Source organism: Triticum aestivum, chromosome 1D (assembly GCF_018294505.1).
Source record: "Triticum aestivum cultivar Chinese Spring chromosome 1D, IWGSC CS RefSeq v2.1, whole genome shotgun sequence".
Classification (NCBI taxonomy): Eukaryota; Viridiplantae; Streptophyta; class Magnoliopsida; order Poales; family Poaceae; genus Triticum; species Triticum aestivum.
In genome coordinates this window covers 86,995,382-87,067,470 of record NC_057796.1, presented here as the reverse complement: position 1 = coordinate 87,067,470, position 72,089 = coordinate 86,995,382, and the positions used below count along the sequence as shown (strand labels likewise).

The following is a 72,089-nucleotide window of genomic DNA, read 5'->3' as shown; positions in this document are numbered from 1 at the left end:
ACTGTGGCGTGTACTCGTTTCTCACTTTAAATATAAGCCCTTTATGTGATGTCGCTCAGACGTCCGACTGTGGCATGCACTGTCTTTATTTTCTGTTACAAGCCCTTTATGTGGTGTCGCCCCGACGCCCGACTGTGGCATTATTATTCCGCATTTTCCTCTCGAGGAGTCTTTCAGACACTCGTTTGGCACCAGTATTATTATTCCGCAATTTTCCTCTCGAGGAGTCTTTCAGACACTCGTTTGGCACCAGTATTATTATTCCGCAATTTTCCTCTCGAGGAGTCTTTCAGACACTCGTTTGGCACCGGCATTATTATTCTGCATTTTCCTCTCGAGGAGTCTTTCAGACACTCGTTTGGCACCAGTATTACTATTCTGCAGTTTCCGCTCGAGGCGTCATTCAGACCCTCGCTTGGCACCCAGTATTTATTATCTCTATGTCTGATCGCACTGGTTAACTTGTTCATATGCTTCATGTTTACATTTGTTATACCTTATGTCCGAACTGTCTTGCGAGTACTTTCATAGTACTCACCTGGCTTGTTGATTTGGCCAGATGTTGACGAAGGCGATCTCTTGGATGAAGAGTTTGATAGCGCGTTCGACGCCTAGAGGAGTCCCAGTCAGTCCTGCGCGATCCCGGATATTGGTCACTTGTGTTGTATACGCTTCCGCCACCCGCAATAAGTCTTCTCGAGCCTCACTCCGACGCTCGATGAGTTGTAGTCTTCTGGAATCATATCACTCGCTTCACGATGATATTTCCACCACCATCATTATCGTGAGTTAGTAGTTGCCACCCTATCCGCCGTTTTGTTTTAGCGGCGTGCATGTAATAAATTGTTGGGCAGTCTCTGCTCAACCTTGTATTATATATAGTACTCCTGGTATTTTTCTTCTGTGACCAAGATATTGTCTATCAGTGAGAAGGAATTCTTCCTCGCTGGTCCGTAAAAGGGATTGGTCTCTCAATAATTATTTTATTGAAAAACCGGTCGTGACATTGCCCTTCTTGAACTTGGTGGTTTTATTCACCATCAACACTTGATGTTCTTTTCTGATCTCCCCTTCCGCTGATTTTAGCATTGAATATACCTCGGGAATGGTCTTTTCCATCCCCTGCATATTGTAGTTCATCACAAAGCTCTTGTAGCTTGGTGGAAGCGACTGGAGGATTCTGTCAATGACCGCGTCATCCGGGAGATTAACTCCCAGCTGAGACAAGCGGTTATGCAACCCAGACATTCTGAGTATGTGCTCACTAACAGAACTATTCTCCTCCATTTTACAGCTGAAGAACTTGCCGGAGATATCATATCTCTCGACCCGGGCATGAGCTTGAAAAACCAGTTTCGGCTCCTCGAACATCTCATATGCTCCATGTTTCTCAAAACGCTTTTGGAGACCCGGTTCTAAGCTGTAAAGCATGCCGCACTGAACGAGGGAGTAATCATCAGCACGTGATTGCCAAGCGTTCATAACGTCTTGGTTTTGTGGGATTGGTGCATCACCTAGCGGTGCTTCTAAGACATAATCTTTCTTGGCTACTATAAGGATGAGCCTCAGGTTCCGGACCCAGTCCGTATAGTTGCTGCCATCATCTTTCAGCTTGGTTTTCTCTAGGAACGCGTTGAAATTGAGGACAACGTTGGCCATTTGATCTACAAGACATAGTGTAAAGATTTTAGACTAAGTTCATGATAATTGAGTTCATCTAATCAAATTATTTAATGAACTCCCACTCAGATAGACATCCCTCTTGTCATCTAAGTGAAACATGATCCGAGTTTAACTAGGCCGTGTCCGATCATCACGTGAGACGGACTAGTCAAGATCGGTGAACATCTTCATGTTGATCGTATCTTCTATACGACTCATGCTCGACCTTTCGGTCCTCCGTGTTCCGAGGCCATGTCTGTACATGCTAGGCTCGTCAAGTCAACCTAAGTGTATTGCGTGTGTTCCGAGGCCATGTCTGTACATGCTAGGCTCGTCAACACCCGTTGTATTCGAACGTTAGAATCTATCACACCCGATCATCACGTGGTGCTTCGAAACAACGAACCTTCGCAACGGTGCACAGTTAGGGTGAACACTTTCTTGAAATTATTATAAGGGATCATCTTACTTACTACCGTCGTTCTAAGCAAATAAGATGCAAAAACATGATAAACATCACATGCAATCAAATAGTGACATGATATGGCCAATATCATTATGCTCCTTTGATCTCCATCTTCGGGGCACCATGATCATCTTTGTCACCGGCATGACACCATGATCTCCATCATCATGATCTCCATCATTGTGTCTTCATGAAGTCGTCACGCCAATGATTACTTCTACTTCTATGGCTAACACGTTTAGCAACAAAGTAAAGTAATTTACGTGGCGTTATTCAATGACACGCAGGTCATGCAAAATAATAAAGACAACTCCTATGGCTCCTGCCGGTTGTCATACTCATCGACATGCAAGTCGTGATTCCTATTACAAAAATATGATCAATCTCATACATCACATATATCATTCATCACATCTTCTGGCCATATCACATCACATAGCACTTGCTGCAAAAACAAGTTAGACGTCCTCTAATTGTTGTTGCAAGTTTTTACGTGGTTTGTAGGTTTCTAGCAAGAACGTTTTCTTACCTACGTATGACCACAACGTGATTTGCCAATTTCTATTTACCCTTCATAAGGACCCTTTTCATCGAATCCGTTACGACTAAAGTAGGAGAGACAGACACCCGCTAGCCACCTTATGCAACTAGTGCATGTCAGTCGGTGGAACCTGTCTCACGTAAGCGTACGTGTAAGGTCGGTCCGGGCCGCTTCATCCTACAATGCCGCCGAAACAAGAAAAGACTAGTAGCGGCAAGAAGAATTGGCAAACTCAACACCCACAACTTCTTTGTGTTCTACTCGTGCATAGTAACTACGCATAAACCTGGCTCTGATACCACTGTTGGGAATCGTAGCATAATTTAAAATTTTCCTACGCTTACCAAGATGCATCTATGGAGTCTACTAGCAACGAAGGGAAAGGAGTGCATCTACATACCCTTGTAGATCGCGAGCGGAAGCGTTCCAATGAACGTGGATGACGGAGTCGTACTCGCCGTGATCCAAATCACCGATGATCGAGTGCCGAACGGACGGCACCTCCGCGTTCAACACACGTACGGTGCAGCGACGTCTCCTCCTTCTTGATCCAGCAAGGGGGAAGGAGAGGTTGATGGAGATCCAACAGCACGACGGCGTGGTGGTGGATGTAGCGGCTCTCCGGCAGGGCTTCGCCGAGCTTCTGCGAGAGAGAGAGAGGTGTTGCAGAGGAGGATGGAGGCGCCCCAGGCTGTTGTGTGCTGCCCTCCCTCCCCCCCTTTATATAGGCCCCCTGGGGGGGCGCCGGCCTTGGAGATCAGATCCAAAGGGGGGGCGGCCAAGTGGGGGGGAAGGGGTGCCTTGCCCCCCAAGGCAAGGGGGAACTCCCCCTAGGGTTCCCAACCCTAGGCGCATGGGGGGAGGCCCAAGGGGGGCGCCCCAGCCTACTAAGGGCTGGTTCCCTTCCACTTTCAGCCCACGGGGCCCTCCGGGATAGGTGGCCCCACCCGGTGGACCCCCGGGACCCTTCCGGTGGTCCCGGTACAATACCGGTAACCCCCGAAACTTTCCCGGTGGCCGAAACTGGACTTCCTATATATAATTCTTCACCTCCGAACCATTCCGGAACCTCTCGTGACGTCCGGGATCTCATCCGGGACTCCGAAAAACTTTCGGGTTTCCGCATACATATATCTCTACAACCCTAGCGTCACCGGACCTTAAGTGTGTAGACCCTACGGGTTCGGGAGACATGCAGACATGACCGAGACGCCTCTCCGGTCAATAACCAACAGCGGGATCTGGATACCCATGTTGGCTCCCACATGTTCCACGATGATCTCATCGGATGAACCACGGTGTCGAGGATTCAATCAATCCCGTATGCAATTCCCTTTGTCAATCGGTATGTTACTTGCCCGAGATTCGATCGTCGGTATCCCAATACCTTGTTCAATCTCGTTACCGGCAAGTCTCTTTACTCGTACCGCAATGCATGATCCCGTGACTAACGCCTTAGTCACATTGAGCTCATTATGATGATGCATTACCGAGTGGGCCCAGAGATACCTCTCCGTCACACGGAGTGACAAATCCCAGTCTCGATCCGTGCCAACCCAACAGACACTTTCAGAGATACCTGTAATGCACCTTTATAGTCACCCAGTTACGTTGTGACGTTTGGCACACCCAAAGCACTCCTACGGTATCCGGGAGTTGCACGATCTCATGGTCTAAGGAAAAGATACTTGACATTGGAAAAGCTCTAGCAAACGAAACTACACGATCTTTTATGCTATGCTTAGGATTGGGTCTTGTCCATCACATCATTCTCCTAATGATGTGATCCCGTTATCAATGACATCCAATGTCCATAGTCAGGAAACCATGACTATCTGTTGATCAACGAGCTAGTCAACTAGAGGCTTACTAGGGACACGTTGTGGTCTATGTATTCACACATGTATTACGATTTCCGGACAATACAATTATAGCATGAATAATAGACGATTATCATGAACAAAGAAATATAATAATAACCTTTTATTATTGCCTCTAGGGCATATTTCCAACAGGTCCTTCATCTCAAAGTTCTGAGATAGGAAAGACTTAACCTCCTCGATCAACTTGAGATTAGTTCCAAATATCAGTATGTCATCTACATACAAACACAGTATAACTCCTTCGCCCCCACCATAGCGATAGTATACACATTTGTCGGCCTCATTAACAACAAAGCCAACAGATGTCCACGTTTCATTAAACTTGTCATGCCATTGCTTAGGCGCTTGTCTCAGACCATACAAAGATTTCACCAACTTACACACCTTTCCTTCCTGACCATCTATCACAAAGCCATCAGGCTATTGCATATAGATTTCCTCCTTTGGTTCTCCGTTCAAGAAAGCCGTCTTAACATCCATCGGATGAATGAGAAGACCATGCGAGGCCGCCAACGAGAGTAATACTCGAATGGTGGTCAGTCTGTCCACAGGTGAATAAGTGTCGAAGAAATCTTCTTCTTCTTTCTGGGCGTAGCCCTTGGCCACAAGCCTAGCCTTGTACTTTTCTATAGTACCGTCGGGCCTAAGCTTCTTCTTGAATACCCACTTGCATCCCAATGGTTTGCAACCATAAGGACGTTCAGTAAGCTCCCAAGTCCCGTTAGCCATGATGGAATCCATCTCGCTACGGACCGCATCCTTCCAGTAGTCAGCTTCTGGAGATGCATACGCTTCTGAAATAGAAGTGGGATTATCCTCCACGAGGTATATGAAGAAATCATCACCAAAGGTCTTTACAGTCCTTTGTCTCTTGCCCCTACCAAGGGTTTCCTCATTATCCTCCTCAGGATTTTCATCATGTGTTTGTTTATAATATTCCATCGGAATGGCAGGTTCAGGAGTCTCCTCAGATTCCTGTCTAGAAGTGCTTTGTACATCTCTCATGGGGAAAATGTGTTGGGGATCGTTGCAGAAATTAAAAAAATTCTACGCATCACCAAGAACAATATATGGAGTCTTCTAGCAACGAGAGGGAAAAGAGTGCATCTACATACCCTTCTAGATCGCGAGCGGAAGTGTTCAAGAGAACGGGGTTGATGGAGTCGTACTCGTCGTGATCCAAATCACCGATGATCCTAGCGCCGAACGGACGGCACCTCCGCGTTCAACACACGTACGGAGCAGCGACGTCTCCTCCTTCTTGATCCAGCAAGGGGGGAGAGGTTGATGGAGATCCAGCAGCACGACGACGTGGTGGTGGAAGTAGCGGGATTCCGACAGGGCTTCGCCAAGCGCTGCGGGAGGAGGGAGATGTGTCACGGGAGGGAGAGGGAGGCGCCAGGGCTTGGGTGCTGCTTCCCTCCCTCCCCCCTCTATATATAGGGTCCCCTGGGGGGCGCCGGCCCTAGGAGATGCAATCTCCAAGGGGGGGCGGCGGCCAAGGGGGTGGCTTGGCCCCCAAGCCAAGTGGGGCGCCCCCCACCCCTAGGGTTTCCATCCCTAGGCGCAGGGGGAGGCCCAAGGGGGGCGCACCAGCCCACCAGAGGCTGGTTCCCCTCCCACTTCAGCCCATGGGGCCCTCCGGGATAGGTGGCCCCACCCGGTGGACCCCCGGGACCCTTCCGGTGGTCCCGGTACAATACCGGTGACCCCCGAAACTTTCCCGGTGGCCGAAACTGGACTTCCTATATATAACTCTTCACCTCCGGACCATTCCGAAACTCCTCGTGACGTCCGGGATCTCATCCGGGACTCCGAACAACTTTCGGGTTACCGCATACTAGTGTCTCTACAACCCTAGCGTCATCGAACCTTAAGTGTGTAGACCCTACGGGTTCGGGAGACATGCAGACATGACCGAGACGACTCTCCGGTCAATAACCAACAGCGGGATCTGGATACCCATGTTGGCTCCCACATGTTCCACGATGATCTCATCGGATGAACCACGATGTCGAGGATTCAATCAATCTCGTATACAATTCCCTTTGTCAATCGATACATTACTTGCCCGAGATTCGATCGTCGGTATCCCAATACCTTGTTCAATCTCGTTACCGGCAAGTCACTTTACTCGTACCATAATGCATGATCCCGTGACCAAACACTTGGACACATTGAGCTCATTATGATGATGCATTACCGAGTGGGCCCAGCGATACCTCTCCGTCATACGGAGTGACAAATCCCAGTCTCGATTCGTGCCAACCCAACAGACACTTTCGGAGATACCCGTAGTGCACCTTTATAGCCACCCAGTTACGTTGTGACGTTTGGCACACCCAAAGCACTCCTACGGTATCCGGGAGTTGCACAATCTCATGGTCGAAGGAAATGATACTTGACATTTGGGAAAGCTCTAGCAAACGAACTACACGATCTTGTGCTATGCTTAGGATTGGGTCTTGTCCATCACATCATTCTCCTAATGATGTGATCCCGTTATCAATGACATCCAATGTCCATAGTCAGGAAACCATGACTATCTGTTGATCAACGAGCTAGTCAACTAGAGGCTTACTAGGGATATGTTGTGGTCTATGTATTCACACATGTATTACGATTTCCGGATAACACAATTATAGCATGAACAATAGACAATTATCATGAACAAGGAAATATTATAATAACCATTTTATTATTGCCTCTAGGGCATATTTCCAATAGTCTCCCACTTGCACTAGAGTCAATAATCTAGTTACATTGTGATGAATCGAACACCCATAGAGTTCTGGTGTTGATCATATTTTGCTCTAGGGAGAGGTTTAGTCAACGGATCTGCTACATTCAGGTCTGTATGTACTTTATAAATATCTATGTCTCCATTTTGAACACTTTCACGAATGGAGTTGAAGCGACACTTGATATGCCTGGTCTTCCTGTGAAACCTAGGCTCCTTGGCAAGGGAAATAGCTCCAGTGTTGTCACAGAAGAGAGTCATCGGGCCCGACGCATTGGGAATAACTCCTAGGTCGGTAATGAACTCCTTCACCCAGATTGCTTCTTGTGCTGCCTCTGAGACCGCCATGTATTCCGCTTCACATGTAGATCCCGCCACAACGCTTTGCTTGCAATTGCACCAGCTTACTGCCCCACCATTCAAAATATACACATATCCGGTTTGTGACTTGGAGTCATCCAGATCTGTGTCAAAGCTAGCGTCGACGTAACCCTTTACGACGAGCTCTTCGTCACCTCCATAAACGAGAAACATATCCTCAGTCCTCTTCAGGTACTTCAGGATATTCTTGACCGCTGTCCAGTGTTCCATCCGGGATTACTTTGGTACCTTCGTACCAAACTTACGGCAAGGTTTACATCAGGTCTAGTACACAACATGGCATACATAATAGACCCTATGTCCGAGGCATAGGGGATGACACTCATCTTTTCTCTATCTTCTGCCGTGGTCGGGCATTGAGCCGTGCTCAATTGCACACCTTGCAATACAGGCAAGAACCCCTTCTTGGACTGATCCATATTGAACTTCTTCAATATCTTGTCAAGGTACGTACTTTGTGAAAGACCAATGAGGCGTCTTGATCTATCTCTATAGATCTTGATGCCTAATATATAAGCAGCTTCTCCAAGGTCCTTCATTGAAAAACACTTGTTCAAGTAGGCCTTTATGGTTCCCAAGAATTCTATATCATTTCCCATCAACAGTATGTCATCCACATATAATATGAGAAATGCTACAGAGCTCCCACTCACTTTCTTGTAAACACAGGCTTCTCCATAAGTCTGTGTAAACCCAAACGCTTTGATCATCTCATCAAATCGAATGTTCCAACTCCGAGATGCTTGCACCAGCCCATAGATGGAGCGCTGGAGCTTGCATACCTTGTTAGCATTCTTAGGATCGACAAAACCTTCCGGCTGCATCATATACAATTATTCCTTAAGAAAGCCGTTAAGGAATGCCGTTTTGACGTCCATTTTCCATATCTCATAATCATAGAATGCGGCAATTGCTAACATGATTCAGACAGACTTCAGCTTCGCTACGGGTGAGAAAGTCTCATCGTAGTCAACCCCTTGAACTTGTCGATAACCCTTAGCGACAAGTTGAGCCTTATAGATGGTCACATTACCATCCGCGTTTGTCTTCTTCTTAAAGATCCATTTATTTTCTATGGCTCACCGATCATCGGGCAAGTCAGTCAAAGTCCATACTTCATTTTCATACATGGACCCTATCTCGGATTGCATGGCTTCAAGCCATTTGTTGGAATCCGGGCCCGCCATCGCTTCTTCATAGTTCAAAGGTTCACCGTTGTCTAACAACATGATTTCCATGACAGGGTTGCCGTACCACTCTGGTGCGGAACGTGTCCTTGTGGACCTACGAAGTTCAGCAGTAACTTGATCTGAAGCTTCATGATCATCATCATTAACTTCCTCCCCAGTCGGTGCAGGCACCACAGGAACATCTTCCCGCGCTGCGCTACTTTCCGGTTCAAAAGGGGTGACTATCACCTCATCAAGTTCAACTTTCCTCCCACTCACTTCTTTCGAGAGAAACTCTTTCTCCAGAAAGGACCCGTTCTTGGCAACAAAGATCTTGCCTTCGGATCTAAGGTAGAAGGTATACCCAATGGTTTCCTTAGGGTATCCTATGAAGACGCATTTTTCCGACTTGGGTTAGAGCTTTTCAGCTTGAAGTTTCTTTACATAAGCATCGCATCCCCAAACTTTTAGAAACGACAGCTTAGGTTTCTTCCCAAACCATAATTCATACGGTGTCGTCTCAACGGATTTCGATGGAGCCCTATTTAAAGTGAATGCGGCAGTCTCTAAAGCATAGCCCCAAAATGAGAGCGGTAGATCGGTAAGAGACATCATAGATCGCACCATATCCAATAGAGTGCGATTACGACGTTCGGACACACCATTTCGCCGAGGTGTTCCAGGCGGCGTGAGTTGTGAAACTATTCCACATTTCCTTAAGTGTGTGCCAAATTCGTGACTCAAATATTCCCCCCCCCCCACGATCTGATCGTAAGAATTTTATTTTCCTGTCACGTTGATTCTCAACCTCACTCTGAAATTCCTTGAACTTTTCAAAGGTCTCAGACTTGTGTTTCATTAGGTAGACATACCCATATCTACTCAAGTCATCAGTGAGAGTGAGAACATAACGATAGCCTCCGCGAGCCTCAACACTCATTGGACCGCACACATCAGTATGTATGATTTCTAATAAGTTGGTTGCTCGCTCCATTGTTCCGGAGAACGGAGTCTTGGTCATTTTGCCCATGAGGCATGGTTCGCATGTGTCAAATGATTCATAATCGAGAGACTCTAAAAGTCCATCAGCATGGACCTTCTTCATGCGCTTGACACCAATGTGACCAAGGCGGCAGTGCCACAAGTATGTGGGACTATCGTTATCAACTTTACATCTTTTGGTATTCACACTATGAATATGTGTAACATCACGTTCGAGATTCATTAAGAATAAACCATTGACCAGTGGGGCATGACCATAAAACATATCTCTCATATAAATAGAACAACCATTATTCTCGGATTTAAATGAGTAGCCATCTCGCATTAAACGAGATCCAGATACAATGTTCATGTTCAAAGCTGGCACTAAATAACAATTATTGAGGTTTAAAACTAATCCCGTAGGTAAATGTAGAGGTAGCTTGCCGACGGCGATCACATCGACCTTGGAACCATTCCCGACGCGCATCGTCACCTCGTCCTTTGCCAGTCTCCGTTTATTCCGCAGCTCCTGCTTTGAGTTACAAATATGAGCAACTGCACTGGTATCAAATACCCAGGAGCTACTACGAGTGCTAGTAAGGTACACATCAATAACATGTATATCACATATACCTTTGGTGTTGCCGGCCTTCTTGTCCGCTAAGTACTTGGGGCAGTTCCGCTTCCAGTGACCACTTCCCTTGCAATAAAAGCACTCAGTCTCAGGCTTGGGTCCATTCTTTGGTTTTTCCCGGCAACTGGATTACCGGGCGCGGCAACTCCCTTGCCGTCCTTCTTGAAGTTCTTCTTACCCTTGCCTTTCTTGAACTTAGTGGTTTTATTCACCATCAACACTTGATGTTCCTTTTTGATCTCCACCTCCGCTGATTTCAGCATTGAATATACCTCAGGAATGGTCTTTTCCATCCCCTGCATATTGAAGTTCATCACAAAGCTCTTGTAGCTCGGTGGAAGCGACTGAAGGATTCTGTCAATGACCGCGTCATCCGGGAGATTAACTCCCAGTTGAGACAAGCGGTTGTGTAACCCAGACATTTTGAGTATGTGCTCACTGACAGAACTATTTTCCTCCATCTTACAACTGAAGAACTTGTCGGGGACTTCATATCTCTCGACCCGGGCATGAGCTTGGAAAACCATTTTCAGCTCTTCGAACATCTCATATGCTCCGTGTTGCTCAAAACGCTTTTGGAGCTCCGGTTCTAAGCTGTAAAGCATGCCGCACTGAACGAGGGAGTAATCATCAGCACGCTGCTGCCAAGCGTTCATAACGTCTTGGTTCTCTGGGATGGGTGCTTCACCTAGCGGTGCTTCTAGGACATAATCTTTCTTGGCAGCTATGAGGATGATCCTCAGGTTCCGGACCCAGTCCGTATAGTTGCTGCCATCATCTTTCAGCTTGGTTTTCTCTAGGAAGGCGTTGAAGTTGAGGGCAACATTAGCGTGGGCCATTTGATCTACAAGACATATTGTAAAGATTTTAGACTAAGTTCATGATAATTAAGTTCATCTAATAAAATTATTCAATGAACTCCCACTCAGATAGACATCCCTCTAGTCATCTAAGTGAAACATGATCCGAGTCAACTAGGCCGTGTCTGATCATCACATGAGACGGACTAGTCAACATCGGTGAACATCTTCATGTTGATCGTATCTTCTATACGACTCATGCTCGACCTTTCGGTCTTCCGTGTTCCGAGGCCATGTCTGTACATGCTAGGCTCGTCAAGTCAACCTAAGTGTATTGCGTGTGTAAATCTGGCTTACACCCGTTGTATTCCAACGTTAGAATCTATCACACCCGATCATCATGTGGTGCTTCGAAAGAACGAACCTTCGCAACGGTGCACAGTTAGGGGGAACACTTTCTTGAAATTATTGCGAGGGATCATCTTATTTAAGCTACCGTCGTTCTAAGCAAATAAGATGTAAAACATGATAAACATCACATGCAATCAAATAGTGACATGATATGGCCAATATCATTTTGCTCCTTTGATCTCCATCTTCGGGGCGCCATGATCATCTTCGTCACCGGCATGACACCATGATCTCCATCATCGTGTCTTCATGAAGTTGTCACGCCAATGATTACTTCTACTTCTATGGCTAACGTGTTTAGCAATAAAGTAAAGTAATTTACATGGCGTTATTCAATGACACACAGGTCATACAAAAAATAAAGACAACTCCTATGGCTCCTGCCGGTTGTCATAATCATCGACATGCAAGTCGTGATTCCTATTACAAGAACATGATCAATCTCATACATCACATATATTTCATTCATCACATCCTTTTGGCCATATCACATCACAAGGCATATGCTGCAAAAACAAGTTAGACGTCCTCTAATGGTTGTTGCAAGTTTTTACGTGGCTGCTATAGGTTTCTTAGCAAGAACGTTTCTTACCTACGCCAAAACCACAACGTGATATGCCAATTTCTATTTACCCTTCATAAGGACCCTTTTCATCGAATCCGTTCCGACTAAAGTGGGAGAGACAGACACCCGCTAGCCACCTTATGCAACTAGTGCATGTCAGTCGGTGGAACCTATCTCACGTAAGCGTACGTGTAAGGTCGGTCCGGGCCGCTTCATCCCACGATGCCGCCGAAACAAGATAATACTAGTAGTGGCAAGAAAATTGACAACATCTACGCCCACAACAAGTTTGTGTTCTACTCGTGCATAGAAACTACGCATAGACCTAGCTCATGATGCCACTGTTGGGGATCGTTGCAGAAATTAAAAAATTTCTACGCATCACCAAGAACAATCTATGGAGTCTTCTAGCAACGAGAGGGAAAAGAGTGCATCTACATACCCTTGTAGATCGCGAGCGGAAGCGTTCAAGAGAACGGGGTTGATGGAGTCGTACTCGTCGTGATCCAAATCACCGATGATCCTAGCGCCGAACGGACGGCACCTCCGCGTTCAACACACGTACGGAGCAGCGACGTCTCCTCCTTCTTGATCCAGCAAGGGGGGGAGAGGTTGATGGAGATCTAGCAGCACGACGGCGTGGTGGTGGAAGTAGCGGGATTCCGACAGGGCTTCGCCAAGCGCTGCGGGAGGAGGGAGATGTGTCACGGGAGGGAGAGCGAGGCGCCAGGGCTTGGGTGCTGCTGCCCACCCTCCCCCTCTATATATAGGGTTCCCTGGGGGGCGCCGGCCCTAGGAGATGCAATCTCCAAGGGGGGGCGGCGGCCAAGGGGGTGGCTTGCCCCCCAAGCCAAGTGGGGCGCCCCCCACCCCTAGGGTTTCCAACCCTAGGCGCAGGGGGAGGCCCAAGGGGGGCGCACCAGCCCACCAAGGGCTGGTTCCCCTCCCACTTCAGCCCATGGGGCCCTCCGGGATAGGTGGCCCCACCCGGTGGACCCCCGGGACCCTTCCGGTGGTCCCGGTACAATACTGGTGACCCCCGAAACTTTCCCGGTGGCCGAAACTGGACTTCCTATATATAATTCTTCACCTCCGGACCATTCCGGAACTCCTCGTGATGTCCGGGATCTCATCCGGGACTCCAAACAACTTTCGGGTTACCGCATACTAGTGTCTCTACAACCCTAGCGTCACCGAACCTTAAGTGTGTAGACCGTACGGGTTCGGGAGACATGCAGACATGACCGAGACGACTCTCCGGTCAATAACCAACAGCGGGATCTGGATACCCATGTTGGCTCCCACATGTTCCACGATGATCTCATCGGATGAACCACGATGTCGAGGATTCAATCAACCCCGTATACAATTACCTTTGTCAATCGGTACATTACTTGCCCGAGATTCGATCGTCGGTATCCCAATACCTTGTTCAATCTCGTTACCGGCAAGTCACTTTACTCGTACCGTAATGCATGATCCCGTGACCAAACACTTGGACACATTGAGCTCATTATGATGATGCATTACCGAGTGGGCCCAGAGATACCTCTCCTTCATACGGAGTGACAAATCCCAGTCTCGATTCGTGCCAACCCAACAGACACTTTCGGAGATACCCGTAGTGCACCTTTATAGCCACCCAGTTACGTTGTGACGTTTGGCACACCCAAAGCACTCCTACGGTATCCGGGAGTTGCACAATCTCATGGTCGAAGGAAATGATACTTGACATTTGGAAAAGCTCTAGCAAACGAAATACACGATCTTGTGCTATGCTTAGGATTGGGTCTTGTCCATCACATCATTCTCCTAATGATGTGATCCCGTTATCAATGACATCCAATGTCCATAGTCAGGAAACCATGACTATCTGTTGATCAACGAGCTAGTCAACTAGAGGCTTACTAGGGACATGTTGTGGTCTATGTATTGACACATGTATTACGATTTCCGGATAACACAATAATAGCATGAACAATAGACAATTATCATGAACAAGGAAATATAATAATAACCATTTTATTATTGCCTCTAGGGCATATTACCAACAAAATGTCCTCAAAGAATGTAGCATCCTTAGACTCCATAATTGTACCGACCTTCATGTCAGGTACCTCAGATTTCACTACTAGAAACCTATAGCCAACACTATTCATAGCGTAGCCCAAATTAACACAGTCCATAGTCTTTGGTCCAAGCTTATGCATTTTGGGGATCGGCACATTAACTTTCGCCAAGCAGCCCCAAGTACGTAAGCACGAGAGTGTTGTCCTTCTCTTGGTCCACTTCTCATAAGGAGTGATCTCGTTATCCTTTGTTGGAACTTTATTCAGGACATGACATGATGTCATTATGGCCTCCCCCCACCATGCCTTGGATAAACCCGCATTATCTAACATGGTGTTAACCAGAACAGTTAGAGTACGGTTTTTCCGCTCGGCAACCCCGTTTGACTGGGATGAGTAGGGAGGCGTCCTCTCGTGAATAATACCGTGTTCCGCACAAAAGGCATCAAACTCTTTCGAGAAGTACTCTCCACCATGATCTGACGGGACTCGTTTAATTTTCTTTTCAAGTTGATTCTCAACTTCTGCCTTATAGATTTTGAAGTAGTGTAGAGCCTCATCTTTAGTATTTAACAGATACACATAGCAATATCTAGTGGAATCATCTATCAAAGTCATGAAATATTTATTTCCACCTTTAGTCAACACACCATTCATCTCACAAAGATCAGAATGTATGAGTTCCAGTGGCGCCAAGTGTCTCTCCTCTGCTGCCTTGTGAGGCTTGCAAAGTTGCTTAGATTGCACACACGAATGGCACTTAGAACCTTTGGCTAAAGTGAAACTCGGGATTAAATTCGATTTTGCTAGCCGCGTCATAACACCGAAACTAATGTGACAAAGACGTGAATGCCAGACTTCAGATTCATTAACACTCAAATGAATATTGTTCACGACTTTATTACATAGATCTGCAAGAGAAAGGCGGAACATGCCTCCGCATTCATAACCCTTTCCAACAAATAGTCCATATTTCGTAACAACTAATTTATTAGACTCGAATACCAACTTAAACCCTTCTCTACATAGAAGGGAGCCACTAACGAGGTTCTTCTTGATGGCGGGGACATGCTGCACGTTCTTCAGCTGCACGATCCTTCCCGAAGTAAACTTCAGATCGACCGTGCCAACACCAAGAACAGAAGCACTCGCGCCATTCCCCATCAGTACGGACCCGTGACCTGTGGCCTGGTAAGAAGAAAACAATGAAATGTCAGCACACACATGAACACCTGCACCTGTGTCGACCCACCAATCGGTGGACGGCCAAACTGAAAATACAACAAATAAATTACCGTACCCAGATGCACCACTCTCATTGTTGCTCACAATCATATTGACAGACTTGGAATCCTGCCCTTGCTTCTTGTACTTGTTTGGGCACTTGTTGGCCCAATGTTCAACCGAACCACAAGTAAAGCAGCCCTCATCCTTCTTGTTCTTCTTGAAGGTCTTCTTACCCTTCTTCTTAAAGTCGGCACTCTGTTGGACACCGTTCTTTCCCTTGGGCTTGTGGGAATTGGAGTTCTTCTGATGCACCATATTGGCCACAGAAGTTCCTTCGACCCCTTTTCCGTGCGAGTCCTTTGCCCTTGAATTCTGCTCAACACTCAGATGGCCAATGACATCCTCCACAGAGAATTCACGCCTCTGATGTTTCAGAGTGGTGGCAAAGTTCCTCCAGGAATTGGGGAGCTTAGCGATTATGCAGCCCGCGACAAACTTGCCCGGTAACTCGCACTTAAGAAGCTCAAGCTCCTTAACAATGCATATTATCTCATGAGCCTGCTCCAATACAGGACGGTTTTCAACCATCTTGTAATCGTGGAACTGCTCTATAATATACATCTCGCTCCCTGCATCGGCAGCCCCGAACTTAGATTCGAGCGCCTCCCACAAGTCCTTGGCAGACCGCATATGCAAATATGCGTCAACCAGCTTATCTCCAATCACGCTCAGAACTGCCCCGAGGAACACGAAAGTGGCCTCCTTGAACGCCTTCTCCTGTTCAGGAGTGATCGTTCCTGTGGGTGTCACACCGGCGACCCAGAACACGTTCATGGCCGTGAGCCATAAGGTGGTTTTAGTCTGCCAACGCTTAAAGTACGTCCCCGTAAACAGGGACGGTTTCAGTGTAGCAGCAAAACCAGAATTCGAAAAACTCCTACACAATTTAGGTTTTTGGATTGATGAGTAAATAGGCAGTTTTTCAATTAAATTAATCCATGAATAAATCATGAGCATGACATGGACATCATTGATAACACACTGATTACGATCTAACACAGCATGTACTACGCACATAGTAGAAACATCTACGCATATCGCTAGTACTGCTACAACAGAAAGAAACACGAGAGGGATAAACGATGTATACCCTCCAATCGGCCACGCGGCGGCGGTGGCGGTGGCAGCAGCCGCGGCATCCTCAGCGGCCTTCTTGTCGGCCTTGGCCTTCTCAGCGGCGGCACGGTCGGCGTCGGTCGACATGGTGATGACGAAGGTGATGCGGACGTAGATGAACAGAAGCGAGCAGTCGCGTAGTTGCTACCCAAAAACCTAATCGCCCCTCTCCCGTACAGGATCCGGAGAGGCGGGGTTTCGGAGGCCTGCTCTCCCGTCAACCGTGTACGCGGTGAACGGGACGGAGTCGCAGGCGGCAGCAGCAGCAGAGGAACGAACGTGGGCGTGGAGGCGGAGATGCGTTCTGTTTTCGCGGCGGCTAGGGTTGGCAGCGCCCCACATATATATGTGCGTCCGCGCGTGGAGAGACATGGGCTGAACCCACGTCCAAGTCGGTAGCCCATGATCCGACGTCTCAGATCGTGGCCCTACCTGTCAAAGACTCTCCGTTCCTGACCGACAAAAAAGAAGCGCATAGGAGTGAGCTCGGCTCGGCTCAATCCCGCAACCCGCGGCGCGTCGTGACGAGGCGTGGCGTGGCGAGGCGAGCGGAGGAGGAGGAGGAGTGCGCGAGGGCCTTCTTTCTTCTCAAGCTCCAATAGCATGAGGGAGAGAATCCCTTATAAACCACTCCAACTCTCCTTCCACTTCCGGGTGGGACTAAACTTCCCACCACCTTGTCATGCCACCTACATGGGCCCATAGAGATTAAATCTGAAATTGTCATATGGGCTCTAGGCCCATCTCATATTTCAACAATCCCCCACCAGATCTCAGGGGCCCACTTTGTCCTTTGTTCCAAACGCTGTTTTGATATACCAGCATCTCAGTGGAGACCGATTAAGGTTGAGCTCCACCTAGACCAAGTAGTTACACTCCTTCACAACTGAACAATGGACTATGCCTTGAATTGTCAGTTTGGCGTCAAGAAGTTTCACCACAAGTCTCACTGATACGAGGCTGCCGAAGGCCGACCCCTCGGGTGGAGCATATTAGTCACACTCCTGGCCTGTTCATGAGCTTGCTAGAGATCACCCCAATCTCATAGACTGTGACCAGCAGTCGGGCTCATATAGGTGTGTTCCTCCAAAGATCGCTCTGTAGGATAGCATCTTGCTTATGCATATAAGCCTTGGAACACATTAAGACAGTAGTCATCCTTCCATACAGTTTCCGAGAGTATTGCATCTCCAACGGAGTGGGTTAGTAAAGTTACTCTCCTCAGTTCACCACTGGCTTGTTTTCCCAGGTCCTACTTCACGGGATCTCCGATCACATAGGTTGGGTTACTACCATGGCAACTCATGTGGGTCTCATACCCATCTCCCTTGATGCGCTATCTATCACAACACGTGATAGCCCTTTAGTAAAGGGATCTGCCAGATTCTTAGCCGTTTGAATATAATCCAACGCTATCACTCCGGAGTTCCTCAATTTTCTGACAGCTTTCAATCTCATTCTTATGTGTTTGTTGGACTTCATGTTGTCCTTTGAACTCTTCACCTTGACAATAACTGTTTGATTGTCACAGTTCATAAGGATGGCCGGAACCGGCTTCTCAACCACTGGCAAGTCCATCAACAGATCTCGAAGCCATTCTGCTTCGCCACCCGATGTGTCTAATGCTGTTAATTCTGCTTCCATTGTCGATCTTGTTAAGATCGTTTGCTTGCAAGACTTCCAGGAAACAGCACCACCTCCAAGAGTAAACATATACCCAGTTGTGGCCTTCATCTCATCAGCATCAGAGATCCAATTCGCATCACTATACCCTTCAAGTACCGACGGGTATCCGGTATAGTGAAGTCCATAGTTCATAGTACCTTTCAGATAGCGCATAACTCTCTCAAGAGCACGCCAATGTACATCACCCGGTTTGGAAACAAATCGGCTCAGTTTGCTAATAGCAAATGCGATGTCAGGCCTCGTTGCGCTCGCTAGATACTGGAGTGAACCAACAATCTGAGAGTATCTCAATTGATCTATAGCTGTGCCTTTAGACTTTCGAATCAGCACACTAGAATCATATGGTGTTTGAGATGGTTTGCAGTCCGAATATCCAAAACGACTCAACACCTTCTCAACATAATGGGATTGCAGAAGTGTAATCCCACCCTCATCATCTCTCAATAGCTTGATGTTCAAGATAACATCAGCCACTCCAAGGTCCTTCATCTCAAAGTTCTGAGATAGGAAAGACTTAACCTCCTCGATCAACTTGAGATTAGTCCCAAATATCAGTATGTCATCAACATACAAACACAGTATAACTCCTTCGCCCCCACCATAGCGATAGTATACACATTTGTCGGCCTCATTAACAACAAAGCCAACAGATGTCAACGTTTCATTAAACTTGTCATGCCATTGCTTAGGCGCTTGTCTCAGGCCATACAAAGATTTCACCAACTTACACACCTTTCCTTCCTGACCATCCATCACAAAGCCATCAGGCTGTTGCATATAGATTTCCTCCTTTAGCTCTCCGTTCAGGAAAGCCGTCTTAACATCCATCTGATGAATGAGAAGACCATGCGAGGCCGCCAACGAGAGTAATACTCGAATGGTGGTCAGTCTGGCCACAGGTGAATAAGTGTCGAAGAAATCTTCTTCTTCTTTCTGGGCGTAGCCCTTGGCCACAAGCCTAGCCTTGTACTTTTCTATCGTACCGTCGGGCCTAAGCTTCTTCTTGAACACCCACTTGCATCCCAATGGTTTGCAACCATAAGGACGTTCAGTAAGCTCCCAAGTCCCGTTAGCCATGATGGAATCCATCTCGCTACGGACCGCATCCTTCCAGTAGTCAGCTTCTGGAGATGCATACGCTTCTGAAATAGAAGTGGGATTATCCTCCACGAGGTATATGAAGAAATCATCACCAAAGGTCTTTACAGTCCTTTGTCTCTTGTCCCCACCAAGGGTTCCTCATTATCCTCCTCAGGATTTTCATCATGGGTTTGTTTATAATATTCCATCGGAATGGCAGGTTCAGGAGTCTCCTCAGATTCCTGTCTAGAAGTGCTTTGTACATCTCTCATGGGGAAAATGTCCTCAAAGAATGTAGCATCTTTAGACTCCATAATTGTACCGACCTTCATGTCAGGTACCTCAGATTTCACTACTAGAAATCTATAGCCAACACTATTCATAGCGTAGCCCAAATTAACACAGTCCACAGTCTTTGGTCCAAGCTTACGCTTTTTGGGGATCGGCACATTAACTTTCGCCAAGCAGCCCCAGGTACGTAAGTACGAGAGTGTTGTCCTTCTCTTGGTCCACTTCTCGTAAGGAGTGATCTCGTTATCCTTTGTCGGAACTTTATTCAGGACATGACATGATGTCATTATAGCCTCCCCCCACCATGCCTTGGATAAACCCGACGTATCTAACATGGCGTTAACCAAATCAGTTAGAGTACGGTTTTTCCGCTCGGCAACCCCGTTTGACTGGGGTGAGTAGGGAGGCGTCCTCTCGTGAATAATGCCGTGTTCCGCACAAAAGGCATCAAACTCTTTCGAGAAGTACTCTCCACCACGATCTGACCGGACTCGTTTAATTTTCTTTTCAAGTTGATTCTCAACTTCTGCCTTATAGATTTTGAAGTAGTGTAGAGCCTCATCTTTAGTATTTAACAGATACACATAGCAATATCTAGTGGAATCATCTATCAAAGTCATGAAATATTTCTTTCCACCTTTAGTCAACACACCATTCATCTCACAAAGATCAGAATGTATGAGTTCCAGTGGCGCCAAGTGTCTCTCCTCTGCTGCCTTGTGAGGCTTGCGAGGTTGCTTAGATTGCACACACGAATGGCACTTAGAACCTTTGGCTAAAGTGAAACTCGGGATTAAATTCGATTTTGCTAGCCGCGTCATAACACCGAAACTAATGTGACAAAGACGTGAATGCCAGACTTCAGATTCATTAACACTCAAATGAATATTGTTCACGACTTTATTACATAGATCTGCAAGAGAAAGGCGGAACATGCCTCCGCATTCATAACCCTTTCCAACAAATAGTCCATATTTCGTAACAACTAATTTATTAGACTCGAATACCAACTTAAACCCTTCTCTACATAGAAGGGAGCCACTAACGAGGTTCTTCTTGATGGCGGGGACATGCTGCACGTTCTTCAGCTGCACGATCCTTCCCGAAGTAAACTTCAGATCGACCGTGCCAACACCAAGAACAGAAGCACTCGCGCCATTCCCCATCAGTACGGACCCGTGACCTGTGGCCTGGTAAGAAGAAAACAATGAAATGTCAGCACACACATGAACACCTGCACCTGTGTCGACCCACCAATCGGTGGACGGCCAAACTGAAAATACAGCAAATAAATTACCGTACCCAGATGCACCACTCTCATTGTTGCTCACAATCATATTGACAGACTTGGAGTCCTGCCCTTGCTTCTTATACTTGTTTGGGCACTTGTTGGCCCAATGTTCAAGCGAACCACAAGTAAAGCAGCCCTCATCCTTCTTGTTCTTCTTGAAGGTCTTCTTACCCTTCTTCTTAAAGTCGGCACTCTGTTGGACACCGTTCTTTCCCTTGGGCTTGTGGGAATTGGAGTTCTTCTGATGCACCATATTGGCCACAGAAGTTCCTTCGACCCCTTTTCCGTGCGAGTCCTTTGCCCTTGAATTCTGCTCAACACTCAGATGGCCAATGACATCCTCCACAGAGAATTCACGCCTCTGATGTTTCAGAGTGGTGGCAAAGTTCCTCCAGGAATTGGGAAGCTTAGCGATTATGCAGCCCGCGACAAACTTGCCCGGTAACTCGCACTTAAGAAGCTCAAGCTCCTTAACAATGCATATTATCTCATGAGCCTGCTCCAATACAGGACGGTTTTCAACCATCTTGTAATCGTGGAACTGCTCTATAATATACATCTCGCTCCCTGCATCGGCAGCCCCGAACTTAGATTCGAGCGCCTCCCACAAGTCCTTGGCAGACCGCACATGCAAATATGCGTCAACCAGCTTATCTCCAATCACGCTCAGAACTTCCCCAAGGAACACAACAGTGGCCTCCTTGAACGCCTTCTCCTGTTCAGGAGCGATCGTTCCGGTGGGAGTCACACCGGCGACCCAGAACACGTTCATGGCCATGAGCCACAAGGTGGTTTTAGTCTGCCAACGCTTAAAGTACGTCCCCGTAAACGGGAACGGTTTCAGTGCAGGAGCAAAACCAGAATTCGAAAAACTCCTACACAATTTAGGTTTTTGGATTGATGAGTAAATAGGCAGTTTTTCGATTAAATTAATCCGTGAATAAATCATGAGCATGACATGGACAGCATTGATAACACACTGATTACGATCTAACAGAGCATGTACTACGCACATAGTAGAAACATCTACGCATATTGCTAGTACTGCTAGAACAGAAAGAAACACGAAAGGGATAAACGATGTATACCCTCCAATCGGCCACGCGGCGGCGGTGGCGGTGGCCGCAGCCGCGGCATCCTCAGCGGCCTTCTTGTCGGCCTCGGCCTTCTCAGCGGCGGCACGGTCGGCGTTGGTCGACATGGTGATTACGAAGGTGATGCGGACGTAGATGAACAGAAGCGAGCAGTCGCGTAGTCGCTACCCAAAAACCTAATCGCCCCTCTCCCATACAGGATCCGGAGAGGCGGTGTTTCGGAGGCCTGCTCTCCCGTCAACCGTGTACGCGGTGAACGGGACGGAGTCGCAGGCGGCAACAGCAACAGAGAAACAACGTGGGCATGGAGGCGGAGATGGAGATGCGTTCTGTTTTCGCGGCAGCTAGGGTTGGCAGCGCCCCACATATATATGTGCGGCCGCGCGTGGAGAGACATGGGCTGAACCCACGTCCAAGTCGGTAGCCCATGATCCGACGTCTCAGATCGTGGCCCTACCTGTCAAAGACTCTCCGTTCCTGACCGGCAAAAAAGAAGCGCATAGGAGTGAGCTCGACTCGGCTCAATCCCACAACCCGCGGCGCGTCGTGACGAGGCGTGGTGTGGCGTGGCGAGCGGAGGAGGAGGAGTGCGCGAGGGCCTCATCTCTTCTCAAGCTCCAATAGCATGAGGAAGAGAATCCCTTATAAACCACTCCAACTCTCCTTCCACTTCCGGGGTGGGACTAAACTTCCCACCACCTTGTCATGCCACCTACATGGGCCCTTAGAGATCAAATCTGAAATTGTTATATGGGCTCTAGGCGCATCTCATATTTCAACAATCCCCCACCAGATCTCAGGGGCCCACTTTGTCCTTTGTTCCAAACGCTGTTTTGATATACCAGCATCTCAGTGGAGACCGATTAAGGTTGAGCTCCACCTAGACCAAGTAGTTACACTCCTTCACAACTGAACAATGGACTATACCTTGAATTGTCAGTTTGGCGTCAAGAAGTTTCACCACAAGTCTCACTGATACGAGGCTGCCGAAGGCCGACCCCTCGGGTGGAGCATATTAGTCACACTCCTGGCCTGTTCATGAGCTTGCTAGAGATCACCCCAATCTCATAGACTGTGACCAGCAGTCGGGCTCATATAGGTGTGTTCCTCCAAAGATCGCTCTGTAGGATAGCATCTTGCTTATGCATATAAGCCTTGGAACACATTAAGACAGTAGTCATCCTTCCATACAGTTTCCGAGAGTATTGCATCTCCAACGGAGTGGGTTAGTAAAGTTACTCTCCTCAGTTCACCACTGGCTTGTTTTCCCAGGTCCTACTTCACGGGATCTCCGATCACATAGGTTGGGTTACTACCATGGCAACTCATGTGGGTCTCATACCCATCTCCCTTGATGCGCTATCTATCACAACACGTGATAGCCCTTTAGTAAAGGGATCTGCCAGATTCTTAGCCGTTTGAATATAATCCAACGCTATCACTCCGGAGTTCCTCAATTTTCTGACAGCTTTCAATCTCATTCTTATGTGTTTGTTGGACTTCATGTTGTCCTTTGAACTCTTCACCTTGACAATAACTGTTTGATTGTCACAGTTCATAAGGATGGCCGGAACCGGCTTCTCAACCACTGGCAAGTCCATCAACAGATCTCGAAGCCATTCTGCTTCGCCACCCGATGTGTCTAATGCTGTTAATTCTGCTTCCATTGTCGATCTTGTTAAGATCGTTTGCTTGCAAGACTTCCAGGAAACAGCACCACCTCCAAGAGTAAACATATACCCAGTTGTGGCCTTCATCTCATCAGCATCAGAGATCCAATTCGCATCACTATACCCTTCAAGTACCGACGGGTATCCGGTATAGTGAAGTCCATAGTTCATAGTACCTTTCAGATAGCGCATAACTCTCTCAAGAGCACGCCAATGTACATCACCCGGTTTGGAAACAAATCGGCTCAGTTTGCTAATAGCAAATGCGATGTCAGGCCTCGTTGCGCTCGCTAGATACTGGAGTGAACCAACAATCTGAGAGTATCTCAATTGATCTATAGCTGTGCCTTTAGACTTTCGAATCAGCACACTAGAATCATATGGTGTTTGAGATGGTTTGCAGTCCGAATATCCAAAACGACTCAACACCTTCTCAACATAATGGGATTGCAGAAGTGTAATCCCACCCTCATCATCTCTCAATAGCTTGATGTTCAAGATAACATCAGCCACTCCAAGGTCCTTCATCTCAAAGTTCTGAGATAGGAAAGACTTAACCTCCTCGATCAACTTGAGATTAGTCCCAAATATCAGTATGTCATCAACATACAAACACAGTATAACTCCTTCGCCCCCACCATAGCGATAGTATACACATTTGTCGGCCTCATTAACAACAAAGCCAACAGATGTCAACGTTTCATTAAACTTGTCATGCCATTGCTTAGGCGCTTGTCTCAGGCCATACAAAGATTTCACCAACTTACACACCTTTCCTTCCTGACCATCCATCACAAAGCCATCAGGCTGTTGCATATAGATTTCCTCCTTTAGCTCTCCGTTCAGGAAAGCCGTCTTAACATCCATCTGATGAATGAGAAGACCATGCGAGGCCGCCAACGAGAGTAATACTCGAATGGTGGTCAGTCTGGCCACAGGTGAATAAGTGTCGAAGAAATCTTCTTCTTCTTTCTGGGCGTAGCCCTTGGCCACAAGCCTAGCCTTGTACTTTTCTATCGTACCATCGGGCCTAAGCTTCTTCTTGAACACCCACTTGCATCCCAATGGTTTGCAACCATAAGGACGTTCAGTAAGCTCCCAAGTCCCGTTAGCCATGATGGAATCCATCTCGCTACGGACCGCATCCTTCCAGTAGTCAGCTTCTGGAGATGCATACGCTTCTGAAATAGAAGTGGGATTATCCTCCACGAGGTATATGAAGAAATCATCACCAAAGGTCTTTACAGTCCTTTGTCTCTTGCCCCTACCAAGGGTTTCCTCATTATCCTCCTCAGGATTTTCATCATGTGTTTGATTATAATATTCCATCGGAATGGCAGGTTCAGGAGTCTCCTCAGATTCCTGTCTAGAAGTGCTTTGTACATCTCTCATGGGGAAAATGTCCTCAAAGAATGTAGCATCTTTAGACTCCATAATTGTACCGACCTTCATGTCAGGTACCTCAGATTTCACTACTAGAAATCTATAGCCAACACTATTCATAGCGTAGCCCAAATTAACACAGTCCACAGTCTTTGGTCCAAGCTTACGCTTTTTGGGGATCGGCACATTAACTTTCGCCAAGCAGCCCCAGGTACGTAAGTACGAGAGTGTTGTCCTTCTCTTGGTCCACTTCTCGTAAGGAGTGATCTCGTTATCCTTTGTCGGAACTTTATTCAGGACATGACATGATGTCATTATAGCCTCCCCCCACCATGCCTTGGATAAACCCGACGTATCTAACATGGCGTTAACCAAATCAGTTAGAGTACGGTTTTTCCGCTCGGCAACCCCGTTTGACTGGGGTGAGTAGGGAGGCGTCCTCTCGTGAATAATGCCGTGTTCCGCACAAAAGGCATCAAACTCTTTCGAGAAGTACTCTCCACCACGATCTGACCGGACTCGTTTAATTTTCTTTTCAAGTTGATTCTCAACTTCTGCCTTATAGATTTTGAAGTAGTGTAGAGCCTCATCTTTAGTATTTAACAGATACACATAGCAATATCTAGTGGAATCATCTATCAAAGTCATGAAATATTTCTTTCCACCTTTAGTCAACACACCATTCATCTCACAAAGATCAGAATGTATGAGTTCCAGTGGCGCCAAGTGTCTCTCCTCTGCTGCCTTGTGAGGCTTGCGAGGTTGCTTAGATTGCACACACGAATGGCACTTAGAACCTTTGGCTAAAGTGAAACTCGGGATTAAATTCGATTTTGCTAGCCGCGTCATAACACCGAAACTAATGTGACAAAGACGTGAATGCCAGACTTCAGATTCATTAACACTCAAATGAATATTGTTCACGACTTTATTACATAGATCTGCAAGAGAAAGGCGGAACATGCCTCCGCATTCATAACCCTTTCCAACAAATAGTCCATATTTCGTAACAACTAATTTATTAGACTCGAATACCAACTTAAACCCTTCTCTACATAGAAGGGAGCCACTAACGAGGTTCTTCTTGATGGCGGGGACATGCTGCACGTTCTTCAGCTGCACGATCCTTCCCGAAGTAAACTTCAGATCGACCGTGCCAACACCAAGAACAGAAGCACTCGCGCCATTCCCCATCAGTACGGACCCGTGACCTGTGGCCTGGTAAGAAGAAAACAATGAAATGTCAGCACACACATGAACACCTGCACCTGTGTCGACCCACCAATCGGTGGACGGCCAAACTGAAAATACAGCAAATAAATTACCGTACCCAGATGCACCACTCTCATTGTTGCTCACAATCATATTGACAGACTTGGAGTCCTGCCCTTGCTTCTTATACTTGTTTGGGCACTTGTTGGCCCAATGTTCAAGCGAACCACAAGTAAAGCAGCCCTCATCCTTCTTGTTCTTCTTGAAGGTCTTCTTACCCTTCTTCTTAAAGTCGGCACTCTGTTGGACACCGTTCTTTCCCTTGGGCTTGTGGGAATTGGAGTTCTTCTGATGCACCATATTGGCCACAGAAGTTCCTTCGACCCCTTTTCCGTGCGAGTCCTTTGCCCTTGAATTCTGCTCAACACTCAGATGGCCAATGACATCCTCCACGGAGAATTCACGCCTCTGATGTTTCAGAGTGGTGGCAAAGTTCTCCAGGAATTGGGGAGCTTAGCGATTATGCAGCCCGCGACAAACTTGCCCGGTAACTCGCACTTAAGAAGCTCAAGCTCCTTAACAATGCATATTATCTCATGAGCCTGCTCCAACACAGGACGGTTTTCAACCATCTTGTAATCATGGAACTGCATTATAATATACATCTCGCTCCCTGCATCGGCCGCCCCGAACTTAGATTCGAGCGCCTCCCATAAGTCTTTGGCAGACCGCATATGCAAATATGCGTCAACCAGCTTATCTCCAATCACGCTCAGAACTGCCCCGAGGAACACGGCAGTGGCCTCCTTGAACACCTTCTCCTGTTCAGGAGCGATCGTTCCTGTGGGAGTCACACCGGTGACCCAGAACACGTTCATGGCCGTGAGCCATAAGGTGGTTTTGGTCTGCCAATGCTTAAAGTATGTCCCCGTAAACGGGGACGGTTTCAGTGCAGCAGCAAAACAGAATTCGAAAAACTCCTACACAATTTAGGTTTTTGGATTGATGAGTAAATATGCAGTTTTTTGATTAAATTAATCCATGAATAAATCATGAGCATGACATGGACAACATTATTAACACACTGATTACGATCTAACAGAGCATGTACTACGCACATAGTAGAAACATCTACACATATTGCTAGTACTGCTACAACAGAAAGAAACACGAGAGGGATAAACAATGTATACCCTCCAATCGGCCACGCGGCGGCGGTGGCGGTGGCAGCAGCCGCGGCATCCTCAGCGGCCTTCTTGTCAGCCTCGGCCTTCTCCGCGGCGGCACGGTCGGCGTCGGTCGACATGGTGATGACGAAGGTGATGCGGACGTAGATGAATAGAAGCGAGCAGTCGCGTAGTCGCTACCCAAAAACCTAATCGCCCCTCTCCCGTACAGGATCCGGAGAGGCGGGGTTTCGGAGGCCTGCTCTCCCGTCAACCGTGTACGCGGTGAACGGGACGGAGTCGCAGGCGGCAGAGGAACAACGTGGGCGTGGAGGCGGAGATGGAGATGCCTTCTGTTTTCGCGGCAGCTAGGGTTGGCAGCGCCCCACATATATATGTGCGGTCGCGCGTGGAGAGACGTGGGCTGAACCCACGTCCAAGTCGGTAGCCCATGATCGTGGCCCTACCTGTCAAAGACTCTCCGTTCCTGACCGGCAAAAAAGAAGCGCATAGGAGTGAGCTCGGCTCGGCTCAATCCCGCGTCGCGTCGCGTCGTGACGAGGCGTGGCGTGGCGAGGCGAGCGGAGGAGGAGGAGTGCGCGAGGGCTTCTTTTCTTCTCAAGCTCCAATAGCTTGAGGGAGAGAATCCCTTATAAACCACTCCAACTCTCCTTCCATTTCCGGGGTGGGACTAAACTTCCCACCACCTTGTCATGCCACCTACATGGGCCCTTAGAGATTAAATCTGAAATTGTCATATGGGCTCTAGGCCCATCTCATATTTCAACAATCCCCCACCAGATCTCAGGGGCCCACTTGACCTTTGTTCCAAATGCTATTTTGATATACCAGCATCTCAATGGAGACCGATTAAGGTTGAGCTCCACCTAGACCAAGTAGTTACACTCCTTCACAACTGAACAATGGACCATGCCTTAAATTGTCAATTTGGCGTCAAGAAGTTTCACCACAAGTCTCACTGGTACGAGGCTGCCGAAGGTCGACCCCTCGGGTGGAGCATATTAGTCACACTCCTGGCCTGTTCATGAGCTTGCTAGAGATCACCCCAATCTCATAGACTGTGACCAGCAGTCGGGCTCATATAGGTGTGTTCCTCCAAAGATCGCTCTGTAGGATAGCATCTTGCTTATACATATAAGCCTTGGAACACATTAAGACAGTAGTCATCCTTCCATACAGTTTCCGAGAGTATTGCATCTCCAACGGAGTGGGTTAGTAAAGTTACTCTCCTCAGTTCACCGCTGGCTTGTTTTCCCAGGTCCTACTTCACGGGATCTCCGATCACATAGGTTGGTTTACTACCATGGCAACTCATGTGGGTCTCATACCCATCTCCCTTGATGCGCTCTTTATCACAACAGGTGATAGCCCTTTAGTGAAGGGATCTGCCAGATTCTTAGCCGTTTGGATATAATCCAACGCTATCACTCCGGAGTTTCTCAATTTTCTGACAGCTTTCAATCTCATTCTTATGTGTTTGTTGGACTTCATGTTGTCCTTTGAACTCTTCACCTTGACAATAACTGTTTGATTGTCGCAGTTCATAAGGATGGCCGGAACCAGCTTCTCAACCACTGGCAAGTCCATCAACAGATCTTGAAGCCATTCTGCTTCGTCACCCGATGTGTCTAATGTTGTTAATTCTGCTTCCATTGTCGATCTTGTTAAGATCGTTTGCTTGCAAGACTTCCAGGAAACAGCACCACCTCCAAGAGTAAACATATACCCAGTTGTGGCCTTCATCTCATCAGCATCAGAGATCGAATTCGCATCACTATACCCTTCAAGTACCGACGGAGATGGAGATGCGTTCTGTTTTCGCGGCGGCTAGGGTTGGCAGCGCCCCACATATATATGTGCGGCCGCGCGTGTAGAGACGTGGGCTGAACCCACGTCCAAGTCGGTAGCCCATGATCCAACATCTCAGATCATGGCCCTACCTATCAAAGACTCTCCATTCCTGACCTGCAAAAAAGAAGCGCATAGGAGTGAGCTCGGCTTGGCTCAATCCCGCAACCCGCGCCGCGCCGCGGTGAGGCAAGTGAAGGAGGAGGAGTGCGCGAGGGCTTCTTTTCTTCTCAAGCTCCAATAGCATGAGAGAGAGAATCCCTTATAAACCACTCCAACTCTCCTTCCACTTCCGGGGTGGGACTAAACTTCCCACCATCTTGTCATGCCACCTACATGGGCCCTTAGAGATTAAATCTGAATATTGTCATATGGGCTCTAGGCCCATCTCATATTTCAACAGAAGGCCTTTCAGTGGAGCTCCCGCTTCTCGTCGGAGACGTCGCTGGTGGAGTCGGCGCCCTTGGGGAGGCCGTCGACGCGCCGCAGCGGCAGCGCGACGAGGTCAACGTTGCACGGCGACGCGGGCGGCGGGAGGCGAGCGAGGTGGCGTGACGTGGAGACGAAAGCCACGCGGTGGCCGCGCGACGCCAGGCGCTCCGCGAGCTCCAGGTACGGGAGCAGGTGGTCGAACGCCAGCCACGGGCAGATCACGAGACAAAGCGGCCCGGTAGTTGAGAACCCGACGTCCATGGCCAAGGGTGATCAGCGTGGTAGTAGTGCTCCGTGCTTCGCTCACACCCGAGACCAGACCATATAGACCATATATGATGGTAGGATCTTGTAAAATACAGTATATCACATGATGGTAACATCTTATAAAAAAATATAGGACGGCAACAACTTGTAAAAATAAAGATATTATTTGTTTTGTGGGTATGTAAAAAATTAAGATATGATGGTTACATCTTGTAAAAATTAACGAAAATACTAACGTCCACATGTGTGGCAATTTTGCAACTCGCCCACATGCTTGGATCACCGTTCAGTCGAGTTTGCACGAATCTTGGCACATTGAGGCGGATTTTGAGTGCCACGTAGAACGGGGCTGGTGTGTGGGCGTTGGAGAGTTCGCCCACATGCTCCGCAGCATGCGGTTTGCCAGCTGCGCTGTGTGGGCGAACTAGTTTCTGCCCACATAGCCACCACCTAGTCCACGCGTGTGTGGGCGAACTGCTTTTCGCCCACATGACACTCGTACGTTGTTGGATGCCAACTGCAGTTGCGCGCACGTGGCAACTAGGTAAACACACATGGCAATTGTGATTCGTTGCTAGACGGCAACTGCAGTTGCGCGTACGTGGCAACCAGGGTAAACACATATGGCAACTGCGATTAACCATACATGGCAACTATGATTGTACCACACGTGACAACTAGGTAAACACACATGGCAACTACTGTTTGACCCTATGTGTCAAGTAGTTAATCACATAAGGCAACTATGGTTTGATTACACGCGGCAACTACCATAAATTAGACATGGCAACTATAGTTAACCAAAACAAATAGAGTTGTCATGCTTTTACAACTATATTTGCCATCCTGGATAACTACATCTACCATCCCGGATGGCAACTAAACCGTCATCCCGCGGGGTACCTCACGTAGTTGCGGCAGGAAGTGTGGGCATTTTTGCTTCGTGCCACACGCGCGAGATGAAGATGATAGTACTTTTTGCGCGTGTGGCACGAAGTAGCTGCACCCACACGTGTGGGCAATTCCAATGTTCGTCCACACACAGCCCGTGGGGGCTGCCTCCTGCTCACGCCACACATGGTGTGTAAGCGGATATCTAGTATGCCACACGTGTGGGCGTTATCGGCGTCCAAAATTAATACTCCATGTAGAGTATACAATGGTAACATGCCACTAACCCCTCTTGTCAGGACCTTTACGTTAACAAACACTTCCATGTACGAAAACCAAGTGTGTAGCTTAGTAGAGCCTCCAGAGGGAGTGAAATCTATTGAATGTAAATTGATTTCCAAAGAAAGATGGAGGTGAAGGGTAATCTACTATCTATAAAGCTAGACTTCTCGCGAAAAGGTTTCGGCAAATTTAAGGAGTTCGCTAAGACGAGACTTTCACGCTCGTAGATATGCTCAAGTCTCTGCAGATTCTGTTGGGAATTCCTAAATATTACAACTATGATATATGACAGATGGATGTCAAAACAACTTTTATAAATGAAAACTTTGAAGAGGATGTATACATGATAGAGCGAGAAGAGGGTGTATACACGATAGCTTGGAATTGTTTATTGTATTACTCGAGTATATATATATAGATAGTAGGATCTTCTTTGAGAACAAGACAAGCTAGAACAAGTCCTAGTCTATCTTATATTGAAATCAAAAACTCAAACCAACCAACAGCTTGTGAGAGGCTCTTTGTTTATCAAAGTACCCTATATTTATTCCGCAAAAAGCACCCTATATTTCATAAAATTATTATTGTTATCTTTATTTCTCTCAAGGGCATGGCGAATTGAAATGCTTAGGCTTTGGGAAGGCCATTCTTTGTTGTTGTCACACTGGAACAGGAATCACGCGAATGCCATGGCGCGCCAGCCATTACCGCTTCGATTTCCCAGATCTCTTCAGGGGCAGTTCGTGAGGTTCTTGCATCCTTGCGCCATGACATACGCATTACTTTCAATGCGAACACCATCAAAGCTTTTGTACATTTCTATCTTTTCCTAGTTGAAGAAGTTTGAGCAAATTGGGTCATCCCTGGCATGCCTCAGCAAAGCGTCAATGAAATAACATCCCGGCTCGATCCTAATAACCATGCCTTGTTTAAGTTCTCTTGTGGTCCGCAAGGATCTCAATCCCGGCTCCTCTGGCCTCTCTAAACCCTCAGGGTAGCCTCCGGGATCATGGACGTCGATTCCAAGCAAGTGCCCAAGACCATGAGGCATGAAGACAGCACCCAACCTTCTGTCCATCATGTCACCGACATCACCGTGGATGATATCTTCTTCCTCTAGAGACTCAAGTATTCTCCGCTCCGCCAGCTTGTCATGTCGATCCATTTCACTCCAGGCCGCATATGCGATATCACATCGTTATGGGCCTTGAGGACATGATTGTACACAACTACCCGGTCTCTTGTGAATTTCCCATTGGCGGGGTATGAACATGTGATGTCAGAACTATAGAAGTTGTATTCTGCTCCCATGTCCATGAGAGCCAAGTCTCCGTCGTTCACCGTCCCGTCATTTTGTCCATAATGAAGAATAGAAGTGTTCTATCCAGTGGCACATATGCATGTGTAGGCGCAATGTCGGCAGCCTTCGTGCATCGATGCATGGCCACGAAAGAGGCTCTCCAACTGATGTTCCTTCATGCCTGGCTTGATCTGCCACATAACCTCAATGTGAGCTTCTGAGCTGACATCATTGTGTCGGGAACGTAGCATGCAATTTAAAAAAATTCCTACGCTCACGCAACATCTATCTAGGAGATGCATAGCCACGAGAGGGTGAGAGTGTGTCCACGTACCCTCGTAGACCGAAAGTGGAAGTGTTAGTTTAAAGCGGTTGATGTAGTCAAATGTCTTTTCGATTCAACCGATCAAGTACCGAACGTACGACACCTCCGAGTTCTGCACACGTTCAGCTCGATGACGTCCCTCGAACTCTTGATCCAGAAAAGTGTCGAGGGAGAGTTCCGTTAGCACGACGGCGTGGTGACTGTGATGGTGAACTGATCCGCGCAGGGCTTCGCCTAAGCACTACGTGAATATGACCAGAGGCGTAAACTATGAAGGGGGCGCCGCACACGGGTAACAATGTTTGTTGTGTGTTCTAGGCACCCCCTCCCCACACATATATATAGGTGGGAGGGTGAGGGGGACAGCCATGGGGCGCCCCAAGTAGGAGGAAAGGAAAGAGGGGAGAGGGGAAAGGAAGGGGGGATCTGTTGACACCAGATTTTGGCATGGTCAAAAACATAATTAAGAAGGCCTCAAATGGAAAAGTGATCAAAGTGAGAAAGTTCCATATCGTCAAAAGGAGAAACTTTGATATTTGGGCCATAGCCATCCGATCTCATCTCTAAGGCCGAAGTTGTGTTCGAAGTACTGAGATTTTGTATTCACAACAGTATTCGGCTGATTACGCCCCCAAGATGGCCTCTGATGGAAAAAGTTACCACTGCAAAGTTCTTCGTCTCGTTGAAACGGACGATTTCAATATAAGAATCATCCCCATCCAAGGTCGTATGCAAAATTTACAGGCAAAATTATGCGCTGCAGCAGTGTTTGGCTGGATCATCCGGGCCGGGGTCCGGATCATCCGGGAAATTGAAGCACCGAAAACAACAGAACGTTTATGATGAAGCCGGATGATGTGGGTCCGGACAGCTTTTTCTACTACAGACTTTAGAAAACGGCCCGAAACACCATCAATATGGCCTCCGATCGAAAAGTGTTCAACATGAAAGTTGTGCGTCTCGTCAAGACAGTTGATTTTGATATAAAAACCGTCCAAATCCAAGGTCGTATGTGGATTCTAGAGCCAAAAGAGTGAGCTGCTGTCAGAAAACTGGGCTAGGCCGGATCATCCGGGCCTAGAGCCAGACATCCGGGCCGGAGGTCGTGAGAAGTCCGAGTTTGGTTAGATTTTGATGATTTGGACGGCAAGGCAAGCCCACTTCTTGTACGGAAAGTCCATCCGCCTCTTATATAGATAAGAGGTGACGGCCGATTGAACAACAACACACAATCGAACAAATCTATCTACATTTTGTACCTTTACTTTTCCTTCTCCCTTGTTCTTCTTCTTCCTCGTTCTTCGTTCATCCTTATTCATTGCAGGGCGGCGAACCTCGAGGCCCTAGGGGCGGCCAGGCCGACCTAGGGCAGCCCATAGGCGCCGCGCGCCCTGACGGGGTCCCTCCCGGACGTGTGGGGTTTTGGGTGTACAAAAGCGCCCGCCGGATTGTCTTGTGTACCGCGCTTCCGGCGGGTCTCCTTCGACGTGAGCTGCGGTGCATCACCCCCGACGTCGAGGGTACACGGTGATGTGTTCATGTGCGAACACACTTTTTGGCGACTCCGCTGGGGACGAAGCTTTGAACGATCTCTGGCCTGTTCTTGCTACGAAGAGATTGTCATCTAGGGTTTGCAATCTACGAAGGTAATATGAATACTCAATTCACATATGTAGATGCAAATAATGCATATGTTGTTGCTAGATCATCTAATGAGCATAATGTATCGGCTAGCCCTAGCTTTATCAATCATGCATCTAATTATGTTCAAGAGCCGATGCAACAAAACCTTCATGCTTCTACCTCATATAATTTTAGCAACATGCAACATATGTATTCCAACTCCCATGCATCAGCAACCCCAGAAATTCATATGCCGATGAACAACATGATGAGTTCGGTTAATCAAGTTGAAACACCTAACACGGGAACTTCGGATAGTATGCAACAAAGTATTTCACCTTTTTATTCGTCGGCAACTAGCTTGCAATATGTTAATCGAAACATGCCGGTGGATAGAGGAATTGGCCATACTGCTACTAGTTGTCCGGCCAATTACCCTCAACCATCATATGCTACACCTCATGCTTCTAATGTTTTGGCACCATATGCAACTATAGGTATTCATAATTCGGCTTTGCACCTTTACGTTAATAGCCGAAGAACTGAAAATTCTATAGGATCACATGTGCCTTCACCTAGTACCATGGCGTACAATGTTTCCCCTGCACAATTACAGAATTTCGGCGACATCTCGTTACCGAAAGAGTCTAAAAGTATCGGGGGCAATTCTATCCAGATTGGGTCATTAAGAAAAACCTTACGTCTTTTTGGAACGAATGCAATGTTGTTCTACATGAATTAATAAAAGAGGGAAAGCCTATTAATTATGTTGCAATACAAGCTAGATTATGTCAAAAAGAGAAAGCATTGAGTGTGGGTAGAATTATCAAAAAGAGTGGTGATTCGGAAAACAAAGTTAATTCGGTTATTGAAAAGACCGAATCAAATATTACGTAAGCCGAATCTATTCTAGAAAAAGAGGATGACAAGGCGCTGGGGAGCTATTCGAAAGGGGAACAAGATATCGTTCAAGTAACGCAACCATCATGCTCTCCCAACGTATTCGAAGAGGTATGTCTAGCAAGTGATTTACCTATCTTCCAATTTGGTCGCAACTTTATTGTTGATGCTTCTATTAGAAAAATTCTCATAAGCAATCTTGAAATACCAATGAAGAAGGGTAATTTATTTTTTAGCAATAAAATCGTTGCAAAGCATATCGGTCAACACATTGTACTAGTTATAAAGACCGATTGTGACTTATTATTGCAGCCAAAGTTTTCCCCATTGCTTTATCAAAAGTTCATATATAATTGGGTAGCTTTGCTTGTTTCTTACATGGCTTACACTTGGTCTCAATTGAGACATATATGTTCTAACTATTTTCATTTCAGAATTTTAAAGTCAAGGTTAAATTCTATTGAGAAAACTGATGCTAGTATAATATCTTATCCAAAGACATCGGAGATAGAATGCAAAACATAATGCATAGCCGAATGGGGGTATTCTAAACCATTCGTTTGCTTACCTGGAAAGCCGTTCTCACACCAAGATTGGCTAGAAAATGAGAAGCATCCCTTCAATTAAAGCATGTGTGATGAAATATTTGATTGGTTGCTGAAAAATAATTACATTAGAGTTCTTGATCACCATGAAAAACTATCTATCCGAGGATGAATGTATTGTAAGTTGCATGATTCGTTCAAGCATCGTTTTGAGGATTGCAATATGTTTCGCCAAATAGTTAAATCGGCCATTGAAAAAGGACGATTGAAATTTGTTGAAACACCAAGGGATGACCAGTCTATTCCGATTGGTCCTGACGGCAAACGGTTTTTGTATCGGCTGCTTCAAGCCGATCCATCTAAACACGAGGAGGTAAGGACCGTCGGTAATGGGATCAAGCTTTCAAGTAAGGAAGTTGTTCAAGAGCACAATGATAATATTGTTGAGAGAGAAAAATTCTATCGAGGTTGCACAAAAGACGCCAAGTACTGGGGGGCAACGAGAAAATCCAAAGATCGGTGCAAGCACAACCAAAGAAAACAAAGGCCGACGTAAGCACAAAGGTAAAAAGCCGAAAGTCACTTTCGCGCAACTATTGGAAAAATATCAGAAGATAAGTGAGGAGAACAGTGCTTATCGGCCAACTAATGCAAAAGCATCAAGATCACCCCCTAGGCGCAAATCCAAGGATCGATATTGGCAAGAAGAGAATTTGAATGCAACTTGTTCATATCCTTATTTTGGGCCGCCAATGCCAATGTCGTGGATGTCTCCCTATGCTCACGTAAATCCATATCCATCATGGGACAAGTATGATACAAGGGAACATTCTCCATATTATTATAAACCATCTCGCTAGTATTATGCAGCTCCAAGAAGACCAATGTTCAATGAGCAGTCATATGTCCAAGACTGTTTCAAAAAAAGAATCGGTCTGGTGGACAAGGAAGAATAAGGAGGTGGTTGGGCAAATCTACCGCGTCAAAAGAGATGGTCGTAAGAGTGCCACTTCAGATATGATCTCAAATGAAAAAGAGCCAATTAAAGTGTTGACATTGGCTTCAAAAGGCAATGAGGCAAGTCAATCAAGTGTCAAATCTGAAGGGAAGAAGTTGAGAGTTCACAAGGTAAAACAAGAATTGCCATTACTTCAAATAAAATCACAGCCGGGGTGCCCACTCGGCTTATCGTATTGGCAAAAGAATGAGTTGCAGAAGCTTAGTGCACAAGCACTTGAAAAGAGAAACATGGCATGGGTTCCGAAAGGAAATATTCAAAATAAGAATTATGTGCGAGCTTCCTTTACAAGGAGTGCGACAAAGGTGAAGAAGGAAAAGAGTGAAAGCTATGAAGGACCAAGCCGAAGGTTTCAACATCTTCGGTCCACACATTATCCATTTTCTTCAACAATGCCGTTGATGCCTATGCCATGGAATTCTTCATCAGGTATGATTGGTTACCCTCAATGGGCTTATTTTAATCCATGGATGCAATATAATTTCTTACATCATGAAAGGGTATTACCAAAGCATTATATGTTCGATTAGCTTCACTTTTGTTGCTAATCTAAATGGCCGATATATACTTATCGTCCAAAGCACGTACAAAATGGACGATGGAGTGTTGACATCGCTCTTAGAACAAACTTTGTGCAAGTTATTTTCGGCACACAAGTTTTGCCGAAAAACAGGGGGCACGTGTTGACACCAGATTTTGGCATGGTCAAAAACGTAATTAAGAAGGCCTCAAATGGAAAAGTGATCAAAGTGAGAAAGTTCCATATCGTCAAAAGGAGAAACTTTGATATTTGGGCCGTAGCCATCCGATCTCATCTCTAAGGCCGAAGTTGTGTTCGAAGTACTGAGATATTGTATTCAGAACAGTATTCGGCTGATTACACCCCAAGATGGCCTCTGATGGAAAAAGTTACAACTGCAAAGTTCTTCGTCTCGCTGAAACGGACGATTTTGATATAAGAATCGTTCCCATCGAAGGTCGTATGCAAAAGTTACTGGCAAAATCGTGCGCTGCAGCAGTGTTTGGCCGGATCATCCGGGTCGGGATCCGGATCATCCGGGAAATTGAAGCACCGAAAACAACATAAGGTTTATGATGAAGCCGGATGATCTGGGTCCAGTCCCGGATGATTCGGGTGGAGGCCGGACAATCCGGGTAGAAGTCCGGACGTCTGGACAACTTTTTCTACTACAGACTTAAGAAAACGGCCCGAAACACCATGATGGCCTCGGATCGAAAAGTGTTCAACATGAAAGTTGTGCGTATCGTCGAGACTGTTGATTTTAATATAAAAACATCCAAATCCGAGGTCGTATGTGGATTCTAGAGCCAAAAGAGTGAGCTGCTGTCAGAAAACTGGGCTAGGCCGGATCATCCGGGCCTAGAGCCGGACATCCGGGCCGGAGGTCGTGAGAAGTCCAAGTTTGGTTAGATTTTGATGATTTGGACGACAAGGCAAGTCCTTTTCTTGTACGGGAAGTCCATCCGCCTCTTATATAGATAAGAGGTGACGGCCGATTGAACAACAACACACAATCGAACAAATCTATCTACATCTTGTACCTTTACTTTTCCTTCTCCCTTGTTCTTCTTCTTCCTCGTTCTTCTTCATTGCAGGGCGACGAACCTCGAGGCCCTAGGGGCGGTCAGGCCGACCTAGGGCAGCCCATAGCCGCCGCGCGCCCTGACGGGGTCCCTCCCGGACGTATGGGGTTTCGGGTGTACAAAAGCGCCCGCCGGATTGTCTTGCGTACCGTGCTTCCGGCGGGTCTCCTTCGACGTGAGCTGCGGTGCATCACCCCCGGCGTCGAGAGTACACGGTGACGTGTTCGTGTGCGAACAGAATCCTATTCCCTCTATTTCCTTTCCTCCTCCCCTTTTCCTTTCTCCACTTAGGCCGGCCCATATGGGGGGGGCACCAGCCCCTTAGGGGCTGGTCCGTCCCGCCCTTGGCCCAATAAGGCCCATATCTATGCCGGGGGGGGGGGGGGTGTGCCCGAAACCCCTTCTGGTGACCCGATACGTACCCGGTAACCTCATAACACTTCCGGTGTCCGAATACTATCATCCTATATATGAATCTTTACCTCTCGACCATTTCGAGACTCCTCGTCATGTCCGTGATCTCATCCGGGACTCCGAACAACATTCAGTCACCAAATCACATAACTCATATAATACAAAATCGTCATCGAAACGTTAAGCGTGCGGACCCTACGGGTTCGAGAACTATGTAGACATGATCGAGACACATCTCTGATCAATAGCCAACAGTGGAACCTAGATGCTCATATTGGTTCCTGAATATTCTACGAAGATCTTTATCGGTCAAACCGCAATGACAACATACGTCATTCCCTTTGTCATCGGTATGTTACTTGCCCGAGATTCGATCATCGGTATCTTCATACCTAGTTCAATCTCATTACCGGAAAGTCTCTTTACTCGTTCCGTAATGCATCATCCCGCAACTAACTCATTAGTCACATTGCTTGCAAGGCTTATCTTGATATGCATTACCGAGAGGGCCCAGAGATACCTCTCCGATACTCGGAGTGACAAATCCTAATATCGATCTATGCCATCCCAACAAACACCTTCGGAGATACCTGTAGAGCATCTTTATAATCACCCAGTTACGTTGTGACGTTTGATAGCACACAAGGTATTCCTCCGGTATCCGGAGTTGCATAATCTCATAGTCAAAGGAATATATATATATATATGACATGAAGAAAGCTATAGCAATAAAACTGAATGATCATTATGCCAAGCTAACGGATGGGTCTTGTCCATCACATCATTCTCCTAATGATGTGATCCCGTTCATCAAATGACAACACATGTCTATGGTTAGGAAACTTAACCATCTTTGATTAACGAGCTAGTCTTGTAGAGGCTTACTAGGGACATGGTGTTTGTCTATGTATCCACACATGTATCAAGTTTCTGGTTAATATAATTCTAGCATGAATAATAAACATTTATCATTATATAAGGAAATATAAAATAATAACTTTATTATTGCCTCTAGGGCACATTTCCTTCAGTCTCCCACTTGCACTAGAGTCCATAATCTAGTTCACATCGCCATGTGATTTAACACCAATAGTTCACATCACCATGTGATTAACACCCATAGTTCTCATTGCCATGTGGCCAACACACAAAGGGTTTACTAGAGTCAGTAATCTAGTACACATCGCCATGTGATTAACACCAAAAGAGTACTAAGGTGTGATCATGTTCTGCTTGTGAGAGAGGTTTAGTCAACGGGTCTACCACATTCAGATCTGTATGTATTTTGCAAATTTCTATGTCTACAATGCTCTGCACGGAGCTACTCTAGCTAAATGCTCCTACTTTCAATATGTATCCACATCGAGACTCGGAGTCATCCAGATTGGTGTCGAAGCTTGCATCGACATAACTCTTTACGACGAACTCTTTTATCACCTCCACAACCGAGAAATGTTTCTTTAGTCCTCTAAGGATAATTTTGACCGATGTCCAGTGATCTACTCCTAGATCACTATTGTAATCCCTTTCCAAACTCATGCTAAGGTATACAATAGGTCTGGTACACAGCATGGCATACTATATAGAACCTATGGCTGAGGCATGGGGAATGACTTTCATGTTGGAAATATGCCCTAGAGGCAATAATAAAATGGTTATTATTATATTTCCTTGTTCATGATAATTGTCTATTGTTCATGCTATAATTGTATTAACCGGAGACCGTAATACATGTGTGAATACGTAGACCACAATATGTCCCTAGTAAGCCTCTAGTTGACTAACTCGTTGATCAATAGATGGTTATGGTTTCCTGACCATGGACATTGGATGTCATTGATAACGGGATCACATCATTAGGAGAATGATGTGATGGACAAGACCCAATCCTAAGCATAGCACAAGATCGTGTAGTTCGTTTGCTAGAGCTTTTCTAATGTCAAGTATCATTTCCTTAGACCATGAGATTGTGCAACTCCCAGATACCGTAGGAGTGCCTTGGGTGTATCAAACGTCACAACGTAACTGAGTGGCTATAAAGGTGCACTACAGGTATCTTCGAAAGTGTATGTTGGGTTAGCACGAATCGAGACTGGGGTTTGTCACTCCGTATGACGGAGAGGTATCTCTGGGCCCACTCGGTAATGCATCATCATAATGAGCTCAGTGTGACTAAGGATTTAGTCACAGGATCATGCATTACGGAACGAGAAAAGAGACTTGCTGATAACGAGATTGAACAAGGTATAGGGGTACAGACGATCGAATCTCGGGCAAGTAACATACCGATAGACAAAGGGAATTGTATACGGGACTGATTGAATCCCCGACATCGTGGTTCATCCAATGAGATCATCGTGGAACATGTGGGAGCCAATATGGGTATCCAGATCCCGTTGTTGGTTATTGGCCGGAGAACGTCTCGGTCATGTCTGCATGGTTCCCGAACCCGTAGGGTCTACACACTTAAGGTTCGGTGACGCTAGAGTTGTTATGGGAAATAGTATGTGGTTACCAAAGGTTGTTCGGAGTCCCGGATGAGATCCCGGACGTCACAAGAAGTTCCGGAATGGTCCGGAGGTGAAGATCGGTATATTGGACGAAGGGTATTGGAGTCCGGAAGTGTTCCGGGGGTACCAGGCTATGGCCAGCATGTCCGAAAGGGGTTTCGGAGGCCCCGACAAGCGTTGGGGGCCTTATGGGCCAAGGGGAAGGGGCAAACCAGCCTACTAAGGGGCTGTGCGCCCCTCCCAATCCCTATCACGTAACCAGGAGAGGTGGGGGCGCCTCCCCTAGGGCAGCCGCCCCTCCTGGCTTGGGGGCAAGTCTCCTAGGGGTGGGGGCGCCCAAAACCCATCTAGGGTTTCCCCTTGGCCGCCGTCCCCCTCTCCCCTTCTCCTATAAATAGTGGGGGGTGGGAGGGCTGCGGGACACCCGTCCCTAGCGCAGCCCCTTCCTCTCTCCAACACCTCCTCTCCTCCATAGTGCTTAGCGAAGCTCTGCCGGAGAACCACGAGCTCCATCGCCACCATGCCGTCGTGCTGCTGGAGTTCTCCCTCAACTTCTCCTCTCCCCTTGCTGGATCAAGAAGGAGGAGATGTCCCCGGGCTGTACGTGTGTTGAATGCGGAGGCGCCGTCCGTTCGGCGCTAGATCGGATCTTCCGCGATTTGAATCGCCGCGAGTACGACTCCATCAACCGCGTTCTTTGTAACGCTTCCGTTTAGCGATCTTCAAGGGTATGAAGATGCACTCCCTCTCTCTCGTTGCTAGCATCGCCTATATTGATCTTGGTGACACGTAGGAAAATTTTGAATTATTACTACGTTCCCAATAGTGGCATCATGAGCTAGGTCTATGCGTAGATTCTATGCACGAGTAGAACACAAAGTAGTTGTGGGTGATGATTTGTTCAATTTGCTTACCGCTACTAGTCTTATCTTGATTCGGTGGCGTTGTGGGATGAAGCGGCCCGGACCGACCTTACACGTACACTTACATGAGACAGGTTCCACCGACTGACATGCACTTGATGCATAAGGTGGCTAGCGGGTGTCTATCTCTCCCACTTTAGTCGGATCGGATTCGATGAAGAGGGTCCTTATGAAGGGTAAATAGCAATTGGCATATCACCGTTGTGGCTTTTGCGTAGGTAAGAAACGTTCTTGCTAGAAACCCATAGCAGCCACGTAAAACATGCAACAACAATTAGAGGACATCTAACTTGTTTTTGCAGGGTATGCTATGTGATGTGATATGGCCAAAAGGATGTGATGAATGATATATGTAATGTATGAGATTGATCATGTTCTTGTAATAGGAATCACGACTTGCATGTCAATGAGGATGACAACCGGCAGGAGCCATAGGAGTTGTCTTAATTTAGTGTTTGACATGCGTGTCAATGAAAATGCCATGTAATTACTTTACTTTATTGCTAACCGTTAGCCATAGTAGTAGAAGTAATAGTTGGCGAGACAACTTCATGAAGACACGATGATGGAGATCATGGTTTCATGCCGGTGACGAAGGTGATCATGCCGCGCCTCGAAGATGGAGATCAAAGGCGCAAGATGATATTGGCCATATCATGTCACTTTATGATTTGCATGTGATGTTTGTCATATTTACATCTTATTTGCTTAGAACGACGGTAGCATAAATAAGATGACCCCTCACAAAATTTCAAGGAAGTGTTCCCCCTAACTGTGCACCGTTGCGAAGGATCGTTGTTTCGAAGCACCACGTGATGATCGGGTGTGATAGATTCTAACGTTTGCATACAACGGGTGTAAGCTAGATTTACACATGCGAAACACTTAGGTTGACTTGACGAGCCTAGCATGTACAGACATGGCCTCGGAACACAAGAGACCGAAAGGTCGAACATGAGTCATATAGTAGATATGAGCAACATGGAGATGTTCACCGTTGATGACTAGTCCGTCTCACGTGATGATCGGACACGGCCTAGTCGATTCGGATCATGTATCACTTAGATGACTAGAGGGATGTCTATCTGAGTGGGAGTTCATTAAACAATTTGATTAGATGAACTTAATTATCATGAACATAGTCTAAATTGTCTTTGCAAGTTGTGTTGTAGATTAATAGCTCGCGCTTTAGCTCCATGTTTTAATACGTTCCTAGAGAAAGACTAAGTTGGAAGATATTGTAAGCAATTGTGCGGACTAGGGCCGTAGTCTGGGATTGTCCTCATTCCTACACATAAGGCTTCTGTCCTTGATGCACCGCTCGGTGTGCCAACCCCTCTGGCGTCGTCTGTGGATGTTGTGAACATCTGGCAGACACGTTCTGATGACTACCTGATAGTTTAGTGCGCCATGCTTTACGACTTAGAGTCGGTGCTCCAAAAGCATTTTGAACGCCATGGAACATATGAGATGTTCCAAGAGCTAAAATTGGTATTTCAGGCTCATGCCCGTGTTGAGAGGTTGAGACCTCTGACAAGATCTCTGCCTACAAGATGGAGGAGAATAGCTCAGCCAGTGAGCATGTGCTCAGGATGTCTAGGTACTTCAATCGCTTGAATCAAGTGGGAGTTAATCTTCTAGATAAGAGAAGTGATTGATGGAGTTCTCCAGTCACTGTCACCAAGCTAAGTAGAGCTTCGTGATGAACTATAACATGCAAAGGAAGTTGATCCCGGAGCTGTTCGTCGTGCTTAAGGCCGTAAAGGTAGAAGTCAAGAAGGAGCATCAAGTGTTGATGGTTAACAAGACCACTTGTTTCAAAGAAGGGCAAGGGCTAGAAGGGAAACTTCATGAATGGCAAGCCAGTTGCCGCTCCAATGAAGAAACCCAAGAACCCAAACCCGAGACGAAGTGCTTCTATTAGGGGAACTGTCACTAGTAGCGGAACTGCCTCAAATACTTGGTAGATAAGAAGGCTGGCAACTTCAACAAAAGTATATTTGATATATGTGTTATTGATGGGTACCTTACTAGTACTCCTAGTAGCACATGGCTATTAGATACCGGTTCAGTTGCTAATATTGGTAACTCGAAACAAAAGCTACGGATTAAACGGAGACTAGCTAAGGGCGAGGTGACGATGTGTGTTGGAAGTGTTTCCAAGGTTGATGTGATCACCATCGCATGCTCCCTCTACCTTCGGGATTAGTGTTGAACCTAGATAAATGTTGTTTGCATTCGTGTCTGCATTGAGCATGAACATGATTAGATCATGTTTATTGCAATATGGTTATTCATTTAAGTCAGAGAATAATGGTTATTCTGTTTACATGAATAATACCTCCTATGGTCATGCACCCAATGTGAATGGTTTATTGAATCTCGGTCGTAGTGATACACATGTTCATAACATTGATGCCAAAAGATGTAGAGTTGATAATGATAGTACCACTTTCTTGTGGCACTGCCGCTTAGGTCATATTGGTGTAAAGCGCATGAAGAACCTCCATGCTAATGGACTTTTGGAGTCACTTGATTTTGAATCACCTGACACATGCGAACCATGCCTCATAGGCACGATGACTAAAACCCCGTTTTCTGGAACAATGGAACGGGCAAGTGACTTGTTGGAAATCACACATGCTGATGTGTGCGGTCCGATGAGTGTTGACGCACGCAGTGGATATCGTTATTTTCTCACCTTCACCGATGAATTGAGTAGATATGGGTATATTTACTTAGTGTAGCATAAGTTTGAAACGTTTGAAAAGTTCAAACAATTTCAGAGTGAAGTTGAGAATCATCAAACAAGAAGATCAAGTTCCTATGATCTGATCAAGGGGAGAGTATCTGAGTTATGAGTTTGGCAATCACTTAAGACAAGGTGGAATCGTTTCACAGTTGACGCCACCCGGAACACCATAGCGTAATGGTGTGTCCGAACGTCGTAATCGAACCTTATTGGATATGGTGCGATCTATGATGTCTCTTACCGATCTACCGCTATCATTTTGGGGTTATGCATTACAGACAATTACATTCACTTTAAATAGGGCACCATCTAAGTCTGTGGAGACGACACCATATGAACTATGGGTTGGCAAGAAACCTAAGTTGTTGTTTCTTAAGGTTTGGGGCTACGATGCTTATGTCGATAGGCTTCGGCCAGAAAAGCTCGAACCCAAAGCGGAAAATTGTGTCTTCATAGAATACCCAAACAAGACGATTGGGTATACCTTCTATCTCAGATCTGAGGGCAAAGTGTTAGTCGCTATGAACAGGTCCTTTCTCGAGAAAGAGTTTCTCTCGAAAGAATTGAGTGGGAGGAAGATAGAACTTGATGAGGTTGTTGAACCTTCACTTCAACCAGAGAGTAGCGCAGCACAGAAAGATGTTTCTGTGGCAACTACGTCAGTTGAAGAGAAAGCTAATGATGATGATCATGAAGCTTCAGATCAAATTACTATCGAACCTCGTAGGTTGACAAGGGTGTGTACAACTTCTCAGTGGTAACCCTGTCTTAAAGGTCATGTTGTTGGACAACGATGAACCTATGAGCTATGAAGAAGCGATGGTGGGCCCGGATTCCAACAAATGGCTGGAAGCCATGAAATCCGAGATAGGATCCATGTATGAGAACAAAGTATGGACTTGGTCGACTTGCCCGATGAACGGCAAGCCATTGAGAATAAATGGATCTTTAAGAAGAAGACAAACACTGATGGTAATGTCGCCATTTGTGAAGCTCGACTTGTCTCAAAGAAGTTTCCGACAAGTTCAAGGAGTTGACTATGATGAGACTTTCTCAATCATAGCGATGCTAAAGTCTGTTAGAATTATGTTAGCAGTTGCTGCATTTTCATTTACGAAATCTGGCAGATGGATGTCAAAACAAAGTTTCCTTGACGGTTTCCATGAGGAAGGGTTGTATGTGATACAACCAGAAGGTTTTGTCGATCCTAAGGATGCTAAAAGGTATGCAAACTCCGGCGGTCCTTCTATGGACTGGAGCAAGCATCTCGGAGTTGGAACATACGCTTTATGAGGTCATCAAAGCATTTGGGTTTATACAAAGTTTGCAAGAAACTTGTATTTGCAAGAAAGTGAGTGGGAGCACTACAACATTTTGATAAATATATGTGGATGACATATTGTTGATCAAAAATGATGTAGAATTTCTGGAAAGCATAAAGGGTTGTTTGAATGGAGTTTCTCAAAGGAAGACCTGTGTAAAACTGCTTACATGTTGGGTATCAAGATCTATTGAGATAGATCAAGACGCCTGATAAGACTTTCACAGAGCACATACCTTGACATGATCTTGAAGGAGTTCAAGATGGATCAGACAAAGGAGTTCTTGCCTGAGTTGTAAGGTGTGAAGTTAAGACTTGTAGCTCGACCACGACAGAAGAAAGAGAAAGGACGAAAGTCGCCCCTATGCCTTAGCCATAGGCTCTATACGATATGCCATGCTGTGTACTACACCTGATATGTGCCTTGCCACATGTCTGGCAAGGGGGTACAAAAGTAATCCAGGAATGGATCATTAGACAGCAGTCAAAATTGTCCTTAGAGGAATAAGGAAATGTTTCTCAGTTTTGGAGGTGATAAAGAGTTTGGCGTAAAGGGTTACGCTGATGCAAGTTTTAACACCTATCCGGATGACTCTGAGTAGCAAACCGGATACGTATAGTGGAGCAACCATTTGGGATAGCTCCAAGTGGAGTGTGGAAGCAACATCTATGATAGGACATAGAGATTTGCGAAGTACATACGGATCTGAATGTTGCAGAACCGTTGAATAAACCTCTCTCGTAAGCATAACATGATCAAACCCTAGAACTCATTGAGTGTTAATCACATGGTGATGTGAACTAGATTATTGACTCTAGTAAACTCTTCGGGTGTTAGTCACATGGCGATGTGAACTATGAGTGTTAATCACATAACGATGTGAACTAGATTATTGACTCTAGTGCAAATGGGAGACTGTTGGAAATATGCCCTAGAGGCAATAATAAAATGGTTATTATTATATTTCCTTGTTCATGATAATTGTCTATTGTTCATGCTATAATTGTATTAACCAGAGACCATAATACATGTGTGAATACGTAGACCACAATATGTCCCTAGTAAGCCTCTAGTTGACTAGCTCATTGATCAATAGATGGTTATGGTTTCCTGACCATGGACATTGGAAGTCATTGACAACGGGATCACATAATTAGGAGAATGATGTGATGGACAAGACCCAATCCTAAGCATAGCACAAGATCGTGTAGTTCGTTTGCTAGAGCTTTTCTAATGTCAAGTATCATTTCCTTAGACCATGAGATTGTGCAACTCCCAGATACCGTAGGAGTGCTTTGGGTGTATCAAACGTCACAATGTAACTGGGTGGCTATAAAGGTGCACTACAGGTATCTCCGAAAGTGTCTGTTGGGTTAGCACAAATCGAGACTGGGGTTTGTCACTCCGTATGACGGAGAGGTATCTCTGGGCCCACTCGGTAATGCATCATCATACTGAGCTCAGTGTGACTAAGGAGTTAGTCACAGGATCATGCGTTATGGAACGAGTAAAGAGACTTGCCGGTAACGAGATTGAACAACGTATAGGGATACCGACGATCGAATCTCGGGCAAGTAACATACCGATAGACAAAGGGAATTGTATACGCGATTGATTGAATCCCCGACATCGTGGTTCATCCAATGAGATCATCGTGGAACATGTGGGAGCCAATATGGGTATCCAGATCCTGCTGTTGGTTATTGTCCGGAGAACGTCGGTCATGTCTGCATGGTTCCCGAACCCGTAGGGTCTACACACTTAAGGTTTGGTGATGCTAGAGTTGTTATGGGAAATAGTATGTGGTTACCGAAGGTTGTTCGGAGTCCCGGATGAGATCTCGGATGTCACGAGGAGTTCCGGAATGGTCCGGAGGTGAAGATCGGTATATTGGACGAAGGGTATTGGAGTCCGGAAGTGTTCCGGGGGGTACCAGGCTATGGCCAACATGTCCAAAAGGGGTTTCGGAGGCCCCGACAAGCGTTGGGGGGCCTTATGGGCCAAGGGGAAGGGGCAAACCAGCCCACTAAGGGGCTGTGTGCCCCTCCCAACCCCTCTCACATAACCAGGAGAGGTGGGGGCGCCTCCCCTAGGGCAGCCGCCCCTCCTGGCTTGGGGGGCAAGTCTCCTAGGGGTGGGGGCGCCCAAAACCCATCTAGGGTTTCCCCTTGGCCGCCGCCCCCCTCTCCCCTTCTCCTATAAATAGTAGGGGGTGGGAGGGCTGCGGGACACCCTTCCCTAGCGCAGCCCCTTCCTCTCTCCAACACCTCCTCTCCTCCGTAGTGCTTAGCGAAGCTCTGCTGGAGAACCACGAGCTCCATCGCCACCATGTCGTCGTGCTGTTGGAGTTCTCCCTCAACTTCTCCTGTCCCCTTGCTGGATCAAGAAGGATGAGACGTCCCCGGGCTGTACGTGTGTTGAATGCGGAGGCGCCATCCGTTCGGCGCTAGATCGGATCTTCCATGATTTGAATCGCCGTGAGTACGACTCCATCAACCGCGTTCTTTGTAACGCTTCCGCTTAGCGATCTTCAAGGGTATGAAGATGCACTCCCTCTCTCTTGTTGCTAGCATCTCCTAGATTGATCTTGGTGACACGTAGGAAAATTTTGAATTATTACTGCGTTCCCAACATTTCATTCTCTCTCTATCTTCTGCCGTGGTCGGGCTTTGAGTTTTACTCAACTTCACACCTTGCAACACAGGCAAGAACCCTTTCTTTGACTGATCCATTTTGAACTTCTTCAAAATCTTGTCAAGGTATGTGCTTTGTGAAAGTCGTATTAAGCGTCTTGATCTATCCCTATAGATCATGATGCCCAATATATAAGTAGCTTCACCGAGGTCTTTCGTTGAAAATTTTCTTATTCAAGTATCCTTTTACGCTTTCAAGAAAATTCTACATCATTTCTGATCAACAATATGTCATTCACATATACTTATCAGAAAGGCTATAGTGCTCCCACTCACTTTCTTGTAAATACAGGCTTCACCACAAGTCTGAATAAAACTATATGCTTTGATCAACTCATCAAAGCGTATATTTCAACTCCGAGATGCTTGCACCAGTTCCATAGATGGATTGCTGGAGCTTGCACACTTTTGTTAGCACCTTTAGGATCGATAAAACCTTTGGTTGCATCATATACAACTCTTCTTTAAGAAATCTATTAAGGAATGCGATTTTGACATCCATTTGCCAGATTTCATAAAATGCGGCAATTACTAACATGATTCGGACAGACTTAAGCATCGCTACGAGTGAGAAAATCTCATCATTGTCAACACCTTGAACTTGTCAAAACCATTTTGCGACAATTCGAGCTTTGTAGATAGTAACACTACCATAATCGTCCGTCTTCCTCTTGAAGATCCATTTATTCTCAATGGCTTGCCAATCATCGGGCAAGTCAACCAAAGTCCATACTTTGTTCTCGTACATGGATCCCATCTCAGATTTCATGGCCTCAAGCCATTTCGCGGAATCTGGGCTCATCATCGCTTCCTCATAGTTCGTAGGTTCGTCATGGTCTAGTAACATGACTTCCAAAATAGGATTTCCGTACCACTCTGGTGCGGAACGTACTCTGGTTGACCTACGAGGTTCGGTAGTAACTTGATCTGAAGTTTCATGATCATCATCATTAACTTCCTCACTAATTGGTGTAGGAATCACTGGAACTGATTTTTGTGATGAACTACTTTCCAATTCTTGAGAAGTTACAATTACCTCATCAAGTTCTACTTTCCTCCCACTCAGTTCTTTGGAGAGAAACTCCTTCTCTAGAAAGGATCCATTCTTAGCAATGAATATATTGCCTTCGAATCTGTGATAGAAGGTGTACCCAACAGTTTCCTTTGGGTATCCTATGAAGACACATTTCTCTGATTTGGGTTCGAGCTTATCAGGTTGAAGCTTTTTCACATAAGCATCGCAGCCCCAAACTTTAAGAAACGACAGCTTAGGTTTCTTGCGAAACCACAGTTCATATGGTGTCGTCTCAACGGATTTAGATGGTGCCCTATTTAATGTGAATGCAGCCGTCTCTAAAGCATAACCCCAAAATGATAGTGGTAAATCAGTAAGAGACATCATAGATCGCACCATATCTAATAAAGTACGGTTACGACGTTCAGACGCACCATTACGCTGTGGTGTTCCAGGTGGTGTGAGTTGCAAAACTATTCCACATTGTTTCAAATGAAGACCAAACTCATAACTCAAATATTCACCTCCACGATCAGATCGTAGAAATTTTATTTTCTTGTTACGATGATTTTCCACTTCACTCTGAAATTCTTTGAACTTTTCAAATGTTTCAGACTTATGTTTCATTAAGTAGATATACCCATATCTGCTCAAATCGTCTGTGAAGGTCAGAAAATAACGATACCCGCCGCGAGCCTCAACACTCATCGGACCGCATACATCAGTATGTATTATTTCCAATAAGTCAGTGGCTCGCTCCATTGTTCCGGAGAACGGAGTCTTAGTCATCTTGCCCATGAGGCATGGTTCGCAAGCATCAAGTGATTCCAAAAGCCCATCAGCATGGAGTTTCTTCATGCACTTTTACACCAATATGACCTAAACGGCAGTGCCACAAATAAGTTGCACTATTATTATTAACTTTGCATCTTTTGGCTTCAATATTATGGGATAATTGTATTTGAGCCCTTAGTTGTGTCACCCGCGACAGGATACACCTAGTTTTGTAAACCATGCGGTCTTGCCCAACTCAGTTAGCTTGCTTTGTGTTTTTGCCCTTCCGGCACGACTCCGTCCAGTCAGCGTTGTTTGACCGTAAGCGGCGCTAGATTTTGGACAAGTCTTCCCCCCCCCCGGTCGACCTAACCAGCTCACACTCTCTCGTTCCCCACTGTCTCTCTTTCTCTCTCACCAACCCTAGCTCGCTCGGTGGCGGCGAAACCCACACGGCCAGATCCATTGGCAGGCGATGGGGGAGACCGGAGAAAGCGTCGGCGGACGCGGCCGCCGCCCTAGGGACACCACATCCTCACTTCAGCGTGGAGGCGGTGGTGCTGCTGGAGCCAATGGCGACAAGGGTAGCGGATCTGCACGGGAGCACGTACAAGGCGACACTGGCGGCGCCCACGGCGACAAGGGCAGCGGATCTGCACGGGAGCGCGGACAAGGCGACGCCGGCGGCGCCCACGGCGACAAGGGCAATGGATCTGCACGGGAAATTCCTGCGGGGTAAGTATCAGACCTAGATTTGCTCGTGTTTACTGCTGTAGGGTTGATTCAACGATGCTTTAGGCTAGGTTTTGTTTGTTTTTCACGGGAGATGGCATGTTTTTTATCATAGGATGAATCCAGCGACCGCGTTCTATCTATCTATTAGAATGGAGACCATTGTTCTTGTTTCTGCGGGTACTAAAGGAAAAGATTGTGGCTTCACTTTTCCATTGTTTGTGGACAACACTACTTCATACCAGGATTTATGGCTGCCATTTGTGCTAAGTATCCATGGGGATTGTTTGATGCTGTTGAGATGAGATATTGGGATAGTAGCAACCTTTGTTGGGTCCCTGTACAGTGTGATTTAGAGTTAGGTGTGATGTTTGCAAGTAATGCACAAACTATGTCATGCAACTTGGAAATCACAGTGATACAGAGAACTAGAGCACAAAGGTTTGAAAACCCATCAACTTCTAGGCCCTCTGCATCTAGGCCATCTTGTTTTAATCCCACTGCTGGAGGGACAAGGGCTAGAACTAGGGCTAGCAGTAGAAGTAGGGCAGCAAGTGACACCTCTACTGCTCCTGGAACTCCAAGTGTTAATGAAAGTCAGGAACAAGCAAACAAAAAGGTGATCCAGTTGTGGAGGAGGCATTGCCTGATGCACCAGGTCTGGAGGATGAGATACTTTATCCTGGGTATGTTCAACACAACAATGAAGAAGAAAAGGCAGACAAAGACTATATCCCTGCAGAATTTTCAGATACAGATGCTGATGAGATGCAAGAGGATCATGAAATGGGAGCTTTTGAAGATGCAGATGAGGACAGACCTGTCATGATGTATGACAGGGAAAATCCATCTATTGAGGAAGGTGTGGTCTTCCCTTCTGCAGTTGATTGCAGAAATGCAGTTGCAACCTACTCAATCAAAGCTGAAACTGAGTTCTCTATTCTGAAAAGTGACCCAACTAGGTTTACTGTCAAATGTTCTTATGACAGGTGTAAATGGAGGCTACATGCCTCTTTAATGAGGAGGAGCACAATGTTTCAGGTATTAAATGTTGTGATCTCTGTAATGTGTTATATTTTCTGCACTCACTACTGTTATATGTACTTACTATTTGTTGTGCTATTTTGTTTCAGATTAAAGTGAACCAACACCAGCATACTTGTCCTAGTGTCAACAGATCTCAGAGATTGAGAGCTGCAAAAAGAAGGTGGATTGCAGATGCATTTATGCCCTAGATCAGACAAAATCCATCTATTGGTCCTAAGGAAATTCAGATGAAGTTGTTAGAGAAGTATGGTGTGGAGGTGCCATATGACAGGTGCTACAATGGCAAACAGATGGCACTGGACAAAATATATGGCAAGTACAATGATAGTTTCCAACTTCTTTGTTCTTTTAAAGCTGAAGTGGAGAGGGCATCACCAGGCAGTCTTGTGGGAATTGACAGGCACACAGTTGAGTATCAGATTGAAGGCAAGAAGTATTACAAGGAGTGTTTTAGAAGAGTGTTTGTTTGCTTCAAAGTTTGTCAGAAGGGTTTTCTGGAGGGGTGCAGGCCATACCTAGCTGTAGATGCTACATCATTGAATAGTAGGTTTAGAAGGCAGCTTGTAGCAACTTGTGCACTAGATGGACACAACTGGTTGTTTCTAGTTGCTTATGGTGTTCTAGAAGTGGAGTCTACTGAGAGTTGGACATGGTTTTTCACAAACCTGAAGAAAATGGTAGGTCATCCAGAAGGTTTAGTGATACATACTGATGCTTGCAAGGGATTGGAAACAACAGTTGATGATGTGTACCCTAGAGTGGAACATAGAGAGTGTATGAGACACTTCGCTCACAATTTCAGTATGAAATTTAAGGGAAAGTTCTTTGGTGATAACTTATGGCCATGTTCACTAACCTACAGTATCAAGAAGCATAATTATCATCTGAACCATCTCAAAAGCAAACCCAATGTTAAGGAATATCTCGAGGAGCACCACACAAAAATCTGGGCAAGAGAAGAGTTCAATGAGATGCGCAAGGTTGACTATGTGAACAACAACCTTGCTGAATCATTCAACTCAAGAATCAGGAAATACAAGAGTCTTCACATAGTTGACCTGCTAGACAACATTAGGCAATACATCATGGAGAAATTTGACTTAAGAAACAGAATTGCCACTGACCATTTCATTGGGCACTACATCATACCAGCAATAATGAAGGTTTTGATGGAGAAGACAAAAGGTTTGGAGATGAGTATAGTTAGGAGAAGCCCAACAGAGGCTGAGGTGACTGCTACTGACAGAGAGAAAAGAGAATGGAGGTACCCTGTTGACATAGAGAAGTGGTCTTGCAGTTGTAGGCAGTGGCACATCACTGGTAAACCCTGCATCCATGCCCTTTTTTTCATCACTGCTCTAAGAGGTGTAGCTAGTGGAATAGATCAGTATGCCCACAAATATTACTCAGTTGAGATGTTTAGAGCAACTTATGCTGACAATCTACCAGCTCTAGAAGGCAAACAACAGTGGGACTGTGTAGATCCACGATTCAAGCTGTGTGCTCCTGTTCAGAACAGACCACCAGGAAGACCAAGAAAGCAGAGGATAATATCTACCAGTGAAGGGAAGGGCCTTGGTCCTAGGAAGTATAAGTGCAAGAGATGTGGAAGATGTGGACACAAAACCAAAGGCTGCAAAGAATCTGTTGATCTAGCCTTTGGAGAAGAAGAACATTTGGAGCAGATAATGCAGATGATCATCCAACAGCTAATGAGCCAGCAGAAGCAGAAGTAGAAGATGAGGAGGAGGATGAAGAGCCAGAAGTTGATGTTCTTCAGCGGCAGATGCCACCACCAAAGGAAACCTCACATGAGGCATCTACACAAGCTAGTGTAGTGAGGTGTGTGCCAGCAACTTGTTTCAGTTTTATATTGCCCTTGTTTCAGTTTTCATTAGTTCATATCTTAAAACTTGTGTTATGTTTGAACTTGTTTTAGTCCTAGAAAGAATTATAAAAGAGGAGCAGAGAGGGGAGCTTCTCCAAGATGTTGCAAGCATAAGAAAAATGGAGCAACAACTACATTTTGCTCAGTTACTGGAAGCAGTGTTGACAGCAAGGGTGTCTCTCCAGCCAAAAAAACGGCAACAACAGTTGAAGCTCCACCCACTGCCCCCAATCCATAAAAGAACACTAGAAGCAAAGCAAAGCTGGCTCCAAACCCAACCAAGAACACCAGGAGCAAGAAACTTCAGTTTTAGTCCTGTTACTTTAGTTTTATGTTTGAAACTGTTATGCACTTGATGTTGTTACTGTGTGCACTGTGATACCAGTACTTTTATGTTCTTAGTGCTTTATGCACTTGATGTTGTTGTCTGTGCACTGTGATGATCAACTTCTTAATGCTTCATGCACTAGTTATGCCCAGTGTTTGGTGCATGTGTGATGATCAACTTCTTATTCTTAATGCTTTGTGCTCACTGTGGTGTTTAATAAGTTGGGATTGTTGTTGAGATCTACTTTGGCATTGTTTTGTCATCGACGTCGTCGACGACAAAACCTACATCTACCTTTGCATAGTTTTGTCAACAAAACCTACATCTACCTTTGCATAGTTTTGTCATCGACGTCGTCGACGACAAAACCTACATCTACCTTGGCATAGTTTTGTCATCGACGTCGTCGACGACAAAACCTACATCTACTTTGCCACACTTCTGTCTACTTAGGACATCTGAACCAACATCTACTTTGCATCCATCCACACCATCATCTAGTTTGCATAGACAAAATAGCATGTTCATCTTGACCACAACAGTGCATCATCGTCTTCAGATACATCATACTAGGTTGTACCATTCGGTCAACAAGCACAAACTGATACAACTACAACACGAACAACATTACAACACAAATTCCTACAAACAACAATGCTAAAAGAAGCATCATCTCATCTCTTCCTCTCAGCTTCTTCTTCAAACCATGATTCTTTCTTGACAACGCCATGTTTTCCTTCTTCAACTTGTGACTTTTGATCTAGCTCTGTTCTACCTCTGCGTGCAAGTCTTCAAAAGCCAGGGCAACACGCAATGGAGGAGGAGGATCAACCCACACCACCCACTCACACTCCTGTGGTAACTGATTGCACATCACATTAACCAAAAATTAGTTTTTTCATAAACAAGAACTAAAACATGCTCAAATTCACAATCTCTTACATCTAGAGGACACCCTAAAAACCGGCGGCTAGTGCTTGCCCCTCCCCAGGAAACATGGCGGGCTGGAACAAGGCCGTGACCAGGGCAACGATGCTTTGAACGATACTCCAATCCACAATAGGTGTCATCGGGAAGATAGAACTCGGAGGCGAGCTGCACAATCCCGACCCCATCAACCTAAACCAAATGGAAGGGAAGGAAGGTCAAAATTTCCCCCAAATCTCACAAACACTAGAAACCCAAGAACGAATTGGGGGTGGAGGAGCCGCACGAGCTCATGTTCACTTACCTCACCGGCCGCCTGCGAGTAGTTGGACGAGCCCGAGCTCGTCGTGCTGCGCCGCACCATCTTCTTCCTCGTCAGGCCTCGCGTCGCCTGCTCCGCTCCTCTGTTTTCTTCAGCGCAAGCTCACTAAGGACGAAAGGGTACTAAGTGTAGGACCGACAGGGGTAAAAATGTCCAAAATCTAGCGCCGCTTACGGTCAAACGGCGCTGACTGGACGGAGCCGTGCCGGAAGGGCAAAAGCACAAGACAAGCAAACTGAGTTGGGCAAGACCGCGTGTTTTCCAAAAGTAGGGGCAATCCTGACGAGTGGTACCCAACTAAGGGTATAAAACCGATTATCCCTATTATGAATATGTGTATCACTACGATCGAGATTCAATAAAAATAGACCACTCGTCAAGGGTGCATGACCATAAAAGATATTAATCATATAAATAGAACAACCATTATTCTCTGATTTAAATGAATAACCGTCTCGCATCAAACAAGATCCAGATATAACGTTCATGCTCAACGCTGGCACCAAATAACAATTATTCAGGTCTAAAACTAATCCCGGCGGTAGATGTAGAGGTAGCTGAAGGAAATGTGCCCTAGAGGCAATAATAAAGTTGTTATTTATATTTCCTTATATCATGATAAATGTTTATTATTCATGCTAGAATTGTATTAACCGGAAACTTAGTACATGTGTGAATACATAGACAAACAGAGTGCCCCTAGTATGCCTCTACTTGACTAGCTTGTTTATCAAAGATGGTTATGTTTCCTAGCCATAGACATGTGTTGTCATTTGATGAGTGGGATCACATCATTAGAGAATGATGTGATGGACAAGACCCATCCATTAGCTTAGCATTATGATCGTTGAGTTTTATTGCTATTGCTTTCTTCATGACTTATACATGTTCCTCTGACTATGAGATTATGCAACTCCCGAATACCGGAGGAACACCTTGTGTGCTATCAAACGTCATAACGTAACTGGGTGATTATAAAGATGCTCTACAGGTGTCTCCAAAGGTGTTTGTTGGGATGGCATAGATCAAGATTAGGATTTGTCACTCCGATTGTCGGAGAGGTATCTCTGGGCCCTCTCGGTAATGCACATCACTATAAGCCTTGCAAGCAATGTGACTAATGAGTTAGTTACGGGATGATGCATTACGGAACGAGTAAAGAGACTTGCCGGTAACAAGATTGAACTAGGTATGGTGATACCCGACGATCGAATCTCGGGCAAGTAACATACCGATGACAAGGGGAACAACGTATGTTGTTATGCGGTTTGACTGATAAAGATCTTCGTAGAATATGTAGGAGCGAATATGAGCATCTAGGTTCCGCTATTGGTTATTGACCGGAAATGTGTCTCGGTCATGTCTACATAGTCCTCGAACCCGTAGGGTCCGCACGCTTAACGTTCGATGACGATTTGTACTATGAGTTTATGTGATTTGATGACTGAAGTTTGTTCGGAGTCCCGGATGAAATCACGGACATGACGAGGAGTCTCGAAATGGTCGAGAGGTAAAGATCGATATATTGGAAGGCTATATTCGGACATCGGAAAGGTTCCGAGTGATTCGGGTATTTTTCGGAGTACCGGAGAGTTACGGGAATTCGCCGGGGGAAGTAGTGGGCCTTAATGGACCATACGGGAAAGGAGAGAAGGGCCTCAAGAGGTGTCCGCGTGCTGCCCCATGGGCTGGTCCGAATTGGACTAGGAGGGGGTGGCGCCCCCCTCCTTCCTTCTCCCCTCTTCCTCCTTCCCTTCCTTCTCCTAGTTGGACTAGGAAACGGGGAAACCTACTCCTACTAGGAGTAGGAATCCCCCCCTTGGGCGCGCCCCTTGTGGCCGGCCCTCCTCCTCCTCCCCTCCTTTATATACGGGGGAGGGGGCACCCCATAGACACACAAGTTGATCTTTAGCCATGTGCGGTGCCCCCCTCCACAGTTTTACACCTCGGTCATATCGCCGTAGTGCTTAGGCGAAGCCCTGTGCCGGTAACTTCATCATCACCATCACCATGCCATCGTGCTGACGAAACTCTCCCTCGGCCTCAACTGGATCAAGAGTTCGAGGGACGTCGCCGAGCTGAACGTGTGCAGATCGCGGAGGTGCCGTGCGTTCGGTACTTGGATCGGTTGGATCGCGAAGACGTTCGACTACATCAACCGCGTTACTAAACGGTTCCGCTTTCGGTCTACGAGGGTACATGGACACACTCTCCCTGCTCATTGCTATACTTCTCCTAGATAGATCTTGCGTGATCGCAGGAATTTTTTTGAAATACTACGTTCCCCAACAGTAGCATGCCGACGGCGATCACATCAACCTTGGAACCATTTCCGACGCGCATCGTCACCTCGTCCTTAGCCAATCTTCGTTTAATCTGTAGCCCCTGTTTCGAGTTGCAAATATGAGCAACAAAACCAGTATCAAATACCCAGGCGCTACTACGAGCATTAGTAAGGTGCACATCAATAACATGTATATCAAATATACCTTTCACTTTGCCATCCTTCTTATCTGCTAAATACTTGGGGCAGTTCCGCTTCCAGTGACCAGTCCCTTTGCAGTAGAAGCACTCAGTTTCAGGCTTAGGTCTAGACTTGGGCTTCTTCCCTTGAGTGGCAACTTGCTTTCTGTTCTTCTTGAAGTTCCCCTTCTTCCCTTTGCCCTTTTTCTTGAAACTAGTGTCTTGTTAGCCATCATCACTTGATGCTCCTTCTTGATTTCTACCTCCGCAGCCTTTAGCATCGCGAAGAGCTCGGGAATTATCTTTTCCATCCCATGCATATTATAGTACATCACGAAGCCTTTATAGCTTGGTGGTAGTGCTTGAAGAACTCTGTCAATGACACTATCATCAGGAAGATTAACTTCCAGCTGAGTCAAGTGGTTATGGTACCCAGACATTCTGAGTATGTGTTCACTGAGAGAACTATTCTCCTCCATCTTGCAACTATAGAACTTGTTGGAGACTTCATATCTCTCAACTCGGGCATTTGTTTGAAATATTAACTTGAACTCCTGGAACATCTCATATGCTCCATGACGTTCAAAACGTCTTTGAAGTCCCGATTCTAAGCCGTAAAGCATGGCACACTGAACTATCGAGTAGTCATCAGCTTTGCTCTGCCAGACGTTCATAACGTCCGGAGTTGGTCCTGCGGTGGGTCTTGCACCTAGCGGTGCTTCCAGGACGTAATTCTTCTGTGCAGCAATGAGGATAATCCTCAAGTTACAGACCTAGTCCGCGTAGTTGCTACCATCATCTTTCAACTTAGCTTTCCCTAGAGAGGCATTAAAATTCATTGGAACGGTAGCACGGCCATTGATCTACAACAACAGAGATATGCAAAAACTATCAGGACTAAGTTTATGATAAATTAAAGTTTAATTAATCATATTACTTACAAACTCCCACTTAGATAGACATCCCTCTAGTCATCTAAATGATCACGTGATCCATATCAACTAAACCATGTCTGATCATCACGTGAGATGGAGTAGTTTTCAATGGTGAACATCACTATGTTGATCATATCTACTATATGATTTATGTTCGACCTTTCGGTCTCAGTGTTCCGAGCCATATCTGCATATGCTAGGCTCGTCAAGTTTAACCCGAGTATTCTGCACGTGCAAAACTGGCTTGCACCCATTGTATGTGAACGTAGAGCTTATCACACCCGATTATCACATGATGTCTCGGCACGACGAACTGTAGCAACGGTGCATACTCAGGGCGAACACTTATACCTTGAAATTTAGTGAGAGATCCTCTTATAATGCTACCGCTGTACTAAGCAAAATAAGATGCATAAAGGATAAACATCATGCAATCAAAATATGTGACATGATACGGCCATCATCATCTTGTGCCTTTGATCTCCATCTCCAAAGCACCGCCATGATCTCCATCTTCACCGTCTTGACACCTTGATCTCCATCGTAGCGTCGTTGTCATCTCGCCAACTATTGCTTCCACGACTATCGCTACCACTTAGTGATAAAGTAAAGCAATTACATGGTGATTGCATTTCATACAATAAAGCGACAACTATAAGGCTCCTGCCAGTTGCCGATAACTTTTACAAAACATGATCATCTCATACAACAATTTATATCACATCATGTCTTGACCATATCATATCACAACATGCCCTGCAAAAACAAGTTAGACGTCCTCTACTTTGTTGTTGCAAGTTTACGTGGCTGCTACGGGATTCTATCAAGAACCGTTCTTACCTATGCATCAAAACCACAACGGTCTTTCGTCAAGTGTGTTGTTTTAACCTTCAACAAGGACCGGCCGTAGTCAAATTCGATTCAACTAAAGTTGGAGAAACAGACACCCGCCATCCACCTTTATGCAAAACAAGTTGCATGTCTGTCGGTGGAACCGGTCTCATGAACGTGGTCATGTAAGGTTGGTCCGGACTGCTTCATCCAACAATACCACCGAATCAAAATAAGACGTTGGTGGTAAGCAGTATGACTATTATCGCCCACAACTCTTTGTGTTCTACTCGTGCATATCATCTATGCATAGACCTGGCTCGGATGCCACTGTTGGGAATGTAGCATGCAATTTAAAAAAATTCCTACGCTCATGCAAGATCTATCTAGGAGATGCATAGCAATGAGAGGGGGGAGTGTGTCCACGTACCCTCGTAGACCGAAAGCGGAAGCGTTAGTTTAACGCGGTTGATGTAGTCGAACGTCTTTTCGATTCAACCGATCAAGTACCGAATGTACGGCACCTCCGAGTTCTGCACACGTTCAGCTCGATGAAGTCCCTCGAACTCTTGATCCAGCAAAGTGTCGAGGGAGAATTCTGTCAGCACGACAGTGTGGTGACGGTGATGGTGAAGTGATCCGCGTAGGGCTTCGCCTAAGCGCTACGTGAATATGACCAGAGGCGTAAACTGTGGAGGAGGGCGCCGCACACGGCTAACAATGTTTGTTGTGTGTTCTAGGCACCTCCTCCCCACACATATATATAGGTGGGAGGGGAGGGTGACAGCCATGGGGCACCCCAAGTAGGAGGAATCCTATTTGGGGGCCTCCTCCAATTCGGCCTCCCCTTTCCTTATCTCCGGAGGGGGAAAGGAAAGAGGGGAGAGGGGAAAGGAAGGGGGAATCCTATTCCCTCTATTTCCTTTCCTCCTCCCCTTTTCCTTTCTCCACTTAGGCCGACCCATATGGGGGTGCACCAGCCCCTTAGGGGCTGGTCTATCCCGCCGTTGGTCCAATGAGGCCCATATCTTTGCTGGGGGGTGCCCGGAACCCCTTCCGGTGACCTGATACGTACTTGGTACCCCTAGAACACTTCCGGTGTCCGAATACTATCATCCTATATATGAATCTTTACCTCTCGACCATTTCGAGACTCCTCTTCATGTCTGTGATCTCATCCGAGACTCCGAGCAACATTCGGTCACCAAATCACATAACTCATATAATACAAAATCGTCATCGAAACGTTAAGCGTGCGGACCCTACGGGTTTGAGAACTATATAGACATGATCGAGACACATCTCTGATCAATAACCAATAGCGGAACCTGGATGCTCATATTGGTTCCTACATATTCTACGAAGATCTTTATCGATCAAACCGCAATGACAACATACACCATTCCCTTTGTCATCGGTATGTTACTTGCCCGAGATTCGATCGTATGGTATCTTCATACCTAGTTCAATCTCGTTGCCGGCAAGTCTCTTTACTCGTTCTGTAATGCATCATCCCGCAACTAACTCATTAGTCACATTGCTTGCAAGGCTTATCATGATGTGCATTACCGAGAGGGCCCAGAGATACCTCTTCGATACTCGGAGTGACAAATCCTAATCTCGATCTATGCCAACCCAACAAACACCTTCGGAGATACCTGTAGAGCATCATTATAATCACCCAGTTACGTTGTGACGTTTGATAGCACACAAGGTATTCCTCCGGTATCCGGGAGTTGCATAATCTCATAGTCAAAGGAATATATATATATATGACATGAAGAAAGCTATAGCAATAAAACTGAACGATCATTATGCCAAGCTAACGGATGGGTCTTGTCCATCACATCATTCTCCTAATGATGTGATCCCGTTCATCAAATGACAACACATGTCTATGGTTAGGAAACTTAACCATTTTTTATTAACGAACTAGTCTAGTAGAGGCTTACTAGGGACACGGTGTTTTGTCTATGTATCCACACATGTATCAAGTTTCCGGTTAATACAATTCTAGCATGAATAATGAACATTTATCATGATATGAGGAATTATAAAATAATAACTTTATTATTGCCTCTAGGGCATATTTCCTTCACATTGGCATGCTGAATGAGGGCAAGCTCCATGTCAGATTTTATGACACGGCATTCAGTCAAGATAGGATGGAGCGTGCTTAAATCGGTGTCGAATTTCTCTATCCCCTCGAAACTGGCAGGCCTTGAGTAGTTCCCGCTGTCGGTGTTCTGTCTATAAGAGGAAGAGAAGCGGCTCTCCATGGCCGTGTACGCTGAACTGACGTCGGAGAGCCTGCGCAAGCTCGTCGACATGGAAGACCAAATCGACCTTGTACATGTCCTTGAAATAAGGCAAACAAGATGGACTGTCCGCTAAGCGAAGAATTGGTGAATTATGTACTTCAATGTATCAAAATATCGTTGAATGAAATAAAGAAGCAAAGAAATGCATTTCGGTGTCGAAAATAAAATACAAATGAATTTTTTACTCCGTTATATATAAAGGATTGGTTAGGTCCGGCGAAAACTTAGTCGAGTAAAAATACTCCACTAAAAGTTTACTTTGCTAGATCCTCCGCTATTTTTAGGGCATCGGTTCGAAATGCCCTAACATGGCCAGTGAGAGCAGCATGACCTGTGTGAATGGCATGCACAAAAACCATTCGACGTTTTGTCTTAAAGAATTAAACATGAGCATTGCATGTGTTTTCTGTCTCTTTACCCAAAATCTTGGCCACCTGTAGCCCACATCGGCTCAAAACCGGCCGGAGTGGCTCGAATGATGAAAAGTATCCAGTTTTCAAAGCATGTAACAACAAGAGAGTAAAGACCCCTAGAAAAGTAAGCAGTGAATAAGTCTGACTCGAGTTAGTGAGTGAAAGACATGGCAAGAGAGCAAGTTCGACCCATGAAGGATCCGCGGGTGAAGGACTGATCTTTTAACACCAGTACTACTATGAGACTGGTACTTGACGGGTCACGAGCACAATATAGACTAAGGTTGCCCGTCACTCCCACACTTCTTTTTGAAGGCCCTCTTGTACTCGCCAAAGATGCAATGCTCGTAGAAATTCTGTTTGTGAGTGATATTTAAGAAGTCCTTTTTTGTTTCATTCCATCAAAGCAAGTTTTTTTTTAACTTATCCATGAAACCAAGTTCATCATATGCCTGAGACGCATATGCAAAATACTAATAGCATCGCAATCAGATAATACACTTAAGAAAACAAGGGCAACATTACCTAAAATTATTGTACCTCTAAGATAATTTTGCTGGTTTTGAATTGAAAAGGCGTTCCTTTTTTCTGGTAGAACCTCGTCACGAGGGAACGGTGTTCCTGCGATTTTATATAGAAGAATATAGTTGGCCCGAGTTATAAAGAAAACTACGCCCAACCACGCAATTGCTTGATTGATTAACTGATTTATATTACAATCAAAAACTTAAACAAACCAACCAACAGCTTGTGAGAGGCTCTCTGTTTATCAAAGTGACCTACATTTATTCGGGGGAAAAAGTACCCTATACTTCATAAATTTATTATGGTTATTTTTATTTCTCTCAAGGGCATGGCGAATTGAAGTGCTTAGGCTTTGCTAAGGCCATTCTCTGTTGTTGTTGCACTGGAACAGGAATCACGTGAATGCCAGGGCGCACCAGCCATTACCGCTTCGATTTCGCAGATCTCTCGGGGGCAGTTCGTGAGGTTCTTGCATCCTTGCGCCGTCACATACACATTACTTTCGATGCGAACACCACCAAAGCTTCGGTACATTTCTATCTTTTCCCAGTTGAAGAAGCTTGAGCAAATTGGGTCATCCCTGGCCTGCCCCAGCAAAGCGTCAATGAAATCACAGCCCGGCTCGACCGTAATAACCATGCCTTGTTTAAGTTCTCTTGTGGTCCGCAAGGATCTCAATCCCGGCTCCTCCGGCCTCTCCAAACCCTCAGGGTAGCCTCCGGGATCATGGGCGTCGATTCCAAGCAAGTGCCCAAGACCATGAGGCATGAAAACGGCACCCAACCTTCTGTCCATCATGTCACCAATATCACCACGGATGATATCTTCTTCCTTTAGAGACTCAAGTATTCTCCGCTCCGCCAGCTTGTGCATGTCGATCCATTTTACTCCAGGCGGCATATGCGATATCACATCATTATGAGCCTTGAGGACGGCATTGTACACAACTGCCTGATTTCTTGTGAATTTTCCATTGGTAGGGTATGAACATGTGATGTCAGAGGCATAGAAGTTGTATTCAGCTCCCATGTCCATCAGAGCCATGTCTCCGTCGTTCACCGTCCCATCATTTTGTCCATAATGAAGAATGGAACTGTTCTGTCCAGTGGCACATATGCATGTGTAGGAGCAACGCCGGCAGCCTTCGTGCATGGATCAAGGTTTTGGTTACCGAATGAGGCAATTTTACCGAGGGGGGCGGATAAATGTGGTTACCACGGTTACCGAGAAATACCGAGAATATTTCAAGCGAATTTTATAGTTGAATTTTGAATTCAAATAAGTGAATGAACGAATATTCGAACCAGAGACCTCTCAAAACAGGAACTAGGTTGCTACCAACATGCCAGAACCAACTCTCATGGTATTAATTAGATCCTACGTACTTTACTGTAAATCGAGTGTTTAAATTCAAAAATTTCAAAAAACTGGTATTTTTTGCTCGGTATGGCGATTTACCCAGGGGTATGGAAATACGCGGTAACCATGGAAAATCTTGAAATTTCGACCGGTGACCAGAACCTTGGCATGGATGCATGGCAACGAAAGGTGCTCTCCAACTGATTTTCCGTCATGCCTGGCTTGATCTTCCTCATGACCTCAACGTGCGCTTCTGAGCTGACATCGTTGGCATGCTGAATGAGGGCAAGCTCCATGTCAGATTTTGTAACACGGCATTCAGTCAAGATGGGATGCAGCGTGCTTAAGTCGGTGTCGAACTTGTCCATCCCCTCGAAACTGGCAGGCCTTGAGTAGTTCCCGCTGTCGGTGTTCTGTCCGTATAAGAGGAAGAGAAGCGGCTCTCCATGGCCATGCTCACTGCATTCACATCGGAGAACCTGCGCAAGCTCGTCAACATAGAAGACAGAATCGACCTTGTACATGTCCTTGAAGTAAGGCAATTTTTTGGGTTTGCCGTTCCAAATAGCGTCGTCAGGTGAGAACCTTGGAGCGAACAAGATGGACTGTCCGGAACCAATGTCGACGGCGCCGTAGAACCCCGGCTCTCGCACCCCGAACAGATACGCGAAGTAGCTCTCCTGCCTGAAGAGCGGGACGTGGTCGGTGCAGTAACGGGTCTGCTCCTCGCCGCCCTTGAGAAGGACGATGCCGCGGAGAGGGCGGCCGGCGGCGGAGAGGTGGGCGCGGAGCGCGGCGACGAGGCGCTCGCGGTTGCCGGCGTGCACCTCCGCCATGGACTCCCCGGGTGGAGCGAGGGAGAGGGAGGAGGACTCGTTCATCTTGCACGCCTGGGCCAGGCACGTCCAACTGCTACGTCGGCGATCGAGATGGCTCCTGTGGTGCGCGTGTGCAATTTTCGATCGATGGGTGGGTTGTTGGGTGGAAGAGGACGCGGCGCCCGGCCCGAATATATATGCAGATGAGGAGGGTCGACGAGATCAATCATGGTCGAAAGGAAAACCGACTCGGAGATCAATCCGCCTGGGCCTCGTCTCCCTACTCCATCTCGGTTGCATGGCACAGGAGCTCAGCACGCGTCGACACGTTGGTACACACGCGTCGCGGTCGCCTTTCCACGCGCAGCGTCTCAGGCCAAAGCCCCCGCCCATCGTCACTCGCCAGCAGCCACCTCACCGCCCATCCAAACCCCGCCGCCTCCCACAGCGCCGCTCCGAGTCCGGCTTCAGCCTCATCCCATGAGCATGGTCCTCGACGAGGTCGAATCCGCCGGCACGCATGGCCAGGACTGCCTCCCCCACTCTAGCAGCCCCGGCCGGTCTGCAGCTGCAGCTGGCGGCGGCGGCGGCGGCAATAACGACAGCTGGGCCCGCGAGCTGCTCCGGCGCGGATGGGGCCTGACCCGAACGGCCGCCATCGCGGGCGCCGCGGCGACGGCCGCGCCGGTCGTGGCGCCGCCGCTGCTCGTCCTCTCCGCCGCCGGCGTCGCGCTGTCCGTCCCATTCGCCGCCTACCTCGCCAGCCTCGCCGCCGCTAACCACCTCACGGGCGCGCTCCTCCGCTCCTGTCAACCGCCGCCGCAGCCGTGCCCCCAAGAATACGACGACCTGGAGCAAGAATTCCTCGACGCGTCGGAAGGGTACGGCCAAGAGGCCCCGGTGTTCGGCCATTTGGATACCGTAACAGGGCAGGGCATCGTCGAAGAGGAGGACGGCAGCGACACTTCGCTGCCCCTCTCACGGGATCCTGGCGCGCTTGCCGACGACGAGGTAGAAGGTGAATTTTCTGCCCAAGAATTTTCTGCACCATCAAAGCCACTGTTTCAGGAAGAGGATACTCTAGTTCAGAAAAGAGGAGAAGATGAATTCTCTGTGCTGAATTCAGACCAACAATTACTGCAATCAAACAATTGGAAGGAAAAAGAGGATGGCGTGTGTTCTATAAACAATGAAGAGGATGACAGAACTATGGAGGAAAACAGGCCTGCAAAGGAGACGGTGTCGCAGAGCTTCTATTTTCCTGAATTGGGTGTGCCAGCGTCCGGTGGTGACGACGACATTGTGGTCCAGGAGAAGGGAGAAGATGAGTTTTCTGTACAAAATTCAGGCCAGCAATTTCAGTCAAAGAATTTTGGTGAAAAAGAAAAGGAGGATGGGGAAATTATGGAGGAAAATAAGCCTACCAAGGAGACGGTGTCGGAAGAGGCTCCGGTGTTTGGCTATTTGGATACTGAAACAGAGCAGGCCATCATCAAAGAAGAAAACGAGAGCGACACTTCGCCGCTGCTGCCATGGGATACTGGTGTTTCCGAATCATCGGCGCCTGCGTTTGCCGACGACGAGGTGGAGGAGGTGCAAGGTGAATTTTCTGCCCAAGAATCTGGCCGTGATTCATATATGTCAAACCGTGGCAACGATACAGAGGAGCACACACCATTGGAAGGAAGGGAGTCTACTCGAAAGGAGACACTACCGAGGGGCTTTGGTGTTCCTGCATCAGCAAAGCCACTGTTTCCAGAAGAGGATAATGTGGTTCAGGAAAAGGGGAACGGCGAAGAAGCTGTACAAGTATCAGGCAAGCAACTATGTCAATCAAAGAATTGGAATGAAACAGAGGATGTCATGTATTCTCAAGAAGAAGGCAATGGTAAAACTATGGAGGAAAACAAGAATATGAAGGAGACGGTGTCGCAAGGCCTCTGTTTTCCAGAATCGCGTGTGCCAGCATCAGGCGGAGACGATGACAATGTGGTCCAGGAAAAGGGAGAAGGTAAATTTGCTGTACAGAATTCAAGCCAACAATCATTTCAGTCGAAGAATTTGAATGAAAAAGAAGAAGAGGATGGCAAAACTACAGAGGAAAACAAGTCTACCAAGGAGATGCTGTTCTATGAATCGTCTGTGCCGGCATCAGGTGATGAAGACAATGTGGTTCAGGAAAAGAGAGAAGAAGGTGATGTTTCTGTAGAGAATTCAGGCCAACCACCATTTCAATCAAAAATTTGGAATGAAAAAGAAGAGGATGACAAAAGTACAGAGGAAAACAAGTCTACCAAGGAGACGCATTCGCGAGGTTCCTATTTTCCCGAATCGAGTGTGCCAGCATCAGGTGATGAAGACAAAAAGGGAGAAGATCAATTCTCTGTACACAATTTAGGCCAACATTCACTTTTATCGGACATCGGAGATAAGAAAGAGCATGGCATAACAATGGAGAAAAAGAAGTCTGCCGAGGACATGCCACCAGCTCCAGTGTTCCATGGTGAAGACAATGTGGTTCAGAGCAAGGAAGGATTTGAAGTTGCAGTGGAGGGAGTGTTGGAAGAAGCTAATAGCAACACCGATCTTGTTATGGCCGAAGTGGTTGATTCTCAAGTGGAAATTATTGTAACTTCAGCACCTGAAAGTGAGGTGCTGCCGCCGAGCACCGATCTCGTTATGGCCGAAGTGGTTGATGTGCAAGTGGAGATCATTGCAGCTGCGGCACTAGATAGTGGGGAGATGTCACCGAGTAATCTTGTGGCTCCTGAGTTACATCCAGATATTGTTACAGGGGAAGTAAATGATGTGTATGTCGGCATTGTTGCTGCTGCGAAGCCTGAAGATGAGGTGCTGCATGAGAGTGACCTTGCAGCTTGTGCTTCAACCGCAGATCTTGGTATTGGGGAAATTTCTGATGTGCAAGTCAACGTTGTTGCTGCTGCTATGAAGCCTGAAGATGAGGTGCTGCCACTGAGTAACCTCACAGAATGTGAGTCAGAGGTGGTTGTTGAAACTGCACATGTTGGTGACATTGTAGGAATTTCTGCAACAGGACACAATGTAAAGGATTCTGGTGATGTAGACAAACAAGGCATGGAATGCTGTTTTGTCCCAGTGGCGTCTATGCATGATACTGAAGATGTAATATCCAGTGGGAGCACACCGTATTTCTCCACCATGGGCGAAGAAATCATTGACCTGTCCGATCAGTCAAGTGATGTGGGTTACACAGTGAGGAATGAAGCATTTAGGAGCAGAGTTGTTGCTGAGAACGAGGTGAGTCAATGACACGTATGTGCTTCTTACAGTTAATCAGATTATCTGTAGGCCAAAAATGGTTATAAAAATTGTTGTTATATGGTGCAACGACATGGAAACCAGGGATATGGTAAATATTCTTTTGTTTCTTCAGAGTAACATTTATGTTGGAAGCCACTGCCAGTCTGTAGGTTTTACAAATAATTGACGTTGTAAACGACCCTACCTGATTATTTATTTCTACAATTTGATAGCTCGACATGAAATGATCAGAACATGATTTAATTATATTCAAATAATTTTATGTTGCTTTACTAGTAAATGACAACCGAATTGTTCGCGTGAAACGTGGCATTTCCAGTTGGTAAAACCATAGATTCACGATCTGGTGGTATGGGGATACAGAAAGTAAGTGCCTTATGAGTTCGTACAGCATGATGATAACATCATTTCTTAAAGAGAAAATTGCACAAATACATAATATTTGGGGCTGAGGTAACACAAAACCACAACTCTTATGGGATTTTAACTTATACCCACAACTCTAGGAATAATCAGTAAAGAAAAACACACAGTCACTTAATGAGATATATGGCATGGGGGTCCCATGTTTAAGTGACTAGAGGGATGGCTCGGCTTGAGAGCTTGGCTTAAGCCGACCTGAGCTCAGCTAACTGAAAAAATTGTAAATATTAAGAAGTTGGAAAAAAATCTCAATTCTCAAAATGAGGTCAAAGTTTCAAATTTGGACAGTTTATCTAAAGAGTTGGCCTAATTTGGTCTTAAAAAATCTGAAAACCACGAAAATTCGATGCATCTTCAATTATTAATCTGGGATGTTTTCAGCCCATTTTTCCCATCCAGTTTAAAGTTTGGACAGTTTTATAAGCTTTGGCCTTTTCCTTGCCCCTAATTAGTATGTTTGAGAAGAGGTGGCACAAATACACAATATTTGGTACTGAGGTAACACAAAAAACACAATATTTGGGGCTGAGGTAACACAAAACCACAATTCTATGGGACTTTAACTAGTACCCGCAACTCCAGGACTAATTTGTATGTTTGAGAAGAGGTTGGAATTTTACTCTAGCCTTGCCCCTTCAGTTCTAGAGTTCAAATTGTATATGAATGGAAAACTAAATAAAATGCATTCCTCTGAAAAAGAACATAAAACTAAAGCATGGAATATGTGAGCATGGCCGTAGTAGGAATCATATCAAGTTGTCATGTCCGGAAAGGCTAAAGTGAACAAACGCAGTCGCTCCCGGATTTCACTGGATGGATGCCTATAACACAGTTTACCACACTGAATGCACACTTGTAATGTCTAGCACAGCAGGATTTATATTTGTGCAATATTTTTTCCCGTGTCTAAGCATGATCTTCCTTGTTTCGACCAGGCTCGCTACACCGAAGAACAGTTGAGGGAACAACTCGACACGATAAGAACAATAACCGGGTACGGGGCTGTGCCTTCTTCGACACTTGAAGGCGAACTGGCAGGGCTTTACATATTCGTTGGCGTGGAGCCCCCCATTGGCTCAAGCGATACCTCTGACCGCCTGATGGCACTCAGTGCAGAACTCCGGTTCTTGAAATCGATCATCGGAGTGGACTGAATATCTTAGAAGTGAGCTCTGTCCTCCTGTATCTGTATATGCATAGTTGCAGCCGGTTCATGTCCTCTTGTGGGCTTTTAGATACATTCCTGTGTACTACCCTGATACTCCGGCATGATATCATTTGTCATATGGAAATAAGCATCTGGTGTGTGGAGAGAAATCGATGCTGTTGTAAGCTTGTGATTACTTCTCTATTTGATTTGTTATGCAGCAACTTGTCGATCCATGCTTCATCATCCCTCCAGGCAATTTCTCTCGAAATAGGCTTTCGCCCCGCTTTATAGAACCTCCGGGCAATTTGGTGTCGAAAACTATTTCCTCCATTTCAAAATACTTGTCGTGGTTAAAGGGCTCCTTTTGTCTCCACGGACACCAGTGTGCTAGATAGGGTGGTTGAAGGGCTCCTTTTGTCTCCACGGACACCAGTGTGCTAGATAGGGTTTTGGTCTCCACGGGCTGGGAGGCACAAGAGGAATTGGTTTTGGTCTCCACGGGCTGGGAGGCACAAGAGGAATTCCCTCTGGCGTCACTTCGGGCTGTCACTAGGGCGGGTTTGGACCATGTCCTCTTGCTGCTCGCGCCGGGCCGCCCAGATTCCACTTTTAGAGTTTGTCGTGGTTTCAGGGCTCCTTCGGTCTCCACGGACATGAGTGTGTTAGATAGGGTTTTGGCTCCATGGACTGGGAGAGACAATTCCCTCAGTCTTCACTTCGGGTTGTCACTAGGGTGGGTTTGGACCATGTCCCCTTGTTGCTTGCGTCGGGCCGCCCAGATTCCACTTTGAGATGTTTCTGGATGCGCCAGGAGGGCTTTGCCAATGTGGTAAAAAACAAGTGGTTTGAGGCTCTCGACTCGCCTCATCGATCTATGTTGGTCTTAGACATTTGGCATCATTGTACCAAGTTGACCAGGCAATTCATGAGGGATTGGGGTGCCAATTTGGGGCAGGATCAAGGGATCTGAAAGGCAGAGCTCTTGGGGGCCATCTAGCCCATCTGTGGCCGAGCAGATACACAGGGCCTTGATCGTGAGGAATGGATGGAGCGATAATGCGATATGGTCTACAAGACAACCTCATGACGTTGTTCCAGAACATGGAAATGTATTGGCATCTTCGTGGCGGCTTAAATTGGACACCTAGAGGCGATTCCAACACGGCATGCTTCTAGGCCATTGCTAATGGTCGCGTCGAAGGTCCTCGATTGTTGTCATTTGGGACGAACCTGGTATGATTCGGGACAAGGTGGAAATCCACG

The 72,089-nt window shown here is 46.3% G+C and overlaps 3 protein-coding genes and 1 pseudogene across 3 annotated transcripts; 1 reads left to right on the top strand and 3 right to left on the bottom strand.

The window, feature by feature from the left end:
- Positions 1-29,861: 29,861 nt before the first annotated feature.
- On the bottom strand, positions 29,862-30,143 carry LOC123165976 (UDP-glycosyltransferase 91B1-like). Its single transcript, XM_044583741.1, has one exon. The coding sequence runs from the start codon at positions 30,141-30,143 to the stop codon at positions 29,862-29,864; it is 282 nt and encodes a 93-aa protein (XP_044439676.1).
- Positions 30,144-31,949: 1,806 nt separating this feature from the next.
- On the bottom strand, positions 31,950-63,282 carry LOC123157993 (xaa-Pro dipeptidase-like; annotated as a pseudogene).
- A 766-nt stretch (positions 63,283-64,048) lies between these two features.
- LOC123180492 (xaa-Pro dipeptidase) lies at positions 64,049-66,123 on the bottom strand. The gene is made up of 2 exons (XM_044592565.1): positions 65,307-66,123; positions 64,049-64,929 (listed from the first exon to the last, which is right to left on the bottom strand). Exons 1-2 carry the CDS (start codon positions 66,011-66,013, stop codon positions 64,119-64,121), a joined length of 1,518 nt encoding a protein of 505 aa, XP_044448500.1. The 5' UTR covers positions 66,014-66,123; the 3' UTR covers positions 64,049-64,118.
- An 87-nt stretch (positions 66,124-66,210) lies between these two features.
- Positions 66,211-71,066, top strand: LOC123180491 (uncharacterized). The gene is made up of 2 exons (XM_044592564.1): positions 66,211-69,229; positions 70,612-71,066. The coding sequence occupies exons 1-2, from the start codon at positions 66,431-66,433 to the stop codon at positions 70,828-70,830; spliced, it is 3,018 nt and encodes a 1,005-aa protein (XP_044448499.1). The 5' UTR covers positions 66,211-66,430; the 3' UTR covers positions 70,831-71,066.
- Positions 71,067-72,089: the final 1,023 nt, after the last annotated feature.

What these genes read in the sequence shown, in the direction of transcription:
- LOC123180492 (XM_044592565.1), bottom strand. Translation starts at nt 66,013, where the DNA reads ATGAACGAGTCCTCCTCCCTCTCCCTCGCTCCACCCGGGGAGTCCATG. An exon ending in AGCACCTTTCGTTGCCATGC is followed by an intron (nt 64,930 to 65,306) that starts ATCCATGCCAAG and finishes ACCAAAACCTTG; the next exon opens with ATCCATGCACGAAGGCTGCC.
- LOC123180491 (XM_044592564.1), top strand. Translation starts at nt 66,431, where the DNA reads ATGAGCATGGTCCTCGACGAGGTCGAATCCGCCGGCACGCATGGCCAG. An exon ending in GAGTTGTTGCTGAGAACGAG is followed by an intron (nt 69,230 to 70,611) that starts GTGAGTCAATGA and finishes TGTTTCGACCAG; the next exon opens with GCTCGCTACACCGAAGAACA.
- LOC123165976 (XM_044583741.1), bottom strand. Translation starts at nt 30,143, where the DNA reads ATGGACGTCGGGTTCTCAACTACCGGGCCGCTTTGTCTCGTGATCTGC.